Source organism: Homalodisca vitripennis, chromosome 2 (genome assembly GCF_021130785.1).
Source record: "Homalodisca vitripennis isolate AUS2020 chromosome 2, UT_GWSS_2.1, whole genome shotgun sequence".
Taxonomy (NCBI): domain Eukaryota; kingdom Metazoa; phylum Arthropoda; class Insecta; order Hemiptera; family Cicadellidae; genus Homalodisca; species Homalodisca vitripennis.
The window spans coordinates 1229200-1301288 of NC_060208.1; the positions used below are offsets into that span (position 1 = coordinate 1229200).

The 72089-nt window shown below is 36.6% G+C and overlaps 1 protein-coding gene across 1 annotated transcript; it reads right to left on the reverse strand.

Moving 5' to 3' along the window:
• Window positions 1-3490: 3490 nt before the first annotated feature.
• Window positions 3491-57613, reverse strand: LOC124353465 (QRFP-like peptide receptor). The gene is made up of 8 exons (XM_046803307.1): window positions 57458-57613; window positions 55742-55900; window positions 46804-46925; window positions 43419-43542; window positions 20438-20643; window positions 17413-17512; window positions 5690-5850; window positions 3491-5277 (listed from the first exon to the last, which is right to left on the reverse strand). The coding sequence occupies exons 1-8, from the start codon at window positions 57599-57601 to the stop codon at window positions 5082-5084; spliced, it is 1212 nt and encodes a 403-aa protein (XP_046659263.1). The 5' UTR covers window positions 57602-57613; the 3' UTR covers window positions 3491-5081.
• Window positions 57614-72089: the final 14476 nt, after the last annotated feature.

The following is a 72089-nucleotide window of genomic DNA, read 5'->3' on the forward strand; positions in this document are numbered from 1 at the left end:
ACTCGTGGTCACTAGCAGTTTAGACGTCCATAACTCGCCATTCCGCTACTAAAGGGAACAAATATGTCGATACCAGCGTAATATCTGGTATTGATTCACCGAGAGTGCTTCGGAAGGTCGGCCTTGTCCCTCTATTCACGACTTCCAAATCGAGTCTCGAGACTATCTCCAAAATATGTCTTCCCCTCACGTTAGTCACGGGCATACCCCATTCGACCGCACGGGCGTTGAAGTCACCCGCCACCATAACACGTCCAGGGACGTTTCGGAGACTGTCTTCCAGCGCTTCCAACCTTTCCAGATACTCTCGCGCGGAGTAATTGGGGGAGAGGTACACACTGTAAATGGTAACGCTGTTCAACTTAACCCAGACATAACCGTCACCGGAACCATGATTCACTACACGTCTGAGATCCAAGACTGTCTGAGATCCAAGCAGCCGCAGTGCCGAGTCCATCGTAAAACCAAGATGAGCTGGTTTTGGTTCGGACGGGTTCACTGACGATCACTATCTGGGCTTTGGTCTTACAGGCCAGCTGTTCAAGGATTGCGTCCGCAGCGTGACATCTCTGCAGATTGGCCTGGATAAACCGGATCATTTTCTTGGCCTAGCACGGGCCTTCCTGTCGTCCAGAGCTTTCTTGAAAACCCCGCAGGCACCTGATCCCGGAACATGATCCGTCATTGCTCGAGGTTTTCCGGTACAAAAGACGCAAGAAGGAGCCCCCGTGCAAACCGCCGCTTTGTGTTCGGCGCTGCCGCATTTCCAGCAGTTACTGCTCCTATCGGGTCCGGAACAGTCCCTCCTGGTGTGACCGTAGCCGAGACAGCGGAAGCATCTGTCCACCTCTATACGGCCCCGAATCCGACAGACGACCCACCCGACCTTGATCTTCCCCTTTCGGAGTACTGTCAAGGAGTCACTCTCGAGCAGCTTAACCACGGCCTTCCTCTGTTCCTGTCGGTTAGGCTTGAAGAGGGAAACCCTAATTTCGCCACCAAGGACAGGAAACACCCTGCTTAGGGCGTCCGAGATGTCGGCTTCGGTGGATAAGGCGTCCAGATGTAGGATCTCTAGCCTTGCCTTAGGAACAATGGAGCGAACATCGCCCCTATCACCCACCGCCTTCTGTATCGCCTCCTGGAGTTTCCTTCTGTCGTCGCATTTTGTAAGTTCCAGTAATACTCCTCCAGTGACAGTCTTTCTTATGTGACGTACAACGGTGCCCGACTCTTCGGGAGTAACTCCAGCCCTCATTGCACCACGAATCTCGGCGTTTGACTTGCCAGCTTTAGGCTTAACAATCACCACCTGCCTCCCAGGCCTGGAACGTGGGAATTTCTCCGTCTTCTTTACTTGTGGGGGAGGAGGTAGAGGTAGGTCTTGCCTCTTCCCGCTCTTATCTACGGCCTTCGCTTTTCTTTTTTTCTTTTTTGAGACTACCGGGCGAAACTCGCTCTCTTCTGTCGCGTCGACAGAATCAGGCTCCCCGGGGTATCTCTGCCGCTTTTCCTCCCTTGCATGTTCAGGGGGACTTCCGGCCGTTCGTTTCCCAGCCGTGGTAGAGGCTGCTGCCACCATAGATGGTGATGGGGCCTGAGTTTCTTTTTCGCAGCTTTCTCTCTGCAGTCTCTCCATCGATATCTTCCAGACCTGCCAAAATGTATCGATCAGATCTAGAGACGACTCCAGAGAGATCATGCCGTTCCTGACTGCCGTGCTTAGGCTCTTCTGTCTCGAAGTAGCTGCTCTCATGTCGAGAAGAACGTCTTTCATCCTCTTTACCTCCGTAAAGATCGTGTCCGTCGCATACGCCATGTTCTTCCCATCGGGGGAAACCAAGGGAAAAGACATTTCCTGACCTCTGACTGGTGTCTCCTGAGACTGAAACTCATCAGAGACAACCGGTGTACCCGTCTCTTGTGGGGTACAGGAAGCCATGGCCTGCAGAGATGCCGAAGGCGGAGTCTCGCTATGAGGTCGCGAAGGAGGGGACCTCAATACACGACTACTCTTAGCAAACGGGTCTGCAGACGAAGGGAGAGGGGGGAATTGCTTCCTTAACCTCTCTGTATCGTTGTCGATGGGTTTTTCCGATTCCATACTTTAAGATTACCAGCGCATCGTGCGACAAGGGCGGCCCGAAAAAAATCGGGAACGGGTGTACCCTCGAGGACTGAGCCTCTACCCCAGTTCCCTGGAGCCCGGCCTCCGTACTCCCAGCACCGGATACCAGACGCACCGGGGGCCGACCGTAGCAATGCAGAGTCCGACCTCTGCATCCATGGCGCACTTCCTGACTAGGGCCCGAAGGGGCTGGCTCCTGGCGTCATACCAAAGAAAACACCATCGGTAGTGCAAAGCACACATCAGTCCCTGCGACAATTCAGGGACACTCCCCGGGTTCTCCGGTATGCGCCGGTAGAAAAGAATGAGGAAATGACACCCACGTGGGGCCGAAGAAAAGAAGAGGTGGGCGAGATTTGCCCAGAAAAGTTAAAAGTTTTTTTTATATTTGCAACAGTGTACTAACTTCTGATTATTATTGGTTGTGTTAACCCAGACTAGATTATATTATTGTTCTTTACTGAGGACTGGTAAACGTTACTGATATCGTTGTTTGTTACGTAACATACAATTATTGTTTTATATTATCTACAACAGTATACCAACTTCTGATAGTTAATTTTTCTTTTGCCCCAGAATAGAGTCTTTAGCCGAGGACATTTAAACGTTAGTGATATTGCTGGTTGTTATGTTATACTCACACGGTGTTTTATTACTCCTACAATATGCTCAATTCCTTATCATTATTAGTTCTATTGTCCTAGGATACTGTATATTATTGGTTTGTAGATAGAGACATTTAAACGTTCCTGATATCGTTGGTTATGTTACATTGTCATGTGTTGTTATGTTTAATGTCTGGAGAGTATCGTAGTTATGGTAGGAAGGGTCGAATCAACTGAATGTTGAGTATAGCTCCAGTTCACTTCCCATGTATTGCAACGTTCGGTATTTGACACTGTCTCAGACTTGACTCCTGGAAACTGGAGTCATGTTCTTCCGAAGAGTTCCAAAGAAACTCGACGACGATGTAGCTCAAAACGAAACATTTACATAGTTTCCACTTAAGAGACTGCTATAAATATGTGAAGTGGTAGTCTCATTTTCTCATCAGGTAGACAATTGAGTGAGTGCACTACGATGTGATTGACACGATCTCTAAGCACGTATTATGAAATTGCTGAATTAATATTATTACTCAATATGAAGCTAAAGGATTAATTTAATCCAATTTAAACACTTAATGTGAAATGTGAATAACCTTGTAAATAATGTGAAACACTTTAACATTAATAAATAATGTGTATAAATTATGAATGTGACTAAGGAATGGAGTGTACAAATAGGGAAATTCACTGAAAAACTATGTTTATTAAAAAAAAAAATACAGTTTCAGATAGCAAGATTTATTAAAATTAATATTAAAACATTTAAATATAGACTTTACATGAATACGTCTATTACATTTTAAGTAATAGTAACACCGTAAAATTTGATAATGTCTCATAAAATAGGTTGCCTTCTATGCTGTAATCTTTGTGGAACAAACTCAAGAGACAATGATAATAATTCTATTGCTAAGAACGCGCCACAACCACTTTAGATTTTACATTGTTAATTAATTAAACGAGAACAAGTTGAAAATGGAACGTTGTTTGTACAAGTTAACTATAAATACACAAGTAACTTTTAAAAACGTAAAATCGTAAAAATTTAAGTAAAACATTTGACTTTTAATTTTTACTCAATAAAAGATACTATACATATTTTTTTGCTATTCTTTATGTATTTTCTGCAAAAATGAAGAATAACATTTTTACTTCATAAAAATTAACATAGAATTATCTTTGTAGCTAATATCTTTTTACATAAACACACTGATATTAGAATGATATTAAAGTTTGAGTATGAAAAATACTTCTTGTAATATTTTCCTTCAAAAATATAAGGTAGATAATTTCACTGTTAAGTGAAGTTCAAACCTAGATATAAGTATATCTCATTGCTTAAAAGATTAATAAACTTTTGGTATTTAAATACGCCAGTTATTTTTCTTACAAAACACATACAAAACATAATAACATAAGAACAGCACGACATCGAAAGAATCTTACAAATACGATTGTAAATTGTTCAAAAATATATACCACACTGCTCTCAAGCACCATATAACGAAATATTCTATCTTTTACTGAGTAACAATAGCAATCATCATACCAGTTTTCATATAAATGCCCTTACACGATTCTGTTAAATAATCTTTATTTGGACATGCACAAGTTACGGTTTTGTTACGATGACAATTAACACTTGTAAAAGAGATTTTAGTAACGAACTTCCGTATGGGTTGTAGACTGACACAAAGTCATTCATGAAGATAAGATTATAAATCACTTAAGAATGCTGATGAAGCATTTTTATTTAGGCCATTGTTGTGCAAGTCTATATCAACACGTTACTTCTCGAGTAATGTGAATAGACCTACCATATCCAAGTCACACCACGGACGTCTAGGAGATGTTTACGAGACCTTGCATATGACACTCATTAAGATACTCAAGTGATTGTCATTAGGGAACTGATGTGAAGAGTTGGGTGAGAATGGACGACTGTTCCCGAATTGCAGTGAGGAAGTAATCTAACTCGGACAATCAATAATGTGTAAGATCATTTATATGATTATCATTAACATCTGAAATATGTCCAAAGTAAGTGTTCAGGCAGTAGTGGACCCTAGTACTGAAGTGTGTCAATATGGATCTTTCCAGGAGAGGTACTACTGGAGAATTTTCACGTCGAATCTTAATTATCACGAATTCCACAAAAATATAAACCCACGTGAAAGAATCACATTGGAAAATGTCTAAGAGATTGGGAAATGGTTTTCTTTCGTAGCAATTTGAGTCATGACGGACGACTACTGTTGAACACGTACTGCCGATAGACGTTCCTTCGTTGTTCCTTGAACTGTATAGAAGAATTTTACTCTGGAATACATCTCGAGGATTATCCTCTAGACTCCGTGATGAACTGGTGTAGTGAGCTGCGTCAACACGGAAGACCGCTCCTTGAATCGGACCGAAGTGGCCCGACTCTGGGATACCGACAACTGACGTTGTGGTGGTCCTCGGCACAGGCGACACATCACCTTCTGGAAGCTCTCACGGAAGTGTTTCGACATGAATCCGTACACCAGGGGATTTATGCAGCTGAAAATATACAAATTTAAGACACTATATAATTTCTCTGCACCAGGGGATTTATACAGCTGAAAATACAAAATTTTAGATACTATATAATGTATTGCTCTGCTAAAAAGAGGTTGTCCTCTGTAATTGTTCGCCCTGCTGTACAAAATTCAAAACATAGTTTACTCATAAATATAATTTGTAAAGTAAATTAAATTACTACGAGTAAATTATATATACCAATAAGAAAATAATTACCAAAGAGAAAAATAGCTGAAGCATTACCCAGATGGTATTATTTAAGGTAATATAATATGGGTTCGGAATTATTACTGAAAACTCTAAAATGATGAAAACAAAGAATAATTTTTGTCTTCCCAAATATTCTTCAAATGCAAGACTATAATATTATTACTTAAAAGAATAAACAAACCTATTAAAATATGCAAGTAGATGGAAGGTTGTTCGGGCATGTTTTGCGATTCCCGCAGAGTGCTCCTCTATCACGTGGTATGCTGTCAGTACATCCATCACCACGATGGGACCCCAGCACACCACGAATATCACCACTATCAGCACCAGCATCTTGATCACCTGCAACTGCTAATAGAGTATCGCCCTTTGTAAAGATAAGAACAGCCATTCCTGGGTCACCACGGTTAAACCCTACAACCACTATCAGCACCAGCATCTTGATCACCTGCAACTGCTAATAGAGTATCGCCCTTTGTAAAGATAGGAACAGCCATTCCTGGGTCACCACGGTTAAACCCTACAACCACTATCAGCACCAGCATCTTGATCACCTGCAACTGCTAATAGAGTATCGCCCTTTGTAAAGATAAGAACAGCCATTCCTGGGTCACCACGGTTAAACCCTACAACCACTATCAGCACCAGCATCTTGATCACCTGCAACTGCTAATAGAGTATCGCCCTTTGTAAAGATAGGAACAGCCATTCCTGGGTCACCACGGTTAAACCCTACAACCACTATCAGCACCAGCATCTTGATCACCTGCAACTGCTAATAGAGGATCGCTCTTTGTAAAGATAGGATCAGCTATTCCTGTGTCACAACGGTTAAACCCTACAATCACTATCAGCACCAGCATCTTGATCACCTGCAACTGCTAATAGAGGATCGCTCTTTGTAAAGATAGGATCAGCCATTCCTGTGTCACAACGGTTAAACCCCACAATCACTATCAGCACCAGCATCTTGATCACCTGCAACTGCTAATAGAGGATCGCTCTTTGTAAAGATAGGAACAGCCATTCCCGTGTCACAACGGTTAAACCCTACAATCACTATCAGCACCAGCATCTTGATCACCTGCAACTGCTAATAGAGGATCGCTCTTTGTAAAGATAGGATCAGCCATTCCTGGGTCACCACTGTTAAACCCTACAATCACTATCAGCACCAGCATCTTGATCACCTGCAACTGCTAATAGAGTATCGCCCTTTGTAAAGATAGGAACAGCCATTCCTGGGTCACCACGGTTGAACCCTACAACCACTATCAGCACCAGCATCTTGATCACCTGCAACTGCTAATAGAGTATCGCCCTTTGTAAAGATAGGATCAGCTATTCCTGTGTCACAACGGTTAAACCCTACAATCACTATCAGCACCAGCATCTTTATCACCTGCAACTGCTAATAGAGGATCGCTCTTTGTAAAGATAGGATCAGCTATTCCTGTGTCACAACGGTTAAACCCTACAATCACTATCAGCACCAGCATCTTGATCACCTGCAACTGCTAATAGAGGATCGCTCTTTGTAAAGATAGGATCAGCTATTCCTGTGTCACAACGGTTAAACCCTACAATCACTATCAGCACCAGCATCTTGATCACCTGCAACTGCCAATAGAGGATCGCTCTTTGTAAAGATAGGATCAGCCATTCCTGTGTCACAACGGTTAAACCCCACAATCACTATCAGCACCAGCATCTTGATCAACTGCAACTTCTAATAGAGTATCGCTCCTTGTAACGATACAAACTTCCATTCCTGGGCAATCACAGTTAAACGCCATTACCACATTAATATCGCCACTATCAACACCATCATATTGATCACCTGCAACTGTTAATAGAGTATAGCTCTTTGTAAATATACGAACTGCCATTCCTAATCAACTGCAACTGCTAATAGGGTAAAGCTCTTTGTAAAGATACGAACTGACATTCCTGTGTCACCACAGTTAAACCCCATTACTACATTAATATCACTACTATCAGGACCAACACCTTAATCAACTGCAACTGCTAATAGGGTAACGCTCTTTGTAAAGATACGAACTGACATTCCTGTGTCACAACGGTTAAACTTCATCACCACACGAATACCACCACTGTTAGCACCAACATCTTAATCAACTGCAACTGCTAATAGAGTTCGCTCTTTGTAAATATAGGAACTGCTATTCCTGTGTCACAATGGTTAAACCCCACCACTCTACGAATATTATCACTGACAGCACCAGCATCTTGATCACCTGCAACCATAAGCGTATGTAGGAATACCAAATGGGGGGCTACCACCAAACATTGTCCGTAGTTCCCAGTCAAGATGGGGTATTGGAGTACTCCCCCCCACCCGGAATATGTTAAATGTTAAAACATTAATAGTTGTATGTGTTTTATATCTTCCTGAGAGCATTATTATTATTAAATTTTAATAAACTACAAGAACGGCTACATATAAGCTAAAATTACCCTTTTGGATGAGATGGACCACACAATAATTTCAGGAAAATTGCGCTGTGTAACTAAGAAGCTCGAAAAATTGCTATATCTTAAGAACTAAAATAGAAATTCTAAACATTCTAATATGGCTTGTAGGAAACATATATATTTTACGCGAAAATATGACCATGTATTTGTATTATTTTAATGTATTTTACATTTAAATGTTTTACAATTTCAAATCAAGTCGTCCCTGATAAAAATATTGTGATACAAATTTACATGCATTTTTATAGAGGATATATTTACTGCGTATACAAATACACACATTTTTGAGACATGAAATTAGTAATATTGTGTTTTATATCGCGGGTGAGCGCCGAATGTCAACTACATGTATTGCGCATAGATGCAGCATACGCTCGGCGATCAACACATATTAATAGACAAATACAAATTAAATATGTTATTATATATATATATATATATATATATATATATACAAATTATATATATATATATATATATATATATATATATATATATATATATATATACAAATTATATATATATATATATATATATATATATTATTTACAAAGCGATATTCCGTTACTTTGGTTGAGTAATGTTCGATTTCCATACACAAAGTGTGACAGAAACAGTTATAGCGATCAGTTAATAATCATCGTATTAATTAATGAACGTACATAAATATAAATCGACGAAAGATAAATCTATTTAGTTTATGGGTTTTAATGCCATCATACTAGTGATAACAAAGACTCTATTGCCATATTAGGCATTCTTTTGGGTTAAAATTTTAAACAAACTATAACAGGAATCAACCTGAGATTGACAGAGAAGGCACGAGATAGATAAAATTTTCGTTAATATTTTTAATGACAAATAGCCTTTTATTTAACAGTTTATTAGAAGCAAGTACACGGAAATATAAAGAAGTAAAAATGATAATATTCATTATGAAAAGTACCGAGAAAAATTACAAAATTGCAATTAAATTAGAAATTAATCAACGAGCAATTCAAGATGCTTATTAATACATATAAATGACTGAACAGAACTAATAGTTATTAAAAATTGAAAACGTTTTAAAGTAAAACTTACTGCTAGAATTAAATTTGACCTTGCTTTGGATTGATTGTTGCTGATGGCGATCTAGAAAATTATCACAAATTCTATTTTTGTATTATTAAATTTTTACTTATGTTATTCCGTAAATTGAAGTAAACAAAACATGTTCTATTGCGTAAAATAAAATATTAAAATATTACAAGTCCAAGTCAGATATTATTTAAATGACCACGATATTTATTTGCTTTGATTGTGGACCTAAGGTTTTTGAAAATATTTGATTAAAATGTGTTATAAAAAAATTAAATGGGTTATTTTATAACCTTAGACGTGTCAGAAGTTCGTCACAAAAAACTCGAAAGTTCATTACTGTATTTTATTTTTATAGATCAGTCAAGTAAAAAAATTGTTTTGATAAGCATCTAATGTTATATATGTCTTACACAATTTGGGTTGAAACCATACTGGAGAAGTGTAATAATAACAGCAGGTAAAATTTAATCACTTTATTATAATATTTTTAAATGGTAAAAACCACTATCAAAAGGTTTTATACTTTTATTGTATTCTTGTTACTACCACCATTATCGGTATTCATTAGTAACAACAGTCGATAATACATGACTAGCAAAAGCTAAGTAACTAAAACGAAAGCGATAAGAACTACGTTAAGACCATTACAAATTAGCCGTTCAGAGAGACGAGTGGTAGGCAAGCGGGCATTGCCATTGCTCGCTGTTTCTCGCCCGAAGCGCGGTAAGTAAGATCTGTATTATGTTTTGACAAACCCCACGGGTCACAGACGGACTCGTCATTTTGAGCAATTGCGAAGCATAAGTGTTTTACTATAAGTCAGCTCTAATGAAAAATATCAGTACAATTTTCAACAAAACTGAATTAAGATACATTGTTCGACTACGAGTATACTTTCAGTTACCCATAGTTAAAATATACCTTAAATATTTTATCAAAGAGGAGGAGGTTACAATCCCTAACCCTCCTCCTGGAAACGCCTATGCCTGTAACGGTTAAAAAGTATTACTATATTTAATGATAAAAACTATCCTCCGTTAATGTTAGTAGATGACAGCAAACCCCTAAAATAACCAACATAAGCAGCAACATCATGCTCACCTGCAACTAGTAATACATTATTACTATAATATAAAGAATAAAACTAACAATCGATAATATTGCGATTAGACCGCAGCTAACCCCGAATATCACCACTATCAGCACCAGTATCTTGCTCATGTTCAGCTACTAATGGAGTACTACTATATATAATTATAGAACCTGTCATTCGTTATTGCGATTAAACCGCAGCTAACCCCGAATATCACCACTATCAGCACCAGTATCTTGCTCATGTTCAGCTACTAATGGAGTGTTACTATAAGTAAAGAGAGACACTGTCATCCGTTATTGCGTTTATACCAAAGCTGATCCCGAATATCACCACTGCTATCACCAGCATCTTGCTGATCTTCAGAGGCTACTAATGGAGTGTTACTATAAGTAAAGAGAGACACTGTCATCCGTTATTGCGGTGTTACTATAAGTAAAGAGAGACACTGTCATCCGTTATTGCGTTATTGCGATTAAACCGCAGCTAACCCCGAATATCACCACTGCTATCACCAGGATCTTGCTTATCTTCAGCAACTAATGGTGTATTACTACATATAGGGTGGCGCAAAAGTCACTGGACAGTTTGTTAAAAGAAGAAAAAAATAACAGCAAGACGTAGTACAATGGTTTTCGTCCGTGATGTTGGTATTACTAAATGTTGGTAATTATGCCTTTTTAAGTAGGCAATACAATGCAATGAAACACTCAACAATCGAACTAGTAAGTTCATCTGTGACACGTGTTTAAAGTTGTAGTCCCCGAGTTATTATTTTTCTAATAGAATTTTTGTTACACATTAGTCATAATGTTAACGAAAGAAGAAAGGATTTTTGCGTTAAAAACCTTTTATAAAAGTGGCGCTACTGCAGTTGTTAATGAATGGGGAATACACCTTAGATCAAAACCATCGTCTAGACAAACATTGTACGACATACGAGATAGATTTGAACAACATGGATCTGTTATGGATGCACCAAGGTCTGGCCGCCCAACAACACTGATGACAATTTATTGCGGGTATGTTTAGCTGTAGCCAAAAGTCCTCGAAAAGCGACCAGACGATTAGCATCTGAGCTAGATTTATCACGGAGGTCAGTGCAAAGAATGTTACACAAACAGAATTATAAATCTTACATTCCACGTTTATTACATGGGTTACATGAAGATGATCCAGATCGACGACTTCAGTTTTGTGGATTGATGCATAACCAACACAAACATGATCCTAACCTTTTTAATAAAATTATTTAGTCTGACGAGGCCAATTTTGAGTTAAGCGGACAAGTTAACAGACATAACTGTACTTATTGGTATACTTGGACTATATTTTTTTGAAGGAACAGTGACAGGTGATAAATATTTGGATATGCTTCAGAATAACGCGGTACCAGGGCTCATGATGTTTGCAGAAAACTTTCAAGAACTTTACTTTCAACACGATGGTGCTCCACCACATTACTGCCACTATCACCAGCACCTTACACATCTTCAGCTACTAATGCAATATTACTATATTATATAAAGAATACAAATGTCATCTGTTATTTCGAATAAACCGCAGGTAATCTAGAATATCACCGCTACCATCACTAGCATTTGCTCGTCTTCAGCTACTAATGGAGTATTAATATATGTAAATATAGAAACTGTCATTATTTATTGCGATTGAACCGCAGTTAACCCCGAATATCACCGTTACCATCACCAGCATTTGCTCGTCTTCAGCTACTAATGCAGTATTACTGATTGAACCGCAGTTAACCCCGAATATCCCCATTATTATCACTAGCATCTTGCTCATCTTCAGCTACTAATGGAGTATTCATATATGTAAATATAGAAAGTCATTATTTATTGCGATTGAATCTTCAGCTACTAATGGAGTATTCATATATGTAAATATAGAAAGTCATTATTTATTGCGATTGAACCGCAGTTAACACCGAATATCCCCGTTATTATCACTAGCATCTTGCTCATCTTCAGCTACTAATGGAGTATTCATATATGTAAATATAGAAAGTCATTATTTATTGCGATTGAACCGCAGTTAACCCCGAATATCACCGTTACCATCACCAGCATCTTGCTGTTCTTCAGATATTAATAGAGTACTACTATATGTAGAGAGTGAAACTGTCATTCATTTTTACGAAAAAACCGCAGCTAACACCAAATATCACTACTACTGTCACCGGCATCTTGTTCATCTTCAGCTACTAATGCAGTATTACTATTTGTAAAGATAGAGATTGTCATTCTATATTGCGATTGGACCGCAGCTAACCCCGAATATCACCATTATACGATTACTATCACGATTATCTTGCTCTTCTTCAGCTACTATTGGAGTATTACTATATGTAAAGACAGAAACAGTCATACGGGGAGCACGAGGGTAAAGATAAAAAAATTATTTATTTTTTATAATTCTACAACTTATAACGAGTAATTTGACGTATAAAACATTATGTAAAAACGTTTTAAAGTGTACATAAATTATTTTTGAAAACAATTGTGCAGTGCTTAAATACGCAAAATGTGCTATGTGTATTTGATACAGTATGCAGTTTATTTCCAAGTTGCTTTGGTTTCAGTTTTTGTAGTTGGCTAACCTAATCTTTGTTTATTGGACAGTACAGCTGTTGTCATATTAGTTTCAGGTTTGAGTTTGTCTGTTTGTTAGTGAGTAATTAGTTCTGTTTATAGTGAGTGAGTAATATTTTGTTTTCTATCATCATGGTAAGACCAAGAAAACCTAGGACTGTGTTTGAGAAGAGACGCAATATAGGTGTTCCTAAAGTAAACTCTGTTTCTAGTGATTTAGACCTAATTACAAACACTACAGATTTGCCTAGGCCTTACACTCCTGAGAGTCATTTGAAACCTTTAGAATCTATACCAAACATAAGTACTTCTGGAAAGAAAATTGGTGACTTGAAAGATGTATATAGTAAGTTTAGTTCAGAAGAAAATGTAAATATAGTTGTTGACCTATCTTTGTTGAATGTGCATTACTTCAATCAGTTGTTTGTTCGAACTGTGGCGATTCCGGAATTCAGGTTAGGTTAGTAAGTAGTATTGGTTTAGCCTCAAACATTAAACTATTTTGTAAGAACTGTTATTTTAGGTTTGATTTTATGACATATAATAAGTTGAAGGGAAAGCCAAAGTTATTTGAAAATAATGTTCGGCTTGTGTACGGTCTTCGCTTCATAGGAAAAGGCCAAAAAGCGGCTCAAACAATTTGCGGTATAATGAAATTACCTCCTCCACCAACTCATTTTGAATCCTATACAGATTTTTTAGGTTCAGCAGCTGAAGATGTATGTTTTGAATGCATGAATGATGCTGTAAATGAGGCAGTCGATGTAAATAGTAGAGAACGGGACATAGCGGTGGCTATCGATGGTACACGGCAGAAGCGAGGGCATACGTCCCTCAATGGCGTCATAACGGCAACCAGCTTCGACACCGGAAAAGTTATTGATGTGTTTATACTATCAAAATATTGTAAGTGTCCTAACAAAGAATCTCATAGTCCTTCCTGTACAGCTAATTACAAATATTCTAGTGGTGCAATGAGGTACAAGGCGCAGGCGATATTTTTCGTAGGTCGATGACTGCGTATAACGTTAGATATACTCAGTACTTGGGAGATGGCGATTCCAAAGTTTTCATCGCGGTCCAAGAATTGGAACCATATGGTCCTGATCATAAAATATCTAAATTGGAATGTCTGGAACATGTCCAGAAAATATTGGGCACAAGATTGAGAAGACTAAAATCAGAAAACATACGTATTATTTTGTCTGACGGTAAAGGCTTAGTTGGCAAGAATAGGCTATCTCAAGCTATAATTAATTGTTCAACTCCAGACATACTATGGTTTAGCAATAAGAAGGAACACAGACAGTCTCGACAACATGGTGCGGATACCAAAAGGCAAACGCTAAATGTGAGACTTACAGCCACAAAAATAGTATTCCTGTGGCTGTAATGGAATTTATAAAACCAGTTTTTAAAAGTCTATCTGACTTTTAAGAACTGTTGCGGAAATGTTTACACGGCAAGACACAATATACAAACGAAAGTGTGAACGCGGTTATTTAGTCTAGGCTACCCAAAACCGGCTTTGTTGGACTGAAAACACTACATTTCGGGTGTATGATGTTGTGTCAGTGTTCAATAGTCTTAATGTAACTAAATGCAAGTTTTTCCATAAACTAGAGATGAACATTGGAAAGTTTACTGTTCTTAGCATGAAACAAATGGACCAACACCGCATCAAAGCATCGAAGCGTAACTCTTCAGATTTCAAAAAGCAAGCGAGGCAAAAGAAAATATAAGTGAAAAGAAAGCTGGAAGATAAGGAAGAAGACCCTGATGATCCAAGCTATGGAGCTGGCTAATTTTAGGTACTTTAAACTAAAGTTTTTGCTTATTTATGTATTCATAATTTTTTGCCTTTTCCCGGAAAACAGGTTTGTTAAACTTTGAACGCAGATTCCTCAGGAACTATTGCATTTATTTCAACCAAATGTTTACCACAATTCACCAGCATTCTAATGCACACTTTAACACAGGGAAATATAGATATATTTAATAATTAAAAAAAAAATTAAATATTTTTGTAAATTCAAAAAAATGTATTGCAATATTTAAACAATTTAATAAAGAATATTGTAATACATATTCTTTTAAGTCCGTGTGTTCAAGTGTATTTTAACATGTCTAGAATACCTGGTAAAATTTTGGTTCTATTATCTTTAATGGTGTCTGAGAAAGCTGTGCTCAAAATATGCAAAATTAACATGGGAAAGATACAACACTCGTGCTTCCCTTAATTCGGTTGAATCGCAGCTAACCCCGAATATCACCTCAACAGCATATAGCTCATCTTCAGCTACTAATATTTGGTTAGTACATGCAAAGAAAAAAAAACTGTCATTCGTTATTGCGATTAGACAGAAGCGAACCCCGAATATCACCACTATCATCACCAGCACCTTGCACATCTTCAGCTACGAATAGTTGATTAGTACATGCAAAGAAAAAAAAACTGTCATTCGTTATTGCGATTAGACAGAAGCGAACTCCGAATATCACCACTATCATCACCAGCACCTTGCACATCTTCAGCTACGAATGAAATATAACTATATATAAAGAATACAAATGTTATCTGTTATTGCGATTAAACCGCAGCTAACTCCGAATATCACCACTACTATCAACAGCATATAGCTCATCTTCAGCTACTAATATTTGGTTAGTACATGCAAAGAAAAAAAAACTGTCATTCGTTATTGCGATTAGACAGAAGCGAACCCCTAATATCACCACTATCATCACCAGCACCTTGCACATCTTCAGCTACGAATGAAATATAACTATATATAAAGAATACAAATGTTATCTGTTATTGCAATTAAACCGCAGCTAACTCCGAATATCACCACTACTATCACCTAGCATCTTGCACATCTTCAGCTACGAATGGAATATAACTATATTATAAAGAATACAAATGTTATCTGTTATTACAAATAAACCGCAGCTAACTCCGAATATCACCGCTACCATCACTAGCATTCTTGCACATCTTCAGCTACGAATGGAATATAACTATATATAAAGAATACAAATGTTATCTGTTATTGCAATTAAACCGCAGCTAACTCCGAATATCACCACTATCATCACCAGCACCTTGCACATCTTCAGCTACGAATGAAATATAACTATATATAAAGAATACAAATGTTATCTGTTATTACAAATAAACCGCAGCTAACTCCGAATATCACCACTACTAATCACTAGCATCTTGCTCATGAATAATGAATAATGATATTTATTCCGTAAGTACATACAAATTTAGAAATACATTTTCGTCTCTCGAAATACATTTTTCGTCTCGGAATTCCACTAACCATCATTATCCAGTATCGATGGTTAGGCAACAAAAATTAAAAAACTAATTATTCAGTCTACCTCAAGTTGACACACATAATATCTTCGGGCTTGTGCACATAGATAAATATAATAAATAATGTAAATAACTGTTGTATAATAAATAATGTAAATAAATGCTCTATAATAAATAATGTAAATAAATGTTCTATAATAAATAATGTAAATAAATGTTGTATAATGAATAAATAAATTAATTAAATATAGTTAACAACACATATATAAAATCAACAAATCTAAATAGCAATAACAAAACTTAAACAAATTATACAACAAAACTTTAACCAGTTAACAATTTATTTATATTAAAACATGTAAACTGTAACTCTCTATGACAAACAATGTAAATAAATGTTCTATAATAAATAATGTAAATAAATGTTGTATAATAAACAAATATATTAATTGAATATAGTTAACAAACACATATAGAAATATCAACAAATCCAAATAACAATAACAAAACTTAACAAAATATATAACAAATCTTTAACCAGTTATCAATTTTTTTTTAAGAGTTTAAAGAAAAGAAACCAAAATAAAAAAGAGTTCTAACTTAATAACTTTGTCAACTGCATAATTCCCTCATCCAGCAAAAGCCAGCTTTTTAGGGTTTTTTTTAAATATGTTTAAAGATTTAATTCTTTTAATTTTTTCGGGAATTAGATTAAAGATTTGTGGTCCAATAAATACAGAAGATCTAAGTAAAATACTTTTTTAAGACCTTTGGCTTTCTGAGTAAGTTGGATGATTTTACTTCTTGTGTTATATTTATGGTGTACCTGTTTCAGTTTGGTTGTTTCCACTTCTCGTATATACATAATGTGTAATGGTTTTAAAAATGTATTTTTAGTTTTATACTATTATACTAACGCTAATATACTACGCTATTATATTTTTCTTACATAAAATTGAAATCATATTTACAATAAAAAAACTATTGTTATAGGAAAAATTGGGTTCATATAGTAGTTATGGAACTTGTCTAATAATAATAAACCTTATCACAAAGAGAAAAAGTCTTTAATTATTCATTTGGACCTGTAATCATCGAAAGTTTTTGTTATAAAGAAACATTTAGAAGGGCGCATGAAAATTTGTTGAATGCTCGAATTTAGCAATTTTGATAACTATTGATTATTTTTCTAAATTTAAAACGTATTCTTTTAAAAGTTAATTTAATCATAACCAACTTATGAGTATTATAACTCAGATTAGTTTTAACACTCGCTACAGACCGAATGATGACAGTACCTGTCTAACATTGCTGCTGCGGTCCTCACTGTTCTTATCTGGACTTTTGAATCCACCACTTTCTCGTTTGGTCAGAGGAATGCTCTCAAACATATGTGTCCTATAAACATTTACATTATCAGAGGAAATCTCATGAACGTGTGTGTCCTGCGAGCATTTAAGTTAGAGGAAATCTCTAGAACGTGTTTCCTGCAAACATTTACATTAGCAGAGTAAATCTATCGAACACGTGTGTCCTGCAAACATTTACATTATCAGAGAAAATCTCTTGAACATGTGTGTCCTGCAAACATTTACATTATCAGAGGAAATCTCTTGAACACGTGTGTCCTGCAAACATTTACATTGTGTTAGAGGAAATCTCTGGGAACATATTGTGTGTCCTGCAAAACATTTACATTATTAGAGGACATCTCTCGAAATGTTTGTCCTGCAAAACATTTACATTATCAGAGGAAATCTCATTTACGTGTGTGTCCTGCAAACATTTAAGTGAGAGGAAATCTCGGGAACGTGTTACCTGCAAGCATTTACATTAGCAGAGTAAATCTATCGAACATGTGTGTCCTGCAAACATTTACATTATCAGAGGAATCTCATGAACGTGTGTGTTTTGCAAACATTTACATTATCAGAGGAATCTCATGAACGTGTGTGTCCTGCGAGCATTTAAGTTAGAGGAAATCTCTGGAACGTGTTTCCTGCAAACATTTACATTAGCAGAGTAAATCTATCGAACACGTGTGTCCTGCAAACATTTACATTATCAGAGAAAATCTCTGGAACATATTGTGTGTCCTGCAAACATTTACATTATTAGAGGACATCTCTCGAAATGTTTGTCCTGCAAACATTTACATTATCAGAGGAAATCTCTCATTTACGTGTGTGTCCTGCAAACATTTAAGTTAGAGGAAATCTCTGGAACGTGTTTCCTGCAAGCATTTACATTAGCAGAGTAAATCTATCGAACATGTGTGTCCTGCAAACATTTACATTATCAGAGAAAATCTCTCGAACATGTGTGTCCTGCAAACATTTACATTATCAGAGGAAATCTCTCGAACATGTGTGTCCTGCAAACATTTACATTATTAGAGGAAATCTCTGGAACATATTGTGTGTCCTGCAAGCATTTACATTAGCAGAGTAAATCTATCGAACATGTGTGTCCTGCAAACATTTACATTATCAGAGAAAATCTCTCGAAACATGTGTGTCCTGCAAACATTTACATTATCAGAGGAATCTCATGAATGTGTGTGTCCTGCGACCATTTAAATTATTAGAGGAAATCTCTCGGAAGTGTGTGTTCTGCAAGTGTTAACAAATTTGTACAAATAATTTTGTAAAATTGACTGTATACAAACGTTTTATTTATAGTAAGAAGATTTATATTTATGTATTTGTAGACTTAATTCACAAGCAATATATGAATTTAGTGAGGATAAGACAGAAGTAACTTATTTAAATGATTAGATTACACTGATTAGAATTTAGAAGCAATTAAAACTTAAACCAGTACCTACAAAATTTGCAAGGCAGGGTCCTTCCTCCAAGTTTGGCTGCGATTAGTTTCTCGTAACTTGCACTCTAGATTGGTTCTGGAGGTGGTGGGAGGAGGGTGGAGTGAGGGTTTATTAGATCCTGCGGTCAACTATTTCAGTGCTGTCACTGCCAAAATTTGCAGCATCGGCATAGTTATTTATGTACGCTAACCATATTTATCCAGCTCCACTGTAATACCACGTACATGTTCGCCAGCAATACAACGTTTCATCGAAAAATAGTCATTTGAATTTGCTATCACAAATTTTATAAAAATATATTTCCGGATCTGCAGTGTTTGATAAATCTATAGTAAAAAATTAAGAGTTTGTCTTAATTATTGATATAATTTAATTGGATAATAATCTTTATTTTCATTTGGTGATTGATTACTCTGACAAAGCAGGTAATTTAACAAAATTTATTTCATTATATCTTGAATTATTTTTAGTAAAATATGAATAATGATTTTAAACTCAAATTAGACTATTAATATCATTATTCATGATTTAATAAATAGTCTTCTTAAACTATCTCATATAATAACTTTAATGATGTGTGATGTAAATTTAAAGGTTCAAGAAAAAAGACAAAACGATGCATATTGATGAAAATTGTTATTCAATCGAAATTACAGTTTTATATACATTGTACAACAAGATATTTTAACAACAAGTTTCTTTATGATACATTTATGAACGCGAATAAATGTATCTTTATAAGCCAGTTGTGCGTTTATTACGTAAGAGCAGATGTTAGTTTGTAACCGCTTAATATACATAGAAACGTTCTCGCAGCTTTCCAAAGGAAATGAAATGAAATAAAAAATGTCTTTTTTAGAGGCGAAGTTAGGACTATCAAGTCCTCTCTACCACTTAATCCAAAGGAACGTTGTCTTAACTGGACAGTGAGTTATTTTGTTCTTGTTACATAAGTTTTTATCTCAGCGTAGAATATTTCATAAGAAAGTTAATCTTACGAATGCAATATATCTTGCGAAAGAAACATTCTGCAATGAAGGGAATGCCATTTCAACAGTTCGGAAGATTAATTTTCTTAAATGCTTTCCAATGTTACACTCGTGCAAGTATGAAATGAACAAAACCCTTATAATACATCTATAGCATCAGTGAATTTAACGATTAATAAATTCACAACTATTAAAGTTTGTATACTTAACCACAAAATACACAAAACACTGTTTTGTACTGTGGGATTACATACAAAGTACTCAGTGTTCTTGTAAATTTAAAATGAACACTTCGTCTTCACTCACAATTCACAACCAATTCAACCTTTACCCAAAATGTTCATGTGCTCCCAACAGTCAAAAAATGTCTGTGTACAAACGGTAATGTGGATCAAGAGACTATGCACAGAACAATTAAAGTTTGAACCAGTTCCTTCGCGATTACTTTGGTCTAACTGTGCGAACATAGACATAAGAGTAATAAAACGACTGTTTAGAGATACTCACGCTCTGCCACTAACCATACGATGACGTTCCTGCATGACTTGCCATATCTCCCAGCAGATGGCGGTGTACGTGATGACCATCACACTGGTGGGGATGACGAGTATGAGACACAACATGTAGAGCTCGTACAGTTGCAGGAGAGGTCTGTTGTCAAAGTCCAAAGTGCAGTAGAACAGGTTGAATCTGATCCCCACGGCCATGTGGACCTGCAGTGAAACAGAGTAGACAGCGCCAATCAGGAGTCAAAACCCCGTATGTAGAAGTCATGAGCCTTTCATCTCTGAAGTTTACCAGGGAGGACATAAATATTTGTAAATGTGTTTTGGAAAGTTTTTACTTGGAAAAGTTTAGTAAAATAAATTTAGATTTTGCTTCAGAATAAATAACCGTATACACAAATATTATCTGTAACAATGCAAACAAGATAGGCATGGTTTGATATCAAGCACAAACGTGGTTTTTTATGTGGATATATTATATAATATTCGTATCCGTATGCCTTTAATTAAAATCCCTCCAAAAGCTCTCAGAATTCCGATGATATGTAAAATTGTGTTTAAATTATGAACAGTTTTGTTCAGTTATTATTATTGTATGGGATACAATTAAATCCATCACTTTAATTTTATTTAACACATGAAATTATTGATTATATTAATGAAATGTATTATATTGATAATATAATAATAATGATAACAATTTAAAATCCCTCCCGTTAGACTTATAATATTTATTAACATTCAAAATTAAACAGGCTTTGGTCAGTTTCAAACTAAAACTATTATCAACGATTTTAATATTTTAATCATATCGAAGGTAAAATTTGAGCTGTGACAAAAATCACTGAAACATGACAAATTTATTTGTTGTCTATTTACAAAAATCCCTTATCACCATTAAAAAAATCAATAAGCAATTAATTCCTCGTTCACATTTTTTATTTAGGATAAAAAGTAATAACATTTTAAAGGTCAAACTCAGCTAATCTCAAGTAACAAATTTCATGTAATCTTTCAGGATTCGATAAATGAAACTTTATGAGGTTAAAAGTATAAAAAACACTATGTATTTCGAAATAAGAAATTAAAAAGTTACTAAATATCACGGAGCTAATTTTATCTATCAGTTTATAAACCTAATATATACCTTACGATTGTGGTGGAATTGTATTTTTTTTTAATTAATAGAAACTTGTGCTATGTTTTATTTTTACAGCCCACTTAAATCAAATAATCACATAAAATTTGGTGTGTTCACGGCACTATCGATTTTGAAAATAATTGGAGTAATGTAATGTTTGTTTAATTTAAAATATTAACACTATTATTGCGACCACATTTAATGCTTCATAAAATAATGGTAAATAGCTGTCATAAAAAAATATTGGGCTCATTATTTCAAGTGCTGGGATCTTTAGTATCTCCAAGATCCTGGCTTAGAGAGTGACTCACATTGGACCGATGTTTACTTTTTTATGTCGATAGAGGATAGAAAGGAAGTAGAGGTGGAGTTTGACATTGAATATAAACCCTCCAAGTTATCTCGTCCCCTAGGAGCGTTCACTTCTGACTGGTTCCTTCAAGTTGTACTTTCACTGAGTACAGCAAAAACCGATGTGTCACTTAAATCTGGGCAACTCTATGGATTTTCAGAAGCGGCACATCACTAATTACAAATGTGCTGTCACATCGGAAGTGGAGATGTTTAAGGCGAGCTTCGTTCATTACTCTTGAGCAAAGCATGTCCAAGATCCAAGATTCTCTTGCCGCGGTAACCCCTAGACTGTCTGTAGTCGAAGAAAAGAATAACATTCTTAAAGAACAGTGTATAGAGTTAAGGAATGAAAACTCTAAACTTTTGAAGAGGGTGAGGGACGCCGAGTGGAGTATCATCGAGTAAGAACAATACTCTAGAATGGCGAATCTTGAAATCCGTGGGGTTCCACAGACGGGAGGAGAGGACGTCTACACCATCCTGGAGGTAACATCTGGAGCGCTCGGAGTCCCTTTTGAGAGACAAGACATATCTATTGCTCATCGTCCTCCGGGACCTAGAGATCGTCGCTTCCACCCAACAATCGTGGTCCAGTTTGCACGTAGAACTACAAGAGTTGACTGTTTGACCTCGGCCAAGAAGAAGAGGATCCTGACGACAGACCTGTACACATCGTTTACTACGGGACCTGTGTTCATCAGCGAACACTTGACTCAGCACAACAAGGCCCTGCTGCAGCACTGTAAGGCTGGAGTCAGAGCCAAATCCCTGGCCTACGCCTGAAGTAAGGACGGCAAGGTGTTTGTCCGGGTGACGCAGGACTCACGTGCCATCCGGGTCTACCGCAGCATCCAGGAGCTGGATGGACTCGACCACCACCCGCAGGCTCAGCCGACCCCGCACAGCGACACCAAGTAAAAATATATCTTTCCTGTAAGCTAAATTTTTTTCTCTTAGAGATTTAGATACATTTATGAACACCAGATTTAAATAGTTTAACAATTTCCGATATAATTCAATAGCAAGGCGTTTATTGATGACATTACAAAAAAGGTGGAGGAATAATATAAGCCAGTTATATTTAATTTAACCAATAACAAGATGAGTTACAAACTTATATTCTTGTTATACATTTTAAAAGATCAGTATACAAAAATTATATAGAAACAAAAGAAATCTCCGTCCTGAAATCATTTAAAATTATTTCTTGTTATTTATACATAATAAAATAATATATAAGTTAGTAAAATGTCAGTTTAATAATTATACAACTGTGACACCTCGGTGTTAACGCCCCAAAGTTTCAACAAATAAATAAGTGTAACCTAATACTACGAAAATGTCTTATTGTTACTTTAGTGATTATTTTAACCACCTTTATACTGGTAAGACCTCCCCAATATGTAACAATGCTGCCGTACACATCAAGTGCCATCCGGATTAATATAGGAAAATATAGGCGTTAAGGCCACTTCAGAACTTCAGAAGAAAGGGACAGGAGTTCTGCCACAGCCTGTATATGCATTAAATTGAAGCCCGCGGTGATGCGACAACGCCGGTGTTGTCGCAGCCACGTGTACGGAATGCGCTGAAATCAGCAATAGTTTTTTTTGTACGCAGGCCTTATAATAATAATAATAATAATAATAATAATAATAATAATTCTTTATTGCAGTAAAACAATTTACAAAATTGCATTGCAAGCGTCATTTCAACATTTGGATTTAAAAATCTATAAACTAAAACCTATCTTAACATAGGCACAGTTAATTCCACATACTAATGTGTGAACCTAACAATGTATTGTATTTTGCACGTTTTGCATGTTTTGGATATCAGAAAAGGATAAATAGAATAATAATAATAAAATATTAATTTTCATCCCAGCGGCCCATCGTAAACTCATCAACGGAGTAAAATGCCTTTGACAACAAAAAGTGTCTTAATCGAGATTTGAATTGTTTGGGTTCATTAATTCGTTTGAGATCTCCAGGGAGCTTATTGATTAACCTGACACCCATTTGAGATGGTAAGTGTTCGAACATAGCCGTTCTATGCTGTTCTGTCCTGAAATTGTTCCTGCCTCTGGTCTCGTACTGATGGACGTCCCTGCCCTGAACCAGTTCACATTTAAATCGGCAGTACAGGGTAACGTCGAGAATATAGAGGCTGGGTAAGGTTAGAAATCCAAGCTCCCTGAAGGCAATTTTACACGACTCTCTGGGTTTTAATTTCGAAATTATTCGAACAGCTTTCTTTTGTGTTCTAAATACTCTGTCAAATTTGTATTTAGAACAGCTGCCCCATAGTCTCAAACCGTAGGTCAAATGTGGATGTACTATGCCAAAGTAGGCAGTTTTCAGTACATCAAACGAGCAGAATTTTGCTAGATTGCGTAAGACATAAGTGCCTGAGGCAACCTTTGAGCAAACTCTGTCAATGTGATCGCTCCAGGTCAGTCCCCTGTCCAGGTACATCCCCAGAAACTTGGTGGATTCGGCTTCATCTAAGATAGCTTCATCCGCCATCACAATTGGTCTGTATTCGTCTTCTTGTTGACGGAGACAAAATTTTATTACGTTAGTTTTGGCATAGTTAGTTTTTAGATTTATCTTTGAAAAGTGCTCGATGCATGCGTTTAGTTCAATAAAGGCTTTGATCTCAAGATCTTGTTTTGTACTTGATCTGATGCAGAGAGTCGTATCGTCCGCATATTGAATCACCTCTCCATTTTGAATTGATGAATTCAATCTGTTGACGTAAATGAGAAAAAGTATGGGCCCCAAAATTGAACCCTGGGGAACACCGTACTGCATTTTTACTTTGCCTGACAGGGTGTTCGCGATCTGCACACACTGCTCTCTGCCACTGAGGTATGACGAAAGCCATTTATGCGGCTGACCTCGGACACCACATGTCCATAACTGATGCAACAATGTCCCATGATGCACACAGTCAAAGGCCTTTGAAAGGTCGAGAAATATGCTGAGCACTTGTTCTCGCCTCTCCAAGCCATCAACAACACAGTCAATGAGTTTTGTTACAGCATCAATCGTCGATTTATTTTTCCTGAATCCGTACTGCTCAGGGTTAAGAATTTCAAACTGTTCAAGAAAACCTTCAAGCCTTCTAATGAAAACCTTTTCGAAAATTTTGCTCATGACAGGAAGAATGGATACAGGACGGTAATTACTTGCGATGCAAGGATCATCCTTTTTAAAGATCGGAACCACTCTTGCTGTCTTCAAAGCTGAAGGGAAAACGCCTTGGGCGAAGGACAGATTTATCAATTTAGTAAGTGGTGTCAAAATGTGCTTGAAGCAACGCTTGATCAGCCACACGGACATTCCGTTGATGTCGCTGGACTTCTTCGGCTTGAGGTCTCTCAAGACGACTGCCATCTCCACCTCCCCCACAGGAAACAGAACCATGGAAGAGACCGGTCTCACTACTACATTTTCTACAAGATTGTCACAATTGAAAGATGTGCTTGGTACAGCCACAGTCGAAAAAAAATTATTAAATTCGCTAGCCACTAGAAGTGGGTCGTCTGTTAATTTACCGTCAATTTTTAGTTTCGGATTTGATTGTTTTGAGTTATTTGTTTGTGATGTAACGCTTTTTATTACTTCCCACGCACTTTTTGAAAAATTTTCTGCGTTCTCCAATTTTTGTTCAATATGTCGTGCTTTAGCGGCTTTTATTTCCTTGCGATAATTTTGTTTAAATGTTCTATAAAAATTTTTGAAGTTTTCGTTATTTGATTTTAAATAAATTGAATGGTAAAATTTGAGCCTTTCTCTCAAGTAGAGAATATCCTGAGTAATCCAGGCATTACTCTTCCTATGAGATCGCTCCTTTATCATTCTATATGGGCAAGTAATATTTAAGTAATAATTAAGGCAGTCATTGAACGCAGTGAATGCTTCCTCTACGTGTTCAAAAGCATCCACAAATGACCAAGATTCTCTTTGGAGGAATCTGTTGAGAATTTTAATGTTTTCATTTTTTAAATCTCTTTTAAATTTTGCTGAAGAGGGTTCGTATTTAGGATTGAATTGTTTGATTACAGTCTCCTGTGCGAAATGGTCAGAGATGGCCGCGTCGAGAACAGTAACAGAGACGCCCGGAAAGTTTGTGATGACGTTGTCGATGGCCGTACTCGACCTGGCAGTCACTCGAGTTGGTGTGTTCACGGACCAGACTAAGTCAAAAGAAGTGAGAACATCGCGAAACCGCTGGGTTTGAGGGTCCTTGAGCAGTCTAAAAGCACCATGTACTTTGTTAATTACTAAATGAATCGCCTAGGAGGCAGCACCTCTCAGAGTACCATCCTAAGACGAAACGCGCTCTGATTGGTCTGGAGCCTTGGCAGCGGGAGGATCGGGCGATGTTGAGGTGATGCTCGGAGAGTCGGCTAACTTGTGCGGAACGCGACAGACGTTAACTTAGGCCCTCTACCCCCCTCTCACTCTCTATCCATATTTTAACTTTTTGGAAGCCAAATTCTAAATTCTTAATTATGTATTAATCAAACCTAATTATTTTATTAATCTAATCCAAAGAGTGTGCTAATTTTAATAAATCATATATTAGTTCGACTCCGTTGTTTTATTTTGAAAAGTTTATACAACCTTCCTCGCCACGAACCCAAGATCGTTCGCCTCCCACTGGGCAAACGAAGGCAACCTACCACAACTGGTGTCAGGTGTGGGGTTGGTACTGACTGCAAGAACGTCACCAAGATGCGAGGTAAGTGATTGAATAAATTCAGCATTAATCTCCTTAATTAAACTTTTCAGAAATTCAAATCTAACACTTTTGAAGAAAATATTTCACTTTAATTAACTGCAATTTCATCCTACAAACATTTTTGTGTCCCGTAGAGAAAAGAGGTAGTTTTCAATTTATTAGAGAGTTTTGAAGTAGTTGAAATAAATGTAATAGAAATTACTGGCAGCCATTAACCACGCTAAGAGTTCCGACCCCCCCCCCCCTACACTGTTGGTGTAAGGTACCCGCCATAATGGCGTGACGGGCCGGTGATTTATGAATGAATATTACTGAAGAGATAAAGTGTTAATTAATTGATGTGAGAGTTTTGTTAGAGAGAGAGAAAGGGAAAACTATAATGGTATTATAATTATTTTTGTAGGTCGGGGGAAATATTAATACGAAATCTACATTGTTTGAGATGGCATATTAACTTGTATTAATTATTACCAGAGTTACGTTTCAAGATGTCCGTTGTTGTTGAATGAAAGTGACGCTTAGAGCTGCTGTGCTGCTACACACGAGATTGTTCGAATCTGTAAACATTGATGGCCAGTGATGCCACTGGTGATAAATAAAAATTACTGTTTAGGGGCTGCCAACCTAAAAGCTCTGCATTGTAATGGTGATTGTGATGAACAGTGGGACAGTTGTTTGAAAATATAAGTTTATTGAAAAATAAGTGTTTGTAGAATATATTAACACATTAACCTAATAAATAAAAAGCTTTTAAATTAACCTAGTCTTAATTGCATGTGGAATTAACGATACACATAAATTAAGGAGGAGGTCTATGAGTGAGTTGGATTATGCCAGGGCGTTAGTGGAAATAAGCCATTAATTTGAATTTATTGATTAACAAAAAAAATTGATTAAATTGAAATAAATAAATACTGTAACACTCCTTTTAAAATAAAACAGTCGGTTTCAATGGCTTATTATTGCTATCAGGTCAAAGGGCCCAGATCACTCCGATCTCCTTAGGAATTATTTACTATGATAAATAATACTATGATAGGTACTTGTGAATTTAAAAAAGGGAAATTCTTTTATAACGAAAAAAATTGATCGACCTTAAAACAATTCGCCTAGGTAGTTAGCTGAATTTCGGGGAAGTAGGAATTCTCTTAAATATTTAATGAACACTGCAAACGACTTGTGATCTTTTGGAATTGAAATGTGTGGTTTTTAAATTAGATTTTTGTCACAATGGGACTTTGATAATTTTGATTTTTACCTTTTCTTCTTGAAATCCAACAACGTCCAGATTTAGGTGTGTGAACTCCCAAGGAACGCAGTGATAATTAATTGGGAATTATAAATTCATATTGTAATTTGATTGGTGAAAACATAGAAAATATACCTAGTCTTGTAAATTAAAAAAAAATATTTCACATTGATTGGCCAGTTCAGTGGATGATTTGTTCTTTTTCGCTTTGGAATTTAGTATCGGCCATCAATATGAATCCCTACTTTCTCATCAAAGAGGAAAACCAATATGAATTAAAAATCCGCGGGCAACTTACGACCGGTAGCGCAGAGGACCTACGGAAACGGTTGACCAAATGTGTCAAGGCCAACATGCCTGTAGACCCGGCTGTTTTGGCATCTTTGGACGTAGAAGGGGAATTAGAGGCCTGTGAGGCTAAGCTAAATCGGTTATCGGCATCCATTGACGAATACGAGGGAGAATATACGGATACGGAAGGCCAGCGGCTTCAGGCCCGGTTATGGCATAACTACCTCAGGATTCAACGTATCCCAGTAGTAACCGAGGTGGACGAAGGACGCCAGTGAAAGTTGTTGAGTGAGGCTAAACGCCTTTGTGATGCGGCTAGTGAACAAAGGGGCGCAGTAGAAATGGGGAGTGAGGATGGTTAGGAGATTATAGATAGTGAGACTATAACCAACAAAACGCAACCGCTCCGTGCAACCGCGCCCGTGGCGGCGAATTAAGCCAATGTAGGGGATTCGACACCAAGCCCGGCTGACCAACGCACACAGCCGGTCAGTTCAAGCGCCGTACCACCGGTGCTACATGAATCGTATCATCGCACACGAGCCGTGCCCGTCTATAAATGGGGGTTGATGTTTGACGGAAGATCACAAAGCGTAGGGGCGTTCCTCCAACGTGTTGAAGAACTCCGAAGAGCTAGGGGTGTGACCCCTACCGAACTTTTTGAGTCTGCTGTAGACCTATTCTCGGGACCAGCCCTAGTGTGGTATCGATCCACAATAGGCCGGATAAATACCTGGGAACAGCTGTGTCAGGATCTGGAAGTAGTACTCCAGCCACCCGACCATGACATCCGGTTACAGCAGGAGATTTTTAACAGAATGCAAGGAGAGACCGAGTCAATCGACTTCTTCATCGCGGCGATGGAGGGTTTGTACGGGCGACTAGCTACCAACGTGCCCGAAGAAGCTAGGCTGCGGCAAATGTACCATAATCTTGTAAATCAAACGTGATATTAAGAGGAATTTTAGGAAAAGTACTTAAAACATATGGACGCCAGCGAGTAACCTTGAACCTAAAACCGGGAGTTCAAGTACCAGGAGATTTTGTCGTAGGGAATCTACCAAAGGGGTATTTAGCGGTGCTAGGCTGCGATATCTTGGGTCAGGGAAATGGAGAGATTAGCGTAGGACGCGGCGTGCTCAGGTTGCTGGGCAAGGACATTTGGCTGAACCGTTTAAGAAAGGGAGAAACCGTGCCAGACCCTAATCGCAGTGATGAGAGAAGTACTGAGAGAAGTACAGAGCCAAAGACAGCGCTATGTGTACTGTTGCAACGAGGTCAAAATCCCACCACGTTGTGAATAGATCTTTCGTGTAAAAACTAGTCGTTTCACCACAAAACCAGACGAGTTAGAAGGCGCAGAAGTAATGATTGAGCCCGGTGAATTTGTAATACATGGCGTCTACATAGCCCGGAATTTAACAAAAATAGAACAAAATTGTTGTTGGGTCAAAACCGTGAATGTGAGTGTTGAGGAAGTCACGTTGGCGAAAAATCAAAAATTAGGAACTATTGTTAGCGATATTGCCCCCGAGGAGGATGAACAATCTGCTCGGTGTAAATTGGTAATTTTAGCCGACAGCCATGGTAGGGGCCTGCAGAGTATTGTATCAGAGAGACTGCCGCGGAATGTTGATGTTGAAGTTTTCTTCCTGCCTAACGGTAAATCGAAACACGTAACATCAAGACTAGGAAATTTGCTCAACAAATTGACTGCCAATGACACGGTAGTTGTAATAGGTGGTACAAACGATGTAGATAAGTCAAAGCCTTATCCGTTGACCTTGCAGCAGGCTTTTCTAGCTTTGCCGACGAAATGGGAAGCGACCGTCAAAGTGCTCTCCATATTTGATCGCTATGATAAGGATCTTAAGACTGAACTGAGTGACGCGAATGGCCTCCTCAAAGCAATCGTTCAAAATTTAAAGAAACAAAGTTGAGGGAAAACTAATTTCTTGGATCTAAAAGGGAAAATGAACCGACGTTGGTATACGAGGCACGGACTACACTTAAATGAGGAGGGGAAGCTAAATTTAGCACGAATTATTAAAGACAGGGTTCTATTCAGTCATAAAGTAGCGGAGGCAAGGGTCGGAAGGGTTGAACGGTGGGATGAGGCAGAGTTTGAGACGTGCATAGATGCGAAGCTGACTCATCTCCCACCAAAAGAACGGGCTCTGGTGAAATCCACTCTCATGGAGTATGGACATGTTTTGGCTTTCAGGGACAACCAACTCCTTGGTTGTACGTCTGCTGTCGAACATGTAATCCGAACTGGGGACGTGGCACCCATTCATAAAAAAGCCTACCGCGTGCCACACCATCAGAAGGCCGTGCTTGATGGTCTTATCCGAGACCAGCTGGACAAGGGCATCATTGTCCCTAGCCAAAGTGCTTGGGCCTCACCAGTGGTACTAGTGCCTAAAAAGTCCCCAGACGGTACCTCTAAGATGAGGTTTTGTGTTGACTACCGGGGGTTAAACGCCGTAACTACCCCAGACGTGTACCCTCTCCGTAACATCACGGAGGCTTTGGATTCGACGGGTGGTTGCACAGTTTTCACCACTTTATACCTTCGGTCGGGGTACCATCAGATACAAGTTGACAAAGAAAGTAGGCCCAAGACCGCCTTCAATGTGCCGGGAGGGCACTATGAGTACCAGCGCATGCCGTTCGGATTAAGCACCGCCCCCGCTACCTTTCAAAGATTAATGGACTCGGTTTTGATGGGGCTGAAAGGTGACAAATGCCTGGTCTATTTGGATGATATAGTTTTATTCTCAAAGTACCTGCCTTCTCACCTAGAAGCAATAAAAGAGGTATTTTCTAAATTAAAAGGAGTAAATCTGACAGTTCAGTTAAGTAAATGCAATTTTGTGGTTGACGAGGTGAACTACCTTGGCCATGTTATAACAAAGAGAGGGGTAGGACCAGAGCCGGGTAAGGTTAAAGCCGTGCGCGATTTCCCTGTGCCAAAGACCGTAACGGACGTAAGGTCATTCCTCGGCCTGTCTGGTTATTATCGCCGTTTTATCGATGGCTACGCCACAATCGCTCAACCACTTTTTGAATTGACAAAACAGGGACGCGAATTTGTATGGGCACCCGAATGTCAGGAGGCCTTCGATCGGTTGAAACAAAAACTGATCTCGGCACCCGTGCTAGTGTACCCGGACTTTAGTAAACCTTTCGTATTAGCCACGGATGCGAGTATGTTTGCCTTGGGAGCCGTCCTATCTCAGGAGATAGATGGAGAAGAACACCCTGTAGCCTATTGTTCTAGGACGTTGTTTCCGGCTGAAAAGAATTACTCGACCACTGAGCGTGAATTGCTTAGCTTGGTCTGGAGTACCAAGTATTTCAGATGCTACCTATTAGGCCGCCCTTTTAAGGTCATTACCGATCATGCTGCTCTAAAGTGGATGCTTTCCCTTAAAGATCCTAGCAGTAGATTGATGAGGTGGTCGTTAAGGCTAGCAGAGTTCGATTTCACCGTGGAACACAAAGTCGGGAAAATGCACAGTAACGCAGATGGGCTCAGCCGAGCGGTACACGCGATGAGAAAGGATGTGCTCCCCATTGTCGACCTTGATGTACTAAGGACGCGACAGCGAGAAGACCCTGTAGTGCAAGGCTTACGACAGGCCAAGAGTTTTCGCATGAGTCCCGAGAAAATCTTGTACCGTCTGAGTTCGGGTAAGCAAAAGATTGTAGTACCGGCATCTCTAGTACCGGAAGTTATTCGATTGAATCATGACTTGCCTACTGCCGGACATGCCGGAGTAGCAAAAACATTGGAACGGGTACGACAGAAGTTTTGGTGGAAAAAGATGGACAAAGACGTGCTAGATTACGTTAGGACGTGTCGTAGCTGTAATCAGCGGACTAATTGTGGACAAGCTAAAGCGCCTCTAGGGAAAATCTTCAACGAACCCCGAGAGCCCTTTGAACTGATTGCGGCTGACCTAGTGGGACCACTACCTCTCAGTGAGTCTCGTCACGTTTACATTTTAAGTGTAATGGGCCATTTCTCGCAGTATTGCGAATTCATCCCGTTGCCCGATTAAACGGCAGAAAGTGTCGCGTGAGCACTCGTACAGCGTGTAATAACAAAGTTTGGCGTACCAAAGCCTCTTATTACCGACCAGGGTGCGAACTTTACCTCTGACCTAATTAGTCAGCTCTGTAAGTTCTTACATGTCCGAAAGATACAAACTACAGGATTCCACCCTCAGTCGAACGGCCGTTTAGAGAGAGTGCATTCGACTATCGCGCGCATGCTGAGCCATTTTGTGAATCGACATCAGACCGACTGGGACGAGTACCTTCCCTACGTCACGATGGCGTACAACTCCCAGAGTCATGAGTCGACAGGGTTTTCTCCATTTGAAATGGTTTTTGGCCGGAAGATGGAAATGCCCATGGAGGCTGATCTGACCATCACCGAAAGCGATGATCTTTACAATGATCATGTAGAAACCCTGCGAAGTAAGCTCAGAGAGACGTTTGAAATCGCTGAGAAACGGAAAATAGCAGCTCGCGGCCGCTATGAGAAGCAATACAATAAGAAGGCTCGAGAATTGAAATATGAAGAAGGGCAGATGGTCTTCCTACACGTGCCTAGTGTAGGTCGGTACCGAGTTAAGAAGTTATCTAAATTGTGGAACGGGCCGTACAAAATAGTTAAAGTACTGTCCCCGTTGAACGTGGTATTGTAAATCCGTAAAAGAGAAGTGACTGTCCATGTAAACAGGATCAAGCCCTGCATGAGGAGAGCTCCCGTGCCTCCCCAACAGGCAGTGTATCCACGTGGCCCTAGGCCTCAAGATGCGAGTGATAGGGTGGAAGATGACAGTGATGAGGTAGAAGATCGAGCAGGTGTTCCGGGGAACCCAGTAGCAGTCGCCGGACCCTCCGATAGGTTGCAACGCCCAAAGAGAAATACGCGCGTACCCGGAAGGTGGGGAGATTTTGTTAGACTCCTAAATCTATTTTGATAGATAAGCGATAGTTTAGTCGCTTCATAGCCCGGGATTAGGCAAGATGTCAACTTTATTTTTGCTCTATAAAATACCATTGCCTCTGTTATAGGCCTAATTGGCATGTTATTTACGCTTGGAGTCGCCTGGGGTTTTCACCGAGGTGTCGTCTTCGAAAAGGAGGGAGATGTGCTCCTCACTGACAGCCATTGGACCATAGTGATGCAGTACAACTTGACGGAAGTAGAAGAGGAAAACCAGAACCTAAGTATATTGCTATTCAAGGTAAAAGGTCAGTACGATGAGTTCTTTCAGGACCTCTTAGCGAAGAATGTAAGCATGCACTCTCCGGTACGAGGATTAGAAGTAGGATTCAGGTACGAGTATGTAGGTTTGCAGCAGCTGGTAGTAGACTATGTCGGCCAAACCAGTGACTTGACTACCTTAGTATCTAGTACTCGGCAAAAACGAGGCTTAATCGATGTGGGAGGCCAGGTACTAAAATGTCTGTTTGGTACTGCAACGGATAGTGATCTGGAATTAACCAATAGTAGGATAAATGAAATAGAAAATCTAAGTGATGACCTTTCCCATAACACTAAAGACCAAATAACCGTTTTAGGCAATATGCAATCGGAAATTTCCAACCATTCTAGAGCAATAAACAAAATTATCTCTACCATAAAAGAATATCACGAGGTGATGCACATAACTATGGCCCGTAATTATATCAGAGAACTTATATATGCCAACCAGTTGAGAACCCTTTTTCAGTACTTGAAGTTGAACTCAGCCCTTTCGGAGGTTAAAGGTGCTATTAATCTAGCTGTCCAGAGGATGGCCAGGCTTCACCTGGCCATTGAGGATCTAAGTGCCGGAAAAATTACCAGTAACCTGTTGCCTCCCCATCAGTTCTTGAAGGTCCTGACTTCCGTGGAAAACGTAATACCACCCCCAGTAAAATTTTTTTTTAGATGTAAAATTAGAGAGTTTGCATAATTTCTACAAATTTGCCACAATCCAATCATATGTAACGAATTCTCAATTGAGGGTATTAATTAAGCTACCCCTGAAAAATGATAATCAGTTGTTTGAAATTTTCAATGTGATAGTTTATCCTGTTTACGACCCTTCACTCGCAAAGTGGGTGAAATGGGAAGTGGCAGATCAAAAGCTTGTGATTAGTAAAGACAGGCAGACTTATTCGGTTTATTCACCAGAAATCTTTGCAAGGGAATGTAAATTTGGCAAACTCACGGTGTGTCCGTTGTCAGACGCCTTATTAAGCGTCTACTATCGACCCAACTGTGTAGTAGATTTATTAATGAAAGAACACGTAACGTTATGTAGTAGAAAGTTGATATCTGGCTTACAGTCCCCCGTTCTAATTAGAACACCTACCCGCTGGCTCTACGCACATCAAAAGAAACACGAGTTATATTAAATTGTTTTGGGCGTGATGCGAACCTGAATGTAAGTGCGATCACCCTGAAAGGTGAGGGTGAAATACCGAAGCAAGACAGATGTGATCTGATTGCTGATGGGTACAGGGTGCCTGCCCGATTTATCGGCAGCTCCTCGTATTCGAGTGAATTTGGAAAGATTCTTTTCCCAGAAGTTGATGGGATGTACAGTAGTGAAGAACACAGCTTACTGGTACATGATGTAAATGAAACTTTGAAAGTCTTGAAGGGACTAGATGATCAGCTGGGCACCCTAAGTGTTAAAGAATATTCCCTAGAGGGTACAGTTCAATTACTTAGGTCCCACTATCACAGACGGATGGTTATCAAGTATGTAACGTTTAGTGGTACGTCTCTTGTTGTGGTGTTAACTGTTGTTGTTCTGTTGCTAAGATGGAGGGTGCGAGTTGCCGCCCTGCTCCGTGCAGCCCTGGGAGATAGCACACAGCATCCGCAGGCCGCCCAGACAGAGTCGCCTCTCCAGACCCTCGAGGAGGCTGTACGCACTGTTCCTAGACCAAATGCTGATCAAGGCGAAATTGATCGAGACCAGAGTGGGAGTATGTCAACCTCACGAACCGCAACTGACGTCAAACTGACCGTATGGTAATCTAACAAGGAGTGGAAAGTTGGGCCCTGGACACTTTAAGTAAGTGTGACATTAGTTGCAAACTTACAACTTCATCGGGATGTGTGTATGTGTATTACTTTAAAAAAACCGGAGATCAACTTGTGTCGAGACTGAACGAGTGCTTCTGGATTCTTAGTCGTAGGGACATGGTGGAAGAGTGATTGGGGATCCCCTAATATGTTTGTTGATGCTCTCTTTATGCTGATCACTTGGTTTTGACTTGTGTATGTATGTTAACGCAGACTGGTAATGGCAGAGTTACTATAATTCTTTGAACATTCTATTAAAGTAAATAGCATATCCTAAGAGGATCAAGAATGCTCGAGTCAAACTGGTATCTATGGGAAGGTAAAGCCGGCACCCCCAAACCCAAATACCCTTTCCTTTCAACTCCCCAACCGGACTATAGATACACTGAAACAGCTCGAATAACTTTCCTAAATTTAAAATGAAGTGACATTCCAGTAATAACGCCGTTGAGAGTGTCTTGCTAAGGGATTTTCCGGACCCCATTAGCAAGACAGAAAAGATGTCTTTACCAGGTCTGCAGAATTGTATTAAGATAGTAGGCAGGGTATCAACCCTTGTGTTTATTCATATTTTATGTATTCACTGAAAATGTAACTGTTATTTAAGGAATTTTTGTGTCACGTGTAAGTTGAAAGGGGGTCAATGGTTAGACGTAGTCAATCAGTATTTCTAGAGTTAGGGAGCTGACTTGCCGGTTACTGCGAGGTTGCTTGTACTGATGGCTACGGAAGGTCAATCCTATGTCAGGAGAACTCCGCGGCTTCTATGTAAGCCTGATGAGCAGCTCCATTTAGTGTTAAGTTTACAATTACTGAATTTTCTATTTTACTGTATCTTTTACAAGGGACCAGTCCGGTTGACTTTAAAAATTAGGGGTGACCGAGGCAACCGGCCCCAAGTGAAATCTCATGAGGCTTATCCAAGAATGAGGGAGTAGCGTTCCAAATTATGATACATGTGCCTGGAACAATTACTTTGTTATAATTGGTTTTCTTTTAAGGGTACATGAAGTGCACTAACCCAGAGTGGCAAAAAAAAAAAATTTTCGACAGTCACCCTGTTAGCTTAATTTTAATCACATATTGTATTGTCGCTATTGCGATGCCAATGTATTTGTTGTAGGGATGTCATAATGGTTGTGGACGTTTGAATGTCTAGTAATCTTAGATCTTAAGAATTCGTTAGCCTAAGGGAGACTGGTCCTTTGACCTTAGTGAGAACTTGGTAGTCTATAGCGTTAAGTTTCTTTTATTTTCTGTTATTCATGACATGTTTTTATTTCTTCTTGTGGAGATCCTAAGTTTTTTTTTTAATTGTGTGTTCTGATATTTTAACTTGGGTGTTTTTTTTGGTTTCCGACCTTTAATTTTCGAGTCAAAATTCCGTCCCTAGTATGAATAGTAATGTTGAAGCTTTTTCAAATTTTTTTTCCACTATCAATTCAATACAACTACCTGTGGCATACCAATTAATTAAAAAAGAAAAAAAAGGATCAGATGTAGACTGGGTGGCAGTTGTACGTTTGGCTAGGAAGGGAGGCACAATAAGAACTCTTCCGGACTCCACAAGTACTCAATGCTGAGGGCAGCATGATCTAAAGGTGGGGGGAGTGTGACACCTCGGTGTTAACGCCCCAAAATTTCAACAAATAAATAAGTGTAACCTAATACTAAAAAAATGTCTTATTGTTACTTTAGTGATTATTTTAACCACCTTTATACTGGTAAGACCTCCCCAATATGTAACAATGCTGCCGTACACATCAAGTGCCATCCGGATTAATATAGGAAAATATAGGCGTTAAGGCCACTTCAGAACTTCAGAAGAAAGGGACAGGAGTTCTGCCACAGCCTGTATATGCATTAAATTGAAGCCCGCGGTGATGTAACAAGATTGAAGAGAGTACTTTGTAACAAAAGGCTTTTATAAGAAGGACTTTATACAAGACATGTAAACTGTATTTTCCTTGTTATATATTTGTTCTTACTTTGATGTGTTCAATTGTATTGTAATTTGAACGAATAAAATATTATTATTATTATTATTATTATTATTATTATTATGCGACAACGCCGGTGTTGTCGCAGCCACGTGTACGGAATGCGCTGAAATCAGCAATAGTTTTTTTTGTACGCAGGCCTTGAGCAGTCTAAAAGCACCATGTACTTTGTTAATTACTAAATGAATCGCCTAGGAGGCAGCACCTCTCAGAGTACCATCCTAAGACGAAACGCGCTCTGATTGGTCTGGAGCCTTGGCAGCGGGAGGATCGGGCGATGTTGAGGTGATGCTCGGAGAGTCGGCTAACTTGTGCGGAACGCGACAGACGCTAACTTAGGCCCTCTCCCCCCCCCCTCACTCTCTATCCATATTTTAACTTTTCGGAAGCCAAATTCTAAATCCTTAATTATGTATTAATCAAACCTAATTATTTTATTAATCTAATCCAAAGAGTGTGCTAATTTTAATAAATCATATATTAGTTCGACTCCGTTGTTTTATTTTGAAAAGTTTATACAACCTTCCTCGCCACGAACCCAAGAGAAGATCTTTCGCCTCCCACTGGGCAAACGAAGGCAACCTACCACACAACTAAAGCATCTTTGTGTATACCTATTTAACATGAAAGGTACATATAAATTAGAAGTTTACTTCAGTTTAAATAGAAGAAGAAGTGTTTTTACGTAAAATTTTAAAAATACTTATTATATTTTATTACAATCTCAGAATCTTTATTTTTAAATATTATTTGTAGTCAAAATTAGACCTTGTTTTAGTTAAGTTTATTTACAATTAAAGATTAATAAGATCTTCTAATTAAAATAATTGTAGAGTTTTAATTCGTAATAGGCCTAAATGTTAAAATATTACTTTTCCTTATTATACCAGGTAAATGATCAGTTTATAATTTTGTATATAATTAAATTCTGTTTTGACAATATTAACAAACCATGTATACTTATAAGTGTGTCTCTTTGTGTATGATGGCTGTATATGGGTGTGTTTGTGGATATGTATATATGTATGTATATATATATATATATATATATATATATATATATATATATATATATATATATATATATATATATATATATATATATATATATCATATACAACATTTATTTGAGTAATTTTTTTTCATTTAAGATTTTGTATTCCGTTTAAATAAAATAACTTATATTATGCAGCTATGTATTGTTTGATGCTTTTTATTACGATCTTATGTATTTAATTGAAACCGTTGAATAGAAGCTTGATATATTTTAAGTGTTTTTGAACACTAAATCGTTATTTCACAATTTTATTTGTATACACATATTAGGTTTCTTGCTGTAGTTAAAAGATTTTAAATGTAAGTTAAAATATTAGTTTTCCTTCTTATACTGTTTGAAGGAGTTGTTTACAATATTTTAAAAACAAATCAATATTATTTTGACAATATATACATGTATGTGCATATGTATGCACGTTTGTGTATGTGTGAGTGTGCTCGTGAGTTTAGATGTGTGTATGTACTCGTTTGTATGATGTATATAGCTATAATTTGGATGATTATTACAGTTGTAAAGCAACAGCGTTTATTTAAATTTTTCTTCAGTGTCTTATCCTATGTTACTATATGATATAATATAATTTAATATGATAATATATTGCTATTTTACACTTAAAATCATTTTTGGGTGGGCAGGCAGCCTGTGATAATAATGATTGATGACAGTGGTGATAATGATTTACCAAATGAATGTTTAGAGATTGATAGCCCACTTAAGTTTAAAGATTTCTACAGTTTTACGGAGAGTAATAGGTTTATCAGTAGTAACATTAACTCTTTCCACTCTAATATTAGAAGTTTTTCTCAAAACTTTGATGAGTTAAAGTTATATTTGAGTTTGATAATGAGCAATGTAGATATAATTGTTCTAACTGAGTGTTGGTTGAGGGAGGGAGAGGAGGGAGTGAACATTGAGGGGTTTGACCTTGTACTGAGTGATAAATTACGGAACCAGAATGACGGCGTCATTGTTTATGTAAATAAGTGACTTTCTGCAGTTACGTCACAAGCAACTTTGGGTGACATTTTCGGCATTTCACTTAACTTCACTTTCCTAAATACTCACTTCAACATTTTGGCACTATACAGAACGTTTGACAGTGACGTTGGTAGTTTTATAGATGCTCTCCACAGCTATTATAACAATGTAGAACGTAATAAAACATGTATTTTACTAGGAGACATGAATATTAACCTTTTGGCACCTGAAGATATTACTAACGGATATTTAAACTGCCTTATTGGTCATGGACTTGTACAATGTGTGGCCAAACCGACTCGGGTGACGGAGCACAGCACGACCTGCCTGGACCACGTGTAGTGAGATACAACGACATGCAGAGTGTGCAGGCCGCCGTGCTGCACACCACCGGCACTGACCACTACAGCACCGGCCTCAGAATCACAGTCCATGCGACTGCCACTGCCACTGACAAACCTCTAGCACCGATTACGTACACTGAGAATCCTCAAACTGGAATCCCGTCCTGAATTGTTATGATGTCAACGAATGTTCAGCCAATTTTTCGGACGTGATTACTGAATCCTTATCTTTCGCTAAAAAAGAAATAAAAAATCCCACAACACGGAAGAAAAAACTTAAACCATGGATTTGCAATAACTTAGTAAGTTTGATTCGTGAAAGGGATAAAATTAGTAAAATCTTAAAAAACAAACTTTTAATCGTGAACTTAGGACTTATTACAATATGTTAAGACGTGATTTAAGCAACTCTATAAAATCTACAAAGCGGGATTACTATAGAATGAAATTAAATGACTGTTCAAAAAATGCTAAATTGTTTTGGGGAATTATTTGCGAATTAATTGGGAGGAATAAATGTAGATACATTTTTCTTATTAAAAAATGTCTCCCAGGTGCACCTATATTGAGCAAGGAGGTTTTAAAATAAGTTGCCAATGATTTCAATGCATTTTTTTCGGGTTTTGGCAAAACCCTGGCCGACGAGATTGATCCATGGGGGGGGGGGGGGTGTCCAGTGGTACGCGACTCTGATTAATGGCTGAACACTAAATTCTCACTACAGACTGTGACTGAACATGATGTAATACGCCAGGTCAATGGCCTGAGAGGTAGATCCGCACCGGGGATGGACGGGATCTCGACTAACCATTTTAAGGCAAATATCCATGTTATATCTCAACAGTTAACACATTTAATTAACTTAAGTATCTCAAATGGTGTATTTCCCGATAATTTTAAGCTAGCAAAACATTTTCCTCTTTTCAAATCTAAAGAATTCACATACAAAAACAACTTCCGTGCCATCTCATTGTTAAGTGTTTTCTCTAAGGTCTTAGATCGAATAGTAAAGGATCAACTCGTCTCGTTTTTACAAAACCATAACATTTTAAGTGAGTGTCAGTATGGATTTAGACCAGAAAAGAGTATCAATGACGCATTGTTCGATATCAACAGAGATTTAAACAAGAGTATTTAAAAAAATAATCGGGGAATGTTTGTTTTTTTGGATTTAATAAAAGCATTCGACTCTGTGGATCGTACTATTTTGTTAACAAAATTAGAAATGATAGGGGTCCGCGGTATTGCGTTAGCGTGGTTTCGCAGTTACCTGAGCGAGAGGCGTCAGGTTGTGTCCATCTGCGGAGAGAACAGTGATCCTCAAAATGTTGATTATGGTGTGATTCAAGGCAGTACATTGGGACCTATTTTGTTTTTGATATATATAAACAATATTTCTAAACTAAATCTGTATGGAACACTCTTTTTGTTTGCGGATGACAGCTTAATTTTTATTACTGGTAACAATTGGATGGAAGTACAGCAAAAGGCTGCAAACCGACTTAATGATTTTGAAAAAATGGTTAGGTCAAAATTTTCTCTCACTAAATATATCTAAGACAAAATTTCTACCTAATTCTTTGAACAATAATTCAGATTACAATTTAAATAGTTTGAGAATTTATCAATGTGGCAATTCTGCAAATTTACGATGTGGATGTAAAAGTATGTAGGTGTAATTTTTGATCATCGCCTTAAATGGTGTGATCATATAGTCTATATTCAAGCAAAAGTAAGAAAATATATTTACGCTTTCAGAAGATTAAGTGATGTTTTTAAATGAAAAGGAAATTAAAATAACTTATTGCTATTACGTCCAATCTCTTCTTACATTTGGAAATATTGGTTGGGTGGCGCACTAAAATCAGTTTTGGAGTCCCTTTACATAACACAAAAATATATCTTAAAAGCAGGATTAAGGAAAAATAAGCGTTATCCTACTGACTCTCTTTTTCATGAATCTTCACTCCTTGCCTTGCGAAAATTGTACATAAAGCATCTTTTAGTTCCTATTTATAAATATTACAACAAAATTTTCTCAGAAACAACACATTCTTATTACACCAGGCACGCAGTTAATGTCGGTATACCTGTTACAGGGTTAGTTAAATCATTTTCAATAACAAATTCCTTTTATATTTCCCATGTATTGTTCAGAAACATTTGCAAGAACTTCAGTCACTTCAAAATATTCGAATCAACTTCAACTTCAATTTAAAAAAAAAAAACATTAATTTCTTCCTTCTACAGTTTGGCCTTGAGGGAGCCGAGGCCCTAATCTTATCTGAATACGGGCGGGCTTGATCTTGGTCCTTTATCTCACCCCTTTACCCCCCTTCGATACTACATATCATTCATCTACATTTCTAAGTGATAATTACTTAAAGTAAATTAAATATATTTTTTGAGTCGGATTGATTAACTTCAATTATTATTGTTATTGTTACTATTTCGTTTGCCTCTGAACCATATCAGGCAAAACAAACTAAAATTAATTTCTGTAAAGGATAGCGTCTCTAGCCTACGCACAGGCTGCTTACCCATGTAGGCTAATTTCCAAACAATATATATTTAGAAATTAAAATGTTTTTAATTTCTTTGTTAACTAATAATTATTTGCAAACACATTTGTAATCTCTGTACCTATATGAAGATTGTGGAAATAAACTTATATTTCATTTCATAATAGTTTTTGCAATGCTTTTTCAGTGATTAGGCAATGCTAAGATGACGGAAGCCACCCAAGATGCTAGTATTATTTTCTTGGCCTGGCTGATTGTACATATGTACTTAGTCTTCATGTGGTGGACAATAGTGTAATACCTACGTTATATATTGGTGTTTTTACTTTTGTAACCTTTCACTTACCTGAATGACAAGATTAGGCAATGCTAAGATGACGGAAGCCACCCAAGTTGCTAGTATTATTTTCTTGGCCTGGCTGATTGTACATATATACTTAGTCTTCATGGGGTGGACAATAGTGTAATACCTACGTTATATATTGGTGTTTTTACTTTTGTAACCTTTCACTTACCTGAATGACTAGATTAGGCAATGCTAAGATGACGGAAGCCACCCAAGTTGCTAGTATTATTTTCTTGGCCTGGCTGATTGTACATATGTACTTAGTCTTCATGGGGTGGACAATAGTGTAATACCTACGTTATATATTGGTGTTTTTACTTTTGTAACCTTTCACTTACCTGAATGACTAGATTAGGCAATGCTAAGATGACGGAAGCCACCCAAGTTGCTAGTGTTATTTTCTTGGCCTGGCTGATTGTACATATGTACTTAGCCTTCATGGGGTGGACAGTAGTGTAATACCTACGTTATATATTGGTGTTTTTACTTTTGTAACCTTTCACTTACCTGAATGACTAGATTAGGCAATGCTAAGATGACGGAAGCCACCCAAGTTGCTAGTATTATTTTCTTGGCCTGGCTGATTGTACATATGTACTTAGTCTTCATGGGGTGGACAATAGTGTAATACCTACGTTATATATTGGTGTTTTTTACTTTTGTAACCTTTCACTTACCTGAATGACTAGATTAGGCAATGCTAAGATGACGGAAGCCACCCAAGTTGCTAGTATTATTTTCTTGGCCTGGCTGATTGTACATATGTACTTAGTCTTCATGGGGTGGACAATAGTGTAATACCTACGTTATATATTGGTGTTTTTACTTTTGTAACCTTTCACTTACCTGAATGACAAGATTAGGCAATGCTAAGATGACGGAAGCCACCCAAGTTGCTAGTATTATTTTCTTAGCCTGGCTGATTGTACATATGTACTTAGCCTTCATCGGGTGGACAATCGCGTAATACCTACGGCAAGCAGTTGTGATCTTTTAGTTTTAATCAATATTATATTTTTATAATAATAATATATTATCATTTTACACTACCTCATTTTTCTACTACAGAGTGTTCCATACCATTATTTACATGTTGACCATAATATCCCGAAAAAGAATGGACATTGTTAAGCTTAAGTCATAAATCTTTTACAAGTTCAAGTTCCAACAAAAAGGTAACCAGATTTGTATGCCTTATAATAATTTTTTTGAAGTTAAAAACCACCCAATTATGCCTCAACGATATGTTTGCACAATGTTTGTTTATATAGGAAAGAGATTTAGGCCGGGAAGACGTAAAACATGGAATGCTGTATCCCATTCCGATGGTAACAATTGAAAAGCTATAACAATTACACTGTTTTAGATTAAATTCTATCCAAACAAAAATTATATTACAACTATTACAACAAGATGTATTGCATTAAACACACTTGAAGTATGTGGTTTAGCATATCAACTTTGGGTTACAGGCTATGATGGCTTGAGTCAACTGAGAATGAGAATATAGAGAACTTTGTCACATACATAATGGCACTAATAGTCGTTTTTAACTCATTAAAGGCAATAAATATACTCAATACTAAATATTTATTACAGTTTACAAAGGAATTATTATAATCTAAAATAGTACGCACCACTTGGAATTTCAAAGGTATTTCAATAAGTAGTTTAGTACTATACACATAACTACGTCTTGTCGGCTAAAATATACATTCAATAATGTCAATATCCCAAAATAAAAAAAAAAAACTTAATACCAAATACTTTAATTCATTAGTTCAGCTTATATTAGAGATTTAGAATAATAAATAAAACTCGATACATTAAAAATAGCTTTATTACTTTAATAAGTTAAACAGACGAAATTATATTTATCAAGATGTCAGATATCAATGTTCTTCTAGTTGAACTAGATATTCTTTCTGATTGGTCTACTTGGTTTTGTTTATTATCTCAAGATATACGCAAAACAAGAGATTGCTTAAGACGCCTAATCAATCTCAGGTTGTAAATGGTTGAACTTACTAATAGTGTTTTAAAATTACTGTTACAAACAAGATTTGAGATGATAATGTTCTTCTAGTTGATTTACATATTCTGGATATTCCTTCTGATTGGTCTACTTGGTTTTGTTTATTATCTTCAGACATACGCAAAACAAGAGATTGCTTAAGACGCCTAATCAATCTCAGGTTGTAAATGGTTGAACTTACTAATAGTGTTTTAAAATTACTGTTACAAACAAGATTTGAGATGATAATGTTCTTCTAGTTGATTTACATATTCTGGATATTCCTTCTGATTGGTCTACTTGGTTTTGTTTATTATCTCAAGATATACGCAAAACAAGAGATTGCTTAAGACGCCTAATCAATCTCAGGTTGTAAATGGTTGAACTTACTAATAGTGTTTTAAAATTACTGTTACAAACAAGATTTGAGATGATAATGTTCTTCTAGTTGATTTACATATTCTAGATATTCCTTCTGATTGGTCTACTTGGTTTTGTTTATTATCTCAAGATATACGCAAAACAAGAGATTGCTTAAGACGCCTAATCAATCTCAGGTTGTAAATGGTTGAACTTACTAATAGTGTTTTAAAATTACTGTTACAAACAAGATTTGAGATGATAATGTTCTTCTAGTTGATTTACATATTCTAGATATTCCTTCTGATTGGTCTACTTGGTTTTGTATATTACCTTCAAGACATACGCAAAACAAGAGATTGCTTAAGACGCCTAATCAATCTCAGGTTGTAAATGGTTGAACTTACTAATAGTGTTTTAAAATTACTGTTACAAACAAGATTTGAGATGATAATGTTCTTCTAGTTGATTTACATATTCTAGATATTCCTTCTGATTGGTCTACTTGGTTTTGTTTATTATCTCAAGATATACGCAAAACAAGAGATTGCTTAAGACGCCTAATCAATCTCAGGTTGTAAATGGTTGAACTTACTAATAGTGTTTTAAAATTACTGTTACAAACAAGATTTGAGATGATAATGTTCTTCTAGTTGATTTACATATTCTAGATATTCCTTCTGATTGGTCTACTTGGTTTTGTTTATTATCTCAAGATATACGCAAAACAAGAGATTGCTTAAGACGCCTAATCAATCTCAGGTTGTAAATGGTTGAACTTACTAATAGTGTTTTAAAATTACTGTTACAAACAAGATTTGAGATGATAATGTTCTTCTAGTTGATTTACATATTCTAGATATTCCTTCTGATTGGTCTACTTGGTTTTGTTTATTATCTCAAGATATACGCAAAACAAGAGATTGCTTAAGACGCCTAATCAATCTCAGGTTGTAAATGGTTGAACTTACTAATAGTGTTTTAAAATTACTGTTACAAACAAGATTTGAGATGATAATGTTCTTCTAGTTGATTTACATATTCTAGATATTCCTTCTGATTGGTCTACTTGGTTTTGTTTATTATCTCAAGATATACGCAAAACAAGAGATTGCTTAAGACGCCTAATCAATCTCAGGTTGTAAATGGTTGAACTTACTAATAGTGTTTTAAAATTACTGTTACAAACAAGATTTGAGATGATAATGTTCTTCTAGTTGATTTACATATTCTAGATATTCCTTCTGATTGGTCTACTTGGTTTTGTATATTACCTTCAGACATACCTAAAACAAAAGATTGCTTTAGACGCCTAATCAATCTCAGGTTGTAAACGGTAAACTTACTAATAGTTTCTTGTTTAAAGTTTGTTTCAACAAAACATATTTTCGGGATACTTTCCATTGTTCAGTGATCAGTAACTCTACGTTTTGAGATTTAAAATCTGACTTTTTTTCCTCAGACTTAAACCTAAATTTGTTTTACGTAATAGGTTAGCCATTCACCCGAGGGATAGATCAGGTTCTAGATCTCGAAACGTAGTGTTAGCATATATAGTAAACATTTTTATTTTTTATCTTTAGATATTATAATTGGTGTTATTTATAACACAAAAAGTATATTACAATATCATTTATTACAGTGATTAATTTCATTATACTAATTTTAAAAACGTGACATGTAATACAAATTTTATTTTCTCGTCAAACCAAATTTATTGGCAATCGTAATTTTAGCGCTGTGTTTTACTGAAGCAGAAATGGATACTTTTAGCTAGCGTATTAGGTTATTATTAATCTCTTATGCCACTATATATTTAACACACCTTCCATACAGTTCTCCACATTTTTTTCTTACCTCTCCACGCTGATGGCAGTCAGAGTCAGCACGGAGCAGATGGCCGACACGTTCTGCATGTAGTGGACAAGCTTACACAACAACACCCCCATAGTCCAAGTGTAGGAGAACAGCTTGGCCACCTACGTAATGAAAAAAATACAAGCGGTTTAGATTGTCTCAACTGTCCACGCTGATGGCAGTCAGAGTCAGCACGGAGCAGATGGCCGACACGTTCTGCATGTAGTGGACAAGCTTACACAACAACACCCCCATAGTCCAAGTGTAGGAGAACAGCTTGGCCACCTACGTAATGAAAAAAATACAAGCGGTTTAGATTGTCTCAACTGTCTACGCTGATGGCAGTCAGAGTCAGCACGGAGCAGATGGCCGAACACGTTCTGCATGTAGTGGACAAGCCTTACACAACAAACACCCCCCATAGTTCAAGTGTAGGAGAACAGCTTGGCCACCCTACGTAATGAAAAAAATACAAGCGGTTTAGATTGTCTCAACTGACCACGCTGATGGCAGTCAGAGTCAGCACGGAGCAGATGGCCCGACACTTTTCTGCATGTAGTGGACAAGCTTACACAACAACACCCCCATAGTCCAAGTGTAGGAGAACAGCTTGGCCACCTACGTAATGAAAAAAATACAAGCGGTTTAGACTGTCTCAACTGTCCACGCTGATGGCAGTCAGAGTCAGCACGGAGCAGATGGCCGAAACGTTCTGCATTTAGTGGACAAGCTTACACAACAACACCCCCATAGTCCAAGTGTAGGAGAACAGCTTGGCCACCTCCCTAATGAATAAATTAAACGCGTTTAGATTGTCTCAACTGTCCCACGCTGATGGCAGTCAGAGTCAGCACGGAGCAGATGGCCGACACGTTCTGCATGTAGTGGACAAGTTACACAACAAACACCCCCATATTCCAAGGGTAGGATAACAGCTTGGCCACCTACGCAATGAAAAAAATACAAGCGGTTTAGATTGTCTCAACTGTCCACGCTGATGGGCAGTCAGATTCAGCACGGTGCAGATGGCCGAATAACGTTCTGCATTTAGTGGACAAGCTTACACAACAACACCCCCATAGTCCAAGTGTAGGATAACAGCTTGGCCACCTCCCTAATGAATAAATTAAACGCGGTTTAGATTGTCTCAACTGTCCACGCTGATGGCAGTCAGAGTCAGCACGGAGCAGATGGCCGACACGTTCTGCATGTAGTGGACAAGCTTACACAACAACACCCCCATAGTCCAAGTGTAGGATAACAGCTTGGCCACCTCCCTAATGAATAAATTAAACGCGGTTTTAGATTGTCTCAACTGTCCACGCTGATGGCAGTCAGAGTCAGCACGGAGCAGATGGCCGACACGTTCTGCATGTAGTGGACAAGCTTACACAACAACACCCCCATAGTCCAAGTGTAGGAGAACAGCTTGGCCACCTACGTAATGAAAAAAATACAAGCGGTTTAGATTGTCTCAACTGTCTACGCTGATGGCAGTCAGAGTCAGCACGGAGCAGATGGCCGACACGTTCTGCATGTAGTGGACAAGCTTACACAACAACACACCCCATAGTTCAAGTGTAGGAGAACAGCTTGGCCACCTACGTAACGTAATGAAAAAAATACAAGCGGTTTAGATTGTCTCAAACTGTCCACGCTGATGGCAGTCAGAGTCAGCACGGAGCAGATGGCCGACACTTTCTGCATGTAGTGGACAAGCTTACACAACAACACCCCCATAGTCCAAGTGTAGGAGAACAGCTTGGGCCACCTACGTAATGAAAAAAATACAAGCGGTTTAGACTGTCTCAACTGTCCACGCTGATGGCAGTCAGAGTCAGCACGGAGCAGATGGCCGAAACGTTCTGCATTTAGTGGACAAGCTTACAACAACAACACCCTCATAGTCCAAGTGTAGGAGAACAGCTTGGCCACCTCCCTAATGAATAAATTAAACGCGGTTTAGATTGTCTCAACTGTCCACGCTGATGGCAGTCAGAGTCAGCACGGAGCAGATGGCCGACACGTTCTGCATGTAGTGGACAAGTTTACACAACAACACCCCCATATTCCAAGGGTAGGATAACAGCTTGGCCCACCTACGCAATGAAAAAAAATACAAGCGGTTTAGATTGTCTCAACTGTCCACGCTGATGGCAGTCAGATTCAGCACGGTGCAGATGGCCGAAACGTTCTGCATTTAGTGGACAAGCTTACACAACAACACCCCCATAGTCCAAGTGTGGAGGATAACAGCTTGGCCACCTCCCTAATGAATAAAATTAAACGCGGTTTAGATTGTCTCAACTGTCCACGCTGATGGCAGTCAGAGTCAGCACGGAGCAGATGGCCGACACGTTCTGCATGTAGTGGACAAGCTTACACAACAACACCCCCATAGTCCAAGTGTAGGATAACAGCTTGGCCACCTCCCTAATGAATAAATTAAACGCGGTTTAGATTGTCTCAACTGTCCACGCTGATGGCAGTCAGAGTCAGCACGGTGCAGATGGCCGACACGTTCTGCATGTAGTGGACAAGCTTACACAACAACAACACTCCCATGGTCCAAGTGTAGGACAACAGCTTGCCCACCTACGAAATGATTAAATATATATTGCTGCCATGTGCATATATGAACGCTATTATAATGTAGTATGAGCACCCCATCAACGTGTAAACACAATCCTAGCGGAATGAAGGTTAAGTGATGAAGTTTCCTTGTATGAAACTCTTCAATATTAATGTATTTTACTATCAAAAACAATGATTTTATTATTCTAGAATAATTGCTCATTGATGAACTTTTTTTTTGTAGGTTTACCTGGGCTATTTTAGGTATAGTATACTGTGTTGCTATGGTATTTGAGATGATAATAGGATATAGGTTCCATCGCTATGTGTTACAAAATAAAACACAAATTTTTGAGGATTTAATGCTACCCTAATTCTTAGGTATCACAATATTGTGTTTGGGTGTATTTGCTTAGGGCTGAGGGGGTATTGTGGGTGGGGGGGGGACGGACCACCTTAAGAAGAGGGTAGATTTCAATCCTCCGTATAACATATAATGATGACAAATGTTAAATATTCATAAGACAATAGGTTTTCTCAAGTTTAACATAAATCCTATACGATAAAATAGAGAGGTCTCTCCTACAAATTCCGTTGTAATAGAACGATAATGTAACAGACGGACGGTAATGTAATAGAATCTTGGAGAAATAGAAAAAATTTAAATTTTGTTCAGTACTTTGAAATATTTACAATCTAAAATTATGAACTATAATAATGATGGATATGACTTTTGAACATTTTATGTAATGATATATTTTTTATATATACTGGTAAATTTATTTCGTGTTTAAGAACAGATATAAATTCTATAGCTATACCTAAATTAGTTGAAATGTAAGCACTTTATTTTATTCACACTAAAAAAATTAGAGATTAAGAATTTATTAATACATTTCTGACCAAACTCCGTTTAATTAAAGACATTGATTAAGACTGGATTCGGGTTAATATTGCTGTGAGATTATCTCACGTCAACGTCACCGTCAGTCCTGCTGTGAGTTCGATCTTGTTGTAGGAAATTGAATCCTGCTGTAGGGAGTATCTTAAAAAGCGTTATACTATCATTCTCACTTCTCAATATTTCTTTACAAAATATTGCTTTATATTATTCTTCATTTTGCAATACGTCATGAGAGGAATAAAAATTGTATAACGTTCCTCAATATATTACAGAGTTTGTAAGAATATATTAGTAATAAGTTCTGAAAGGGAATATTATTTTGAAACATTTCGCACAGCGCTTGAGAAAAAGAGCGAAAATATAGTTATGTTTTCCTAAGAGCAGGGAAAAAATTAAGACACAATTTATTGAAAGCATGGTAGTAAGGGTTTTGTTTAGTATGCAAACGATTCAGAAAAGATAAAGCGTTAGTTCGTTATAAACGTCTTCAAATTTGATATAAAATTAGCCCAACATATTTTGATATTCTTTCGCTAAAATTGCATTGGTAAGCAAATTGGCAGTAACTGCCCTTCCACGTAAGATTCCATGTCGGAAGGGAGAAATGTATTTTTTTAATAATTAAATACACATTTATGATAAACAATTTCAAAAATATTAGCAGGAATCGATACAACGACTACCATTCTATGTTACTTATTTGTAATTATTTGCCATTCTAATAGTAGATTTCCAATTATCAGGAAATAAATTTGATCGTATGCTTAACTTAAATAAAAAAGTTAACAGTGTCCATCAGAGCAACCTTTGAATCGTAGCTTCGTAGTGGCGCAGCGGAAATCATGTGCTCAATATACGGGAGCGAGAGGCGGTGAACCTACACCATATATGGCCCTGCCACCGCCTTCTCGAGAGTAGGTTCTGTCACATACCTGTCGTACACCGAGTCACATACCTGTTCCTACTCTCCAAACGCACCTGTCACCGACTCCTCGAGAGTAGGTTCTGTCACATACCTGTCGTACACCGAGTCACATACCTGTTCCTACTCTCCAAACGCACCTGCCACCGACTCCTCGATAATAGGTTCTGTCACATACATCTCGTACAATGAGCACCTGCACATACTCTCCAAACACAACTGCCACCGACTCTTCGATAGTAGGTTCTGTCACATACATCTCGTACAATGAGCACCTGCACATACTCTCCAAACGCACCTGCCACCGACTCTTTGATATTAGGTTCTGTAACATACCTCACGTACACTGAGCAACTGCACATACTCTCCAAACGCAGCCGCCACACCCTCCTCAACTGTAGGTTCTGGCATATACCTCTCGTACACTGAGCACCTGTACATACTCTCCAAACGCAGCCGCCACACCCTCCTCAACTGTAGGTTCTGGCATATACCTCTCGTACACTGAGCACCTGTACATACTCTCCAAACGCAGCCGCCACACCCTCCTCAACTGTAGGTTCTGGCATATACCTCTCGTACACTGAGCACCTGCACATACTCTCCAAACGCAGCCGCCACACCCTCCTCAACTGTAGGTTCTGGCATATACCTCTCGTACACTGAGCACCTGTACATACTCTCCAAACGCACCTGCCACCGACTCCTCGATAGTAGGTTTTGTCACATACATTTCGTACAATGAGCGCCTGCACATACTCTCCAAACACAGCTGCCACCGACTCCTCGATAGTAGGTTCTGTCACATACATCTCGTACAATGAGCACATACTCTCCAAACGCACCTGCCACCGACTCTTCGATAGTAGGTTCTGTAACAAACCTCTCGTACACTGAACACCTGCATATACTCTCCAAACGCAGCCGCCACACCCTCCTCAATTGTAGGTTCTGGCATATACCTCTCGTACAATGAGCACCTGCACATACTCTCCAAACGCACCTGCCACCGACTCCTCGATATTAGGTTCTGTAACATACCTCTCGAACACTGTGCACCTGCTCATACTCTCCAAACGCACCTGCCACTGCCTCCACGATACTAGGTTCTGTCACATACCACTCGTACACTGAGCACCAGCAACTACTCTCCAAACGCAGTTGCTACTCCCTCATAGATAGTAGGTTCTGTCACATACCTCTCGTCCACTGACCACTTGCTCATATTCTCCAAAAGCACCTGCCACTGCAACCTCAAAAGTAGGTTCTGTACACCCTTGTAAAGTAAGAACTCAATGGTTGGTGTATTCTCTTGTATAGAGCACTGACTTTGACAGAGATGCCGACAAGGATGAGCAGGAGGTAGGCGGAGGAGTAGCTTGTCCTTGACACAGCCTCGAAAACTAAGAACTCCATTGTTGTTGTACTCTCAGAAAAAGAACACTGACCTTGCCAGAAATGGAGATAAGGATAAGCAGGACCTTGGCGCAGGTGAGGCTTAACACTCACACAGCCTCCTAAACTAAGAACTCCATTGATGGTGTACTTTTGGATACAGAACACTGAACTTGAAAGGGTGATAGACAACGATGTGCAGGAGGTCAGCGGCTCTGAGGCTAGTTACTCACATAGTTTCGTGAACTAAGAACTCTATGATTGGCTTATTCTCAGATACTGAAACACTGACCTTGACAGGAATAAAGACAAGGATGAGCAGGATGTCGGTGAGTGAGAGGCGAGTCACTCACACATTTTCCTGAACTAAGAATTTAAATGTTGGTAAACTTTCGGATACAAAACACAGACCATGAAAGATATGTAGACTAGAATGAGCAGGAGGTCGGCGGATGAAAGGGTATTCACTCACACACTTGCCTAAACTAAGAACTACATTATTGGTATACTTTCGGATACGGAACACTAACCTTGACAGGAATGCAGACAAGGATAAGAAGGAGGTTGGCAGAGGTGAAGCCTTACACACTTTCGTAAACTAAGAACCCAATTGTTGTTGTACTCTCGGAAAAAGAACACTAACTATGCCAAAAATGTAGACAATGATGAGGAGGACTTTCTTTGGCGGATTCGAGTCTAGTTACTTACACAGTCTCGTAAAATAAGAACTCCATTGATGGCGTAATCTCTTTTACAGAAAACTGACCATCACAGGAATTCAGACAAGGATATTCTGGAGGGCAAAGGATGCGAGGATAGTCACTTACAAACTTTGTAAACTAAGGCCTCCATTGTTGGTGTATTCTCAGATACAGAACATTAACCTTGACAGTAATGCAGATAAGGATGAACAGGAGTGCCGCGGATGCAAGGCTAGTCACTCATACACTTACGTAAACGAAGAAATCTATTGTTGGTGTACTCTCTTGTACAGAGCACTATCATTGAAAGGGATGCAGACAATGATGAGCAGGAGATCGGCAGAGGCGAAGCTTGTCCCTCACACACTTTAGTAAATTAAGAACACCGTTATTAATGTACTCTCTTGTACAGAACACTGACAATGGCATGGTTGCAGACAAGGATGAGCAGGATGTAGGTAGAGGCGAGGATAGTCAATTACACACTTTCGGAAACTAAGAACTCTATTGGTCTTGTACCCTCGGCAAAAGAACACTGACCTTGACAGAAATCTAGACAAGGAAGAGCAGGAGATTGGCCGAGGCGAGGCTAGTCGCTCACACAGTCTCATAAACTAAGAACTCCATAGTTGATGTACTCTTTTCTACAGAATATTGACCATCACAGGAATGCAGGCAAGAATGAGCATGATGTCGGTGGATGCGAGGCTATTCAATCACACACTTTCATAAGCTAAGAAATCCTTTGTGTATTCTCTTGTACAGACCACTGGCCCTGAAAGGGATGGAGACAAATATGAGCAGGAGGTCGGCAGATGCGAGTCTAGTTACTCACACACTTTCGTAAACTAAGAACTCTATTGTTATTGTACTTTCGAAAAAAAGAACACTGACCGTGACAGAAATGTAGACAAGAATTAGCGGAAGCTTTTCGGAGGCGAGGCTAGTCACTCACACAGCGTCTTAAACTAAGAACTCCATAGTTGGTGTACTCTCTTGTACAGAATACTGACCATCACAAGATCGTAGATAAGGATGAGCAGGGGGTCGGCGGAGGCGATGTTAGTCACTCACACATCCTCGTAAATTAAGAACGTTATTGTCGGTGTTCTCTCGGTTACGGAACATTGACCTCGACAGGTATTCAGACAAGGATGAGCAGGAGATCGGCAGAGGCGAATCTAATCACTTGCACATCATCGTAAACTAAGAACTCCATTGTTGATGTCCTCTCATATACAGAACACTGACTTTAACAGGAATGCAGAGAAGAATGAGGAGGAGGTCTACGGATGCGAGGCTAGTCACTCACACACTTTTATAAACTAAGAACTCCGTCGTTGGTGTGCTCTCGGATACAAACACTGACCTCGACAGGCATTCAGGCAAGGATGAGCAGGAGGTCAGTGGATGTAAGGCTAGTCACGCGCACACTTTAGTAAACTAAATACATTGTTTTTTTATTCTCGGATACAGAACAATGACCTTTACAGGTATGCAGACAAGGATAAATAGCAGGGCGATTGATACAAGGCTAGTTACTCAGACACTTACGTAAACTAAGAACTCCAAGGTTGGTGTACTCTCAGATACAGAAAACTGACCTTGACAGGAATGCAGACAAGGATGTGCAGGAGCTTGGCGGAGGCAAGGCTAGTCACTTACACAGTCTCGTAAACTAAGAACTCCACAGTTGATGTACCCTCTTGTATAGAATACTGGCCATCACATGAATGTGGATACGGATGAGCAGGAGATCGGTGGAGGCGAGTATAGTCACTCACACACTTTCGCTAACTAATAACTCCGTTGTTGGTGCATTCTCTTTTACAGAGCACTGGCCTTGAAAGGGATGGAGACAAGGATGAGCAGGAGGTCGGCGGAGGCAAGGCTAGTCACTCACACATCATCGTAAACTAAGAACTCCATTGTAAGTGTACCCTGGGATACAGAACACTGATCTTGACAGGAATGCAGACAAGGATGAGCAGGAGTTCGGCGGATGCGAGGTTAGTCACTCACAAACTTTAGTAAACTAAGAACTCAATTGTTGGTTTTTTTTCTCGGATACAGAACACTGACCTTGACAGGAATGCAGACAAGGATGAGCAGGAGTTCGGCGGATGCGAGGTTAGTCACTCACAAACTTTAGTAAACTAAGAACTCAATTGTTGGTTTTTTTTTCTCGGATACAGAACACTGACCTTGACAGGAATGCAGACAAGGATGAGCAGGAGTTCGGCGGATGCGAGGTTAGTCACTCACAAACTTTAGTAAACTAGGAACTCAATTGTTGGTGTTATCTCAGTTACAGAACACTGATCTTGACACGGATGGAGACGAGGATGAGCAGGAGGTCGACGGGGGCGAAGCTAGTCACTCACACACCCTCGTAAATTAAGAACTTTATTGTTGGTGTTCGCTCGGATACAGAACACTTACCTTGACAGGAATGCAGATAAGGATGAGCAGGAGGTCGGCGGAGGCAAGACTGGCCAGGAACACGTTGGTCGTGCTCTTCATGCGACGGTACCGGCAGATGGTGAACACAATCAGGGTGTTGCCGACAACTCCCAGGATAAACGTGAAGCCATACACCACCTGAGAGGGGAATCGATGCATAGTTGTTAGTGAATCAATTACAACATATTAAGTGGGTTAACGGATAACGAGCCTGAGGAATACATGTGTGTTATAGTAATCAGCTGTTTCAAACTAATGAAAAATACTGTTACAATATTTACATCAGAAATTACTAAATCCATGAAGTAGAGCCTGGGTGTAGGAACACTCTGAAGGATTCATAATCAAATCCTACTAAACACATCTATAGTGCAAGAGCTTTGTATTGATACCAAATTTTAATGTATATTAGATTCCTAAAATTGCCATACAAAACCCCATCTTAATAATATATTGTTTCCTTAAAGATACAATAGATTAAAAATGCTCTATACATACATAACAGAACATAAAAAACACACATTTAACATCAAACAAAAAATCCAGTTTTTGTTTGTTTACATAATACATTTTTGGGCTATTTATGAGATAATATAATGGTTTTAATTGATAATTACATTTTTCCTTGATCTTATGGTATTAAAATACCCTTAAAGTACTTCAGATTTAAAATTATTAACAAACAAAGCACCAAATACATAGCAATGTTGTAAGCGTATGTAAATAATAATAACTTTTTTCTGTTAAAATGCTGCATTATATTTATTTATAGAATTTATATAATATTTTACAGTATTATGTATAATAACTCGTTTTAAGGATCAACCTAGGAAAATTATAATCTGATAAATATGTCATTGTACCTGACTGTTTCGATACTCCCCCAAGATCGAACTATAGAAAACCTATGTTATGTGCTTATAAGATTCGAATTGGCTGTCAGCCCCGGATCTAATACGTGTTTTTATGTAAGATTTTGGCATCGCTTAATAGAAATAAACGGAAAAAATAAATATAAATTGTAAAAAAATCAATTTTGTTTGAGTTTTATCACACACGATTAACATACTAAGGTGGAGTGGGATTCATACTCGTATATTGGCACAAAATACGAAAACACATTGGCTGATATTAATAATTTTTGTAATTTTGTTGTATTTAGGGGACATTTAAATTTGAATATCCCTTACTCTTAAATTGAAATATTAAGATGCCATTAGACGGGTGGTGATTTCTTTATAAAAGTTCATGAAACTGTGATGCTTCACTACCATCTTAAAGTTAGTTTAAAATTGTTTCTAGTCGGTAAGAAACTGTTTAGGGTTTTTAAGATATATTACAAACTGATTAAAATCTGAATTAATATGATCAATTTTTTTTAAGTAGCAATACTACAGAGGGTATGGTGGAAAAATGGATGGAAATCAGTTTAACAGAGAATCTAATACGTCATAAAGGTAATATTAACACCTGTTATTTAAGTTAAAACCCAAGTATTCATGATTTATGTGTTCGACTGTTGATACGTATGCGGTTAGTCATAAACATAACTTTTCATTTTTAAAGAAACATCAGCAACTATATGTATGCAGGTTAATTTGATGTATATTAGTTCATGCAACAGTAAAAAAACAAATTTAAATGCTAACCAACTGTTAATACTTTCAATAAACAACCACTACAGTTATGCCTTACCAAAGTTGGGATCAGCTCATCCCAGTAGAAACAGCTCCATGAACGAGGTTGGGCATTGTCATCATAATCTGTGTAATTGAAGTAACAATCATCGTCAACATCGTAACTGTAGATGTCCTCAGTGAAGTTGATAGGTAACCTCATGTCAGTGGACACAACCTCCTGAGAACAAGTAAAAATGATTAATTCTATCTATGAATTAATGGATAGTAGTTGTAGTTGAAGTGGCAATCGAAATCATCATCTTTACTGTATATGTCCTCAATGTAGTTGATACTTGACCTGATGTCAGTAGACACAACCTCCTGAGAACAAGTAAAAGTGATTAATTCTATCTATGAATTGATGGATAGTAGTTTTAGTTGAAGTGGCAATCGAAATCATCATCGTTATTGTATATGTCTTCAATGAAGTTGATAGGTGACCTCATGTCAGTGGACACAACCTCCTGCAAAAGTGATTAATTCTATCTATGTAATAATGGATAGTAGTTGTAGTTGAAGGGGAAATCGACATCATCATCGTTCCTGTATATGTCCTCAATGAAGTTGTTAGGTGACCTCATGTCAGTGGACAAAACCTCCTGCAAAAGTGATTAATCCTATCTATGAATTAATGGATAGTTGTTGTAGTTGAAGTGGCAATCGACATCATCATCGTTACTGTATATGTCCTCATTGAAGTTGATAGGTGACCTCACGTCAGTGGACACAACCTCCTGAGAACAAGTAAAAGTGATTAATTCTATCTATGTATCAATGGATAGTAGTTGTAGTTGAAGGGGAAATCGACATCATCATCGTTACTGTATATGTCCTCAATGAAGTTGATAGATGACCTCATTTCAGTGGACACAACCTCCTGAGAACAAGTAAAAGTTAATAATTCTATCTATGAATTAATGGATAGTAGTTGTAGTTGAAGTGGCAATCGACATCATCATCGTTACTGTATATGTCCTCAGTGAAGTTGATATATGACCTCATGTCAGTGGACACAACCTCCTGAGAACAAGTAAAAGTGATTAATTCTATCTATGAATTAATGGATAGTAGTTGTAGTTGAAGTGGCAATCGACATCATCATCGTTACTGTATATGTCCTCAGTGAAGTTGATATGTGAACTCATGTCAGTGGACACAACCTCCTGAGAACAAGTAAAAGTAAATAATTCTATCTATAAAATAATGGATAGAAGTTGTAGTTGAAATGGGAATCGACATCATCGTCGTTGCTGTATATGTCCTCAATGAAGTTGATAGGTGACCTCATGTCAGTGGACACAACCTCCTGAGAACAAGTAAAAGTGATTAATTCTATCTATGAATTGATGGATTGTAGTTGTAGTTGAAGTGGCAATCGACATCATCATCGTTATTGTATATGTCCTCAATGAAGGTGATAGGTGACCTCATGTCAGTGGACACAACCTCCTGCAAAAGTGATTAATTCTATCTATGAATTAATGGATAGTAGTTGTAGTTGAAGTGGCAATCGACATCATCATCGTTACTGTATATGTCCTCAGTAAAGTTGATATGTGACCTCATGTCAGTGGACACAACCTCCTGAGAACAAGTAAAAGTGAATAATTCTATCTATGAATTAATGGATAGAAGTTGTAGTTGATATTGCAATCGACATCATCATCGTTGCTGTATATGTCCTCAATGAAGTTGATAGGTGACCTCATGTCAGTGGACACAACCTCCTGAGAACAAGTAAAAGTTATTAATTCTATCTATGAATTGATGGATTGTAGTTGTAGTTGAAGTGGCAATCGACATCATCATCGTTACTGTATATGTCCTCAATGAAGTTGATACTTGACCTCATGTCAGTGGACACAACTTCCTGAGAACAAGTAAAAGTGATTAATTCTATCTATGTATTAATGGATAGTAGTTGTAGTTGAAGGGGAAATCGACATCATCATCGTTACTGTATATGTCCTCAATGAAGTTGATAGGTGACCTCATGTCAGTGGACACAACCTCCTGAGAACAAGTAAAAGTGATTAATTCTATCTATGAATTGATGGATTGTAGTTGTAGTTGAAGTGGCAATCGACATCATCATCGTTACTGTATATGTCCTCAGTGAAGTTGATAGGTGACCTCATGTCAGTGGACACAACCTCCTGAGAACAAGTAAAAGTGATTAATTCTATCTATGAATTAATGGATAGTAGTTGTAGTTGAAGTGGCAATCGACATCATCATCGTTACTGTATATGTCCTCAGTGAAGTTGATAGGTGACCTCATGTCAGTGGACACAACCTCCTGAGAACAAGTAAAAGTGATTAATTCTATCTATGAATTAATGGATAGAAGTTGTAGTTGAAGTGGCAATCGACATCATCATCGTTGCTGTATATGTCCTCAATGAAGTTGATAGGTGACCTCATGTCAGTGGACACAACCTCCTGAGAACAAGTAAAAGTTAATAATTCTATCTATTAATTGATGGATTGTAGTTGTAGTTGAAGTGGCAATCGACATCATCATCGTTACTGTATATGTCCTCAGTGAAGGTGATAGGTGACCTCATGTCAGTGGACACAACCTCCTGCAAAAGTGATTAATTCTATCTATGAATTAATGGATAGTAGTTGTAGTTGAAGTGGCGATCGACATCATCATCGTTACTGTATATGTCCTCAGTAAAGTTGATATGTGACCTTATGTCAGTGGACACAACCTCCTGAGAACAAGTAAAAGTGAATAATTCTATCTATGAATTAATGAATAGAAGTTGTAGTTGAAGTGGCAATCGACATCATCATCGTTGCTGTATATGTCCTCAATGAAGTTGATAGGTGACCTCATGTCAGTGGACACAACCTCCTGAGTACAAATAAAAGTGAATAATTCTATCTATGTATTAATAGATAGTAGTTGTAGTTGAAGGGGAAATCGACATCATCATCGTTACTGTATATGTCCTCAGTGAAGTTGATAAGTGACCTCATGTCAGTGGACACAACCTCCGGAGAACAAAGTAAAAGTGATTAATTCTATCTATGAATTGATAGATAGTAGTTGTAGTTGATGGGGAAATCGACATCATCATCGTTCCTGTATATGTTAAGAAACATGTCAAGGAGTTTTTGATTCTCATAAGCAGTGAGAGTGCCCAGTTACTTATCTCTGTTGACTACAGACGGACCTAGACAGTCTGACATTCACTGACTGACGGCACTGTCCTCTCTCCTCTCCTCTTCAAACTATATATATATTAAAATCCAATCACTTAAGTAATTAGCCTATTTTTTGTAATTTTTGTTCACTCAATATTTTTATTTGTTTTGTCTACTTTATCCTCTAGATTGCTGATTATCGGAATTCGAGGTCATATCCGTAGTTTATTCTGCTTTAGATGTCTTCTTTCAATTATCAAATTTTATAAAATTAATCTACACTCTGCTCGAGATAAAATTCGAATCGTAACAATTTCAACTCGAGTCTACGCACAGGCCATTAAGGCCCATGTAGGCTCTTTTCCCATTATTTGAATTTATCCAGAAATTATGTAGCAAATTTAATGCTGTTTTTACTAGGTATGCGTGTATGTATGTGGATATGTATGTATGTGAGTGTATATATATATATAACATATATATATATATATATATATATATATATATATATATATATATATATATGTGTATATGTATATATGTGTATATATGTATATATATGAGTAGATATGAATATGCCGATTCTAGCGCACTTTCGGAGCCAACAGAAAATCAAGGGAAAATACTGTTTAAAGGACAATAAACGAATCTGTAAAACCAAACGGTAACTCACGAATGAAAAATTACCGAATCTATAGCTGTTTGCTTCTACTTTCTTAAGCAGTTTTAATGTTAAATCTCCTTAGAATCAATTTAAAATCTTCGAAATCTTTATTCTACAAAGTTAATTGTAACACAGTCTTTATCTTTAATAGTCTTCTTTCCAGTAACAATCAAGTGTAATTTATCATTTTTATTCAATTCTTTAATCTTTTTTTCATCCAAAACAGTCAAAAATCTATTTGGCAAATGTATATGAAATCTTTCAACTCGGCAATTATTGTAAACCCGAATTTATCTTTCATTTTCTCCAGATTCAAAATTTTGTATTTCTTATTTTCTTCTAATTCATTCAATTTCTTATATTCTTTGAACTTTAAATCACCAACCTCATTTAATTCCTTTAGTAGTTCCATTTAAATAAGACAAATTTCTTAACTAAGGTTTGTAGGAGGCAATTTAAATTCTCTATACTATTTTTTTCAATAATTTTAAGTCTTAATTTACAGATTTTTCTATAATAAATAGAAGAATCTATCACTGTTTCACCAGAAATTGTGCTGATTTCTGTCAAATTCAAGTAAAAATCATTACTTTTTCAAATTCTAAAAATATTGAAAAAATAGTATTATAGAATTTAAATTACCTCCTACAAATCGCTAGTTAAAATTTTTCTTATATAAATGGAGGGTGAAAAAGTAACATGTCCGTTTTGCAAAAAAGAAATTTTAAGAAAAAACTATGATCGACATTATGGCTCCAAAATCCATGCCAAAAACAAAGAAATTTACGAGAAAGAACTGAATTTTTTAAGACAATGGGCTAAAGAAAATCAAATTGTCGATCATGAAAAGATGTACAATATAGAAAAATTGCGTGAATTAAAGAAAAACTTTAAGGAAGATAAAAAAGATCTCAATCTATTTAATGATGAAAAAATTCAATCAATCGCTGAAAAATTGTCCATAGAAACAAACGATAAAACTAAGTCTGAAATGATCGAAGAAATTGACAAAACTCTTAACGAAAAACCTGAAAATATCATAGATGTAGAGGTTTTATCCTCAATACACGGTCTTTTCAAGCAATACATTTTAACAAATTTAAACGATAATTCCATGTCAATTTACAAATATCTATCAATTATGAGGCCAGAAATTAAAAGTTTAATAGAAAAATTTCAAGAGAATGTTAAAAATATGAAAGGATATCTCTCTTTGGAATGTGAATATGAACGAACTTTAGTGAACGGTGAAACACAAACGTGCCCAATGTATTTTACTATAAAAGCAGACGAAATATTTGATGTAAACGACTTTATTTCTAAACAATTTAATAAATTAACACATCGTGAACAAACAAATCATCCAAATAAGGGTTCTGGATGGACATTTAAAAGATGCAAACAACTAGTTTTGAGCATTAATAAACACGAAATGATGAACGCAGGATCATATATCGATTTACCAAAGAAAATCAAAGATAAAAAAGCTTGTATAAATATCAAAAATAAAGATGATTATTGCTTTATTTATTCTATCCGATGCGCTATTGAAAAACCTGAAAGAGACTGCGAAAGATCAAAACAATATGAAAAATTTGTAAATGACGAGATATTTTCAGGTTTCGAGTATCCAATGTCCTTAAAAGATATACAATTATTTGAAAAACGAAGTTACAATTCCAAGTACAAATATCCTAAAATGTCTATCAATGTCTACAGTTTTGATGAAAGTATTAAGGTTGTTCCGTTACAAATTTCTGAAAAATATGATGCAGAATTAAATATTGATCTACTGTATGTAAAACAAGAAGACAAATCCCATTATGTTTTGATAACAGATTTAAGTAGATTAGTGAGTTCTCAAACATCCAAACATGGACATAAAAATTTTCTATGTAGAAGATGTTTAAGCCATTTCTACAAATCTGGAGATTTAACAGATCATTTAGAAATTTGCAAGCAACATGAAGTTTGTAAGCCAATTATGCCGTTTCCAGGTCAAACAACAACATTTACTAATTATCAAAAGAAATTTTCTCATCCTTACGTTATTTATATGGATTTTGAAAGCATATTAGAGAAGATTCCCACATGCAAAAACAATCCGCAAAAATCGACTACAACCAAGATTCAGAAGCATATTCCTTATGGTTTTACTCTATATTTAGTGTCTAATGTGACAAATCGCATGTACAAACCTATATGTTATAGAGCAAAAAATGAAGACGATTTACCTAATGTTCCTACACAATTGTTTGAAGAGCTCAATAAAATATCAAAATACATAGCTAAAAAGTATAATTCTAAGAACAAAAAACCTATGAAATTGACCGAAGAAGAAGAATTAGCGTACCAAAATTCCAGTCTTTGTCATATTTGTGAATGTGAGGGTTTTGATAATCAAACAAGAAAAAAAGTACGAGATCATTGTCATTTAACAGGTAAATTTCGAGGTGCTGCTCATTCATGTTGTAATCTAAATTTGAAATTTCCTCAGAATATTCCCGTTTTCTGCCACAATATGTCAAATTACGATACTCATTTGTACATAAAAGAATTGGCTAAACAATATGGAAATGTTGATTTGATCGCAAACACAGATGAAAAATATATAAATTATTCAGTAAATTCAGGATATGGGTATGAGTTTGAAGATGATAAACCAATAAAGTTCATCAAGTTTTCTTTCGTAGATACGTTCAGATTTATGGCCTCGTCTATAGAAAAGTTAGCTAAAAACCTCAAAAAAGATGATTTCAAGCATACAAATCATTTTATACAGGATGGAAGAATATTGAATGAAATTTTAACAAGACTGCCAAATGATGAAGACGAGATTTTTAAAATATTGTCTGGAAAAGGAATATTTCCCTATGAATTTATCGATAGTATTGAAAAACTTGATTACACAGAAGACCTGAAAATTCAAGATTTCTATTCACTTTTAACAGATGAGAGCATATCTGAGAAAGATTTTCAACATTATTTAGCTGTTTGGAATAAATTAAAAGATAAAAATCTTGGAAATTACTCTGATTTGTACAATATCCAAGATGTATTATTGCTCGCTGATATATTCGAAAACTTCAGAAACATTTGTCTAAATTGTTACAAACTTGATCCAGCACATTATCTAACAGCTCCAAGTCTCGCATGGGACGCTATGTTAAAATTAACGAAGATAGAATTACAGTTAATTAGTGATTATAATATGTATTTGATGATCGAAAAAGGTATTCGCGGAGGCATTTCTCAATGTATTAAACGATATGTTAAAGCAAATAACAAATATTTGAAAGATTTTGATAAGACAAAGCCCGAAAACTATCTGTTGTACGTCGATGCAAACAACCTTTATGGGTATGGCCTCATGCAAAATTTACCATATGGCGATATCAAGTGGATGAACCCGAAAACATATACAACAGCAGAATGGCAAGAAACAATTTTGGAACTCACTGGCGACGAAGATTATGGCTATATTCTTGAATTCGATCTAGAATATCCAACAAATTTACATGAACATCACAAGGATTTACCTCTTGCTCCCGAACATTATAAAAACAAACTTTGCACAACTTTACTGGATAAAACTGAATACGTTGTTCATTCGAGAAATTTGAAATTCTATCTGGAACAAGGAATGGTGTTAAAACATGTGAATAGAGTTATTGCATTCGATCAGAAGCCTTTTATGAAAAAGTACATTGATTTTAACACAAACATGAGAACCAAAGCTACAAGCGACTTCGAAAAGGACTTTTACAAGTTAATGAACAACTCAGTTTTTGGAAAATCTATGGAAAATGTGCGAAATAGATGTGATATTAGACTAGGAAATGAAGAATTTTCAATGAAACAAGCCAAGAAAACAAACTTTAAATGCTTTAATATCTTTGACGACAACTGTATAGCGAGTCACATGTACAAACAGAAAGTAAAATTTAACAAGCCGATCTACATAGGATTTTCAGTTCTCGACCTCTCAAAACTGCTAATGTACGAGTTTTATTACAACAAATTAAAGAACTATGATCCAGATTTGAATCTGTGTTACATGGATACAGACAGTTATTTCGTAGAATTGAAACGAGATCCTTTTAAAATTATTAAAGAAAATATAGATGACTTTGATACGAGCGATTATCCAAAAGATCACGAATGTTTCACTACTAAAAATAAGAAGGTAATAGGGAAATTCAAAGATGAGTTAAATAGCGAAGTTTTAGAAGAATTTTGTGGATTGAGATCGAAAATGTACTCGTACAAATATCTAGACAAAAATCCAGTAAGATGCAAAGGGATTAAGAGAAGCGTTGTAAATAAAACAATAAATATCGAAAACTTGAAGAAATGTTTGTTCGAAGATAAAGAAGAATTTAGGGAGATGACAGTAATCAAAAGCTACAAACATGAGTTGTACACCGTCACTATAAACAAGTTAGCACTGAACGCTAAAGATGATAAGAGAATTGTCCTAGAAAATAAGATCGATACAGTACCGTATGGCTATAAAAATGAAGCAAAATCTGATATATTAGATGAGTTAAATAAACTTGGAAACTTTGACATGTAAATGGAAGATGATTTGATTCACTGCCACAAATGCAAGAAAAAAACGAAAAATATAGATTCTAAAATCGTTCAAACTCAAAACGGGTTGTATAGAATTGCTGCAAAATGTTCAAAATGTAAGACAAATAAGAGTAAATTTATAAAGAATCCAAATGAAAAACAAGTAAAGAAAGAATTGAAGAATAAAGAAGAAATAGAGATTGAAGCTAGAGAAATTCATGCACCAGTACGAAAAAAGTTTAAAAAGAGAAAAATTATAACACTAGGAATTGACGATTTATGGGCAGCAGATTTAGTTATAATGTCTAATTATTCAGATAAAAATGATGGATTCAAGTATATGTTAAATGTTATTGATACTTTCTCAAAATATGCTTGGTCAAGAGCTATCAAAAGAAAAAACGGCAAGGATGTTTCAAAAGCTTTCGAAGATATAGTAAAAGATGCCATAAGGATCAATCACAAATCTCCAAACCTACTTCATACAGATAAGGGTTTAGAGTTTAAAAATAAAGAATTTAATGATGTTTTGAGAAAATACGACATCAAGATTTATCATACTGAAAACGAAGAGAAATCAAGTATTGTAGAGAGATATAACAGAACTCAAAATGAGAGAATGAAAGTAATTTTTGAGATTAATAAAAACTTTAAATGGATCGATATTCTTCAAAAAATAGTCACAAATTACAATGATACGGTTCACAGCACAATCAAAATGAAGCCCAAAGACGTAGATAAGGATGCAGAAAAGGAGTTTTTAGAGACCGTTTTCAAGTATGTTCCACCTGAAATTCACACGAAAACTAAATTTAAAGTCGATGATCATGTAAGAATTGTTAGTAAAAAACAAAACATTTTCGAACAAATATAAGAACAATTGGTCAAGAGAAATCTTTGTGATTTATCAAATTAATAACACAGATCCTGTAACTTATAGTATAAAAGATTTAAATAATGAAGAAATAACCGGAAAGTTTTATGAATATGAATTGAGAAAGTCAAAGCTTTAATTTTTTCTATATAAATGGAGGCTGAAAAGAAATGTACAAAGTGTCAAGAATTTAAAGATTTATCAAAGTTTTATCATGATAAGACTAGAAAAGACGGATTATACTGTTATTGTAAGGATTGTAATAAAAAATATGAAAGAGAATTATACGATAAAATGGAAAAAATTAACTTTAGAAGAGAAAGAATGTTGTATTTGTAAAGAAATTAAGGATATTTCCAAATTTTGTGATTGGCATTATAGTAAAGATAAAAAGAAGGCTTTTTGTAGAGATTGTGCTAGAAGAATTTTCCGAGAAAGTCAAAATAAACCGACTCATTGCGAATGTGGAAGAACTCTTCAATGGTTACCTAGTCTTAAAAGACATTTACAAACAAAATATCATAATTCGAATGTTTAGTAAAATTTAGAAACATTTTCAACGTGCAATTTAGATATTCTATAAATCAGTCGAGATTCTGCCATATTTGTAGTAAAATGATTTCCGTTGTATAAAATATTCAAAGATTCTTTCATTTGGTTATACAGATTGATAGAATTTGGTTCGTCATCAATGAACAAAATCTCTAATTCAGGATAATTTATTTTTAGATGTTTTAATCGGTTTGGTATTTCTCGTTTCTGAGCTCTGATAACGTAATAAGGCCATTCCCACATGTGATTCTTCTTAATTAATACAAAAACATGGTGTTTTTTCTTATCAAAATCTTTACAAACAAGATCTGGTTTCATTAAGTCAATTTTTACACTTTGTTTTGCAATTATTTCCGTTTTGATTTCATCTTTAATTTGCAAGTGTTTAACTTCATCCTCTAAATATTTAATCTTGTTTTCAAGTTTGTACTCACCAAATTTTCTAATGGAGGGTAAAACCTCTTTTGTAACCCACTTTTGAAAGGTTTTTGCTTCTAATTTATTAGATCTTAGTATTAAAGAATAAAATCCAGATTCATTAATGAAAATAGTGTCAGGATGAAGATTTTGAAAGGGTCTATGGCATAGACTCTTGTAATTTATATATTTAAAGGCTATTTTCTCGTCATTATCAATATTATTTATGATAGCTTGTCTAGTATTTTCATATTGTAAAATTTCTGCAACATCTTTAGCCTTAAACCAGATCACATTGTTTTCGTCTACAATCGTTAAGATATTCGTGTTATCGAATGTAAGTTGATTATTTCTTAGATCTATGACTGACTCCATTTAGATAGAACAAAATTTAACAAGCAATTATTATTTTGAGTTTAAAGGTCGAAAATAGTGTCTGGATGTAATTTTTGTAAGAGTCGCGATTCGATACCCTTGTCAGAATCTATGTTTTCAAAGCTTTTTTTGTATTTTTCTTTAACATGATCTATGATAGCTTGTCTCGTATTTTTAAATTCCAATATTTCTGCAACATCTTTAGCCTTAAACCAAATTTCATTATTTTCGTCAACAATCGTGCAAATGTTTTTATTATTGAATGTAAGTTGATTATTGAGTAGGTCTACAACTGACTCCATTTAGATAGAAACATTTTTAACTATTAATTTTTATTTCAGTATAAAGTCCAGATTCATTGATAAAAACAGTGTCAGGATGAAGATTGTTAAGGGGTCTATGGGATAGACTCCTGTAATTTATACATTCAAAAGTTGTTTTATCATCATTATCGACATTATTTATGATAGCTTGTCTCGTGTTTTCATATTCTAAAATTTCTGCAACATCTTTAGCTTTAAACCAGATTACATTGTTTTCGTCTATAATCGTTACAATGTCTTTGTTATTGAATGTAGGTCTACAACTGACTCCATTTAACTAGTAATTTTTATTTTGAGTGTAAAGTCCAGATTCATTGATAAAAACGGTGTTTTTTTGAAAGTTTGAAGGTAAGCTATTCAATAGCTCCCCTTGATTCATCATTCTTTCGACAATCTTAAATATATTGTTGTTTTACTCTCATTATTTAATAAATTTCCCTCAGAGTCTTGTATAGTTAGAACGATTTTTTGAATTCTTTTAATATTTTTTCTAATTGGAATATAATCGATTTCATTCGGTTTTTCACTAATTTTTGATCCATAAGCAACATTTGGAAAGAAAGTGTACAAAATTTTCGATTCTTTGTGAAGATGTTCGGTATGATTTTCAAAACTAGGTTCAACGAGATTACAATGTACTTCAATTACATCAAACGGTCTAAATTTTGGCGTTTTATTTCCTAAATATACCTGATTTGGCTCAATAGTTTCTTGAACAAACCCTAATAAATCTACAATAATTGCTGAAAACATTATTCTTACTGGTGATTTTACTTGAATTTTATTAGAGAGATAATTTTTTTGCATTTCAAACTTGTTTTCGTCAAAGTTTAAAGATTTATCTGATTGTTTGAATGTTTTCAGATAATTTTTAAGGGAATTTTTTATTTGATCGAAGGTATAATATCCTTTGTTTAAACCATAATATTTTGTTATGTTCTTCTCACTAAATCCTATACAATAAGGAGAACTTTCACTAATATTTATTACAAAATTGTCAGAATAAAAACCGCTTAAACCGATAAAATAATTTGATTCTTCCTCTAAATGAATAGGATGTTCCAAGTTTAAAACTAATTGAGAGCTTTCTGAAGTCAACTTGAACAGCTTCATTTTCGCTATTTAAATGGAGAAATTTTTAAAGCAAAAAGATCAGATAAAACTTCAAACGTTTGAAGAAAATAAGAAAGATCAACCAATCAGATTGTCAATTGTTGGTTCAAGTGGATGTGGAAAAAACAACTTTATTATTGAATTTTATCTACAATAGGTTGATTCCTTATTCCAATTTGTATGTTTTTAGTAAATCTTTAGAACAAGACGCCTATAAAAAATTACAAGAAAGATTTGAAAATATTGAGAAGAACTTAAGCAAAGAAATATCACATTTTTATAATGTTTCTGAGGACATAGTTCCGTTAAGCGAATGTAAACCCAATTCGTTAATCGTTTTTGATGATTGTATTTTGGAAAATCAGGACGTTATTAAGGAATATTTTGTAATGTCTCGTCACAAAAACATATCTTGTATCTATCTTTCTCAATGCTTTTCAAAGGTTGATAAACAAGTTATTAGAAATAATTTGAATATGTTGTGTGTTTTTAAGCAAGACGATCACTATTCGAGAAAGATTTACAACAATTATGTGGGATCTGATATGAGTTTTAACCACTTTAATGAATTGTGTGATAAAATTTGGAAAGAAGACTATGGATTTTTAACTATTAATCTAACTTTGAAGCCTAAAAATGGTAAATATTTGAATAAATTTTCTAATATAAATGCTGCTCAGTGGTCTGACAAATCTACTTGATAAAATATTTGTTACAATTATTTTTACATTATCTTTACTTTTTATTTACATTATGAAAATAACAGAAAAACGGTAAATCTGTTCACGTTCCACGTTCACGTTCATGTTTCACGTTCGTGTTTACGTTTCACGTTCGTGTTTCACGTTCATGTTTTACGTTTCGTGTTCACGTTTTTACGTTCCACGTTCACGTTTTACGTTCCACGTTCACGTTTTTACGTTCCACGTTCACGTTTCAAAATTTTTCTAATTAAATGGTGAACGTAACTTCTGAAGAAGCGAAAAAACTTGATCAAATCGAAAAGAAATTAATAAAAGAATTTAAAGAACAGATTCGAATTGATGAAAAAGAACAAGAATTTATTCAAAAAATCAATCAACCTGTAACTTCTGCAATAAAAAACGTTGAGGGCAAAATTGAAAATGTTTTAAGTGATAATCAAAATTTGATGAATTTGGTTCCAGTTGTACGACAATTAGCCGATATTTCAATTCCAGAATCTGAGTTTGAATTGCCAAAATTACCATCTTCAACACCATTTAGACCTCGAATCATTGAAGACTCTACTATAGTTGAACCAATAAGTCCTGGAACAACGGATATAATAATTGGTGAAATTGGTAAAAAATTTCTTCCTAGAGCAAAGGATGATAAATTTGGTTTGTATTGGGACAGAAAAAAGAAAAGTTTTATGATTGGAAATTTGCCCGTGAATTTTGAGCATAATGATATCATTATTAATGAAAAAACATATGAAGGAACTCAAGGTTTATGGAGATTATTAACAGACTATGACGCTCCAAAAGATAATTTATATTCTGAAGAAGATTTGAAAAAGTATACAGAAATTTTATGGGAATCTGACTCAATTTACAAAAATAATGATCCATCTACTAAGAAGCCTAAGTCAAGTAGAGGTAAAAAATATATTAAATTAATTAAACCAATTTGGGAAAAAACGAATCGAAGGATCAGGTGTAAGAAAATACAATGATAATAAGATTGAATACAGATATATCGACGATTTGACAAAACTCGATGGAATTATTAATTATATTTATGCTCAAGAGAAGGCTGGAAATAACAATTTTTTGAATGAAAAGAAAGCAATTAAAGATTTTATTTCGAACAAACTTGACGAAATGATTGAAAAACCTGATGGAATTAAATATTTAAAACGAATTTTGCCGGCAATAAGTTCATCTATGATTGAGGGTAGTGGACTTTTGAATGATTTTATCAACAATTTACCTTTTGAATTACACGTACCAACTTATCAGTATCTGGGGCCTGGCACAAAACTCGAAAAAAGACTAAAAAGAGGAGATCCTGGTATAAATAAATTAGATCAAGCTGCTATGGAACACGATATTTTTTATGCAAAACATAGAGACACAAATTCCAGACATATAGCAGATAAAGTTTTGCAAGATAAAGCAATGGATAGATTTTTATCAAAAGATGCTAGTTTAGGTGAAAGATTTGTTGCGCTTCCAACAGCTGGAGCAATGTTTTTGAAGAGAAAACTAGGAATGGGAATCGAAGAGAACTTGAAATTTTAACTATATAAATGGAGGTGAACGTAAACTTCAGCAAAAATCAGAAAGAAAAAATAAAATCCGCTTTTAAGAAGAAAATACCCGTTAGTATTCAATTTAAAATAGATCAACTAAAAAATGGCGAAGATAAGATATTTTTAACAAATAGACAATACAATAAACTCGAAAAACATAAGAAAAACAATAAAGGAACCAGAATAGAATTTTCTTATAATCAGTTGAAAGAACTTAAAAATGGTGGACTTTTGAAAGATTTATTAGATTTTGGAGAAAATATTCCAGTTGTTAAAAATGTTGTTCCTTATGTTCGTAAAGCTGCTCCAATCGTTAAAAAGGAT

What these genes read in the sequence shown, in the direction of transcription:
- LOC124353465 (XM_046803307.1), bottom strand. Translation starts at nt 57,601, where the DNA reads ATGAGGTTACCTATCAACTTCACTGAGGACATCTACAGTTACGATGTT. An exon ending in TTATCTGCATTCCTGTCAAG is followed by an intron (nt 46,926 to 55,741) that starts GTAAGTGTTCTG and finishes TTCATTACGTAG; the next exon opens with GTGGCCAAGCTGTTCTCCTA. An exon ending in ACTGCCATCAGCGTGGAGAG is followed by an intron (nt 43,543 to 46,803) that starts GTAAGAAAAAAA and finishes TGCTTGCCGTAG; the next exon opens with GTATTACGCGATTGTCCACC.